This window comes from Pituophis catenifer, unplaced genomic scaffold (genome assembly GCF_029215685.1).
Source record: "Pituophis catenifer annectens isolate HBS135680 unplaced genomic scaffold, rPitCat1.0.hap2 SCAF_8, whole genome shotgun sequence".
NCBI classification, from domain to species: Eukaryota; Metazoa; Chordata; class Lepidosauria; order Squamata; family Colubridae; genus Pituophis; species Pituophis catenifer.
Genome location: NW_027256888.1, coordinates 36,541,360 through 36,613,448, shown reverse-complemented (window position 1 = coordinate 36,613,448; position 72,089 = coordinate 36,541,360).

The following is a 72,089-nucleotide window of genomic DNA, read 5'->3' as shown; positions in this document are numbered from 1 at the left end:
ACGATCTGAACGCAGGAAACCATCTTGCCTAGGAGCTTGGATAAAGTGGCCAATGGAACTGATGGGTTTTTGAGAATATGAGTCACCAAATCCCTGATGTCTGACCTCCGTTCCAAGGACAGGTAGACAGTCCCTTGACCTGCATCGATGATGGCACCAAGATGGGTAATCCTGGTGACTGGTACTAACTGACTCTTTTTGTAGTTGACAGGAACCCATGATCGTTCAAGGTTCGCATCGTAAGGTTCAAGTCATGTAAGGCTTGGTCTCGAGAGTGAGCCTGAATCAGAATATCGTCCAGGTAAGCCTGGAGCCTTACCGGTTTTTGTCTCAGGTGAGCTGCCACGACCACTTTGTAAATACCCTTGGTGCAGATGCCAGCCTAAAGGGAAGAGCCCAGTATTGGAAATGCTTGCCTGCATAGCTGAAATGGAGATACTGTCGATACTTTGGCAGGATGGGGGCTTGCCACCCCTCCCCCCCAACCGCTTCGGAACTATGAACAGGATGGAGTAATATCCCTGTTTCCACTGTTCGTGGGGGACCTCCTCTATGGCGTGTATCTGCAGGAAGTGCTGAACAGCCTGGTTCATCAATTGACGTCTGGATTTGCTTTTGGAAGGTGGACATTGAAGGAAGCGGGTTGGAGGTTTGAAGAGGAATTCCAGGGGGAGGCCGAATTTCACTACCGAAAGGACCCAGAGGTCTGGTGTTGACCTTTCCCACCTGTCCGCAAAGAGGGACAGGTGACCCCCTATTGGAGGATTTGGCGGTGAGTCACTTACAACTGCAGGACTGGCAGTAGCCAGAACCACGAAAGGGCCGCTTGGACTGGAATTGCCTGTTCCTATCCCGACAGTATTGACAGTCTGAAGACCTATAAGATTCCTAAAGGTATTCCTGCCTGGAGAGACTTCCCTGGGAGTAGGAACAAAAGGAAGCTCTCCTGTAATATGGAGAGGACTTTCTGTCAGACCATTTGTACGTTGAAGGCAAAATCTTTCGCTTGTCCCGGGACTCTACAAGAAGAGGATCAAGCGATTGACCAAATAATTTATCTGCAGAATATGGAGCTGCAGCTAAGCGCCATTTGGCCTTAAGATCATCAGGCCACTGGCGAAGCCAGAGCATTCTGCAGGCAGAAACTGTAAAGGCTAAGGCTCTGGATGCAAATTTGGCCGAATTCAAGGTTGCATCAGTTGAAAATTGAGTGGCAGCAATGATTTTATTAATATCCTGATGGAGGCGAACCTCACTGGGGGGCACCCTTGCCTGTAGCTGTTGAAGCCAAAGGATGGTAGTTCTGTTAAAAAATGAGGCTGATGAAGCTGATTGAATTGCCCATGCTGCAGCCTGATGGTTCTTTTTAAAAAGAAATTCCATTTTTTTGTCTTCTGGCCGTAGACCTTCAGAGGTATCCCCTGCCACGTATGAAGATGAAGAGGAAAGAGCTGCTACAGGGCTGTCCACTGGGGGAACTTGTAAGAGTTGAGCAAACTTTGGAGCAACCGCATAATATTTCTTATCTGAACCATGTGCAGAAGCCATGGTTGCAGGCCCAGCCCACTGTTTCTTTACCACATCTATGAACAGCTGTGGAATTGGAACATAACACTGCTTGGGGGGGGGCTTAGAAAAAAGTCCCTGTAATCCACCCTGCTGGGCCTCCTGCATCTCTTTAAGAGATTCATCTTCCTTTAAGGCGGCCGTTAAGCGAGCCTTATGCAATAAAGACTTGAATTTATTAGGGGGAAATAAACCTGTAAAGGCAGGTTGATCTTGAATTACCCCTTCATCATCAGATAGATCAGAATGACGCTCTTCCTCAAACACAAAGGCTTCACTAGCTCTGGAGGCTGCAGGAGAATGAGAACCAGTAAGGCTGACTGCAGGGGAATCTCTAATTTGAGCAGAGCGCTCTGAAATAACAGAGCCAGAGTGGTGACCATGAATGGTAGCTGCCACTCGAGAAGCAATGGCTTGATCAGTCAGAATCCTCAATCCTTCTGGCGTATTTTTAAAAGGATCTTCAGGAGTTTGCACAGTCATGGGGGATTCCCTTGTAGAGGCAACTGCTGCCACATGTCCCCCAAATTCAGGAGTTGCAGGAGTTATTAATTGGCTTGCAAAAGGGTTTTGTAAGGTGCTTTGTTCTTGTTGAAGAACAGTTCCCTCTCCCTCTGATGACCAAGCCTGGCTAATGGCCGAAATGGGAAGAGGAGGGGTAGATGGGGGAGGAGAAGCCTCCTTACTGGGCACAGTTGCAGAAACCTCGCTAATTTGCTTCTCTAAGGATTTATGCCTCCTTGCTAAATCCTTTCTTCTGCTTTGGAAAGGTGCTTGCGTTTGGAAGTTGATTTCTTTCCTGTGGACATAGTATTACCCTCCCCTTGGGAAGAACGATCCGCCATCTTTGGTATACTCACTGCGACCAAGATGTCGACTGGAGAAGATTTAGTTTCACTTTCGCCACATGGATTGATAACAAGATGGCGACTCTGGCGTTAAGCGCGATGGCTGCCAGGTCACACGTGAGCAGGATCAACTCTGCTCCAGAGGTGACTGTCTAGGAAATTCTAGAAACAGACCTCTTCAGTACCTCTATAGCCACGATCCCAAAAACCACTGCTGGAAATGCCACAGGGAGAGGGCAAGGAAGAAACTTGCCACTCTCCTTAAATCTTGTTGGTGGTAAGAGGGATAGGAAAATTGCTTCCAAACCTCTGCTGCAGCCTCGTTGGTGGCAAAGCGGCAAAACTGTGTTTAAAAATGCCACGGTGCTTCAAAGAGCCACCCTACAGCTGATCGGCAATGCTGAAAGCTAAGGGTGGCGGCCGTATTTAGCAATCCTGGGTTTAACACCAGGAAATCGCTTTAAATTGTTGGTGGTATAGTGGTCTGAGCCCCTCTTGTAATCATTGGTGGAATAGTGTTGAAAAAACCCCACCAAAACAAAAAGGGAAGAAAAAGAAAAGTTTCCCTTTAAAATGGGGCTTCAAAAATGGCCGCCACCAGGAGCGAAGCAAACCTGGGAGACCAGGTCGCTCCAGTAATGCAAAGACCGGCAGGCTACAAGAAATAAATAGCCTGGTAGACCGGTACCTTAGAAAAATTTAAAGTAAAAAAAACAAATTTAAAGATAGAGTAAAAATAAGTGGTCAAAAAAACTTACAAATACTATGATATCGAACAGACCTGAGCTGTAGAGCCAGATCTGCAGGAGATGTTACTCTCAGGCCAACTGAGTTGAAACTGAGCCTGAAAGGGAGGAGAAGGGGCGTGGTCAAAAATTATGACTCAGCCAGCGTCAGATCTGACTGATACAACCCTCATCTGGACAATGTCACACCCTGATCAAGGAAATTAAGCAGAATTTTATCCAATTTAGAGCAACAAGAATTACAAATAAGTGAAATGTGGTATTAACATTTGATAACAACCCCTTGTCAGCCCCATTTCAAATGTTTCATCATATGACAAGAAAAGCACGGCAGCTCAAATTAGGACAACCTACAACCTGATTAATATTTTCTTACCCTTCCAGCAATCAAACTCCTAACATAAGAATATGCAACATTATCTCGAGTTTTGTTAAGTAGTTGATTCAATTTTCAAAATCTCATTTTGTAATAAGAGATTGTTTTAATATTAAAATGGAAGGATGACAAGACTCTGTATATACCACTTTTATTGTATTTATCTGTGGCAAACTTCAGTTACCATGCTAGTGTAACTAACTAACTATTTATTAATTAATTTATTTATTTCCCACCTTCATTATATTATAAATAACTGAAGGCACTGAACATATCCAACTTATCTTCTTCCTCCTATTTTGCCTACAACCACCACCCTGTGATGTGAGTTGGGCTGAGTGTGAATGACTGGCCCAAAATTACCCAGCTACTTTTCATGGCTAAAGTGGAGTAGAATTCATGTCACCTGGTCCCTGAACTACTAGACCAAAACTGGCTTTATTAAGGATAAAACTATACTGTATTAATTTAATACAGACAGTTTATTTTTTGAAATTAAACCTATTTATTGGACAAGTTGAAGATTTTCTTTTTAAATTCACTTTGAGAGCTGGTCACACAGAAATGATTATTTCATATAACTTGATTTACTGTATTTGTAAATTCATTCCAAGTTGTAATGGACCATCCTGAAATGATCACTTATCATTCATTTTAAAGTTTAAACTTCCTAGATTACATGAATTTTTTGTACAGACACATAGCTAAAGTGTGTATGACAAAGGAATAAATGTATTAAATGATTGGTTTTAATACACCACTCAATTATCCATTTATTTTATTCTGAAAGTCTTACAATTATTTTGTAATATAATAAATCAGGAACACATCATTTTAATGAGGTATAAAACTCTGATTAATGAATCAGAGTATCTCTCAGAGTATGACAGAGGAACTAATATGAGGCATTAGAGACTTAAATCTAAATTGTGGTTTTATTCTGAATCCATCCAAGCAAAGAGAAAAATTTGTACCACATACAGGCAATAGAGAGACAACTCCACTGGATCACTCACTTCACAAATTTTATTAGTGAACGAAAGGCATAATAAGTGTGCCCTTTTAAAGAAAAAGAAGAAAACAATTAGAAAGGACTGGTAGAAATTGCCATGAAATTAACGTTCTGGCAATAAATGATGCTTAATTCATATAATAGGATTTAAGTTCACATTCTTGCATTTTACTAGGAAAAGAAAAAAGTTCATTATAATTAATTTAACAAAGTTGTAAGGGACCTTGGAGGTCTTCTAGTGCAACCCCCTGCTTCGGCAGGAAACCTACACCACTTCAGAAAAATGCTTATCCAATCTTTTCTTAAAAGCTTCCAGTGTTGGAGCATTCACAACTTCTGGAGGCAAGTTGTTCCACTGATTAATTGTTCTAACTGTCAGGAAATTTATCTTTAGTTCTAAGTTGCTACTCTCCTTGATTAGTTTCCACCCATTGCTTCTTGTTCTACCCTCAGCTGCTTTGGAGAATAGTTCGACCTATTTGCAGTTTTTAATATCATTGAACATGATATCCTTCTGGATCTGCTCAGACACTGGCATGGAGGCAGTTTTGTCCTGGTTCACTTTCTTTGTCCAGGACTAGGTGCGGTCAATGGTAGTTTGGGAGGAAAGATTGCACTTTAGGTCCCTACTATTTAGAGTACCACAGGATTTGGTACTCTTCCTTTTCCTATTTAATGTCTTCATGGGTAAGGGTAAGGTTATCTGTCACCATGGGGTGAGGTATCATTAGTATGTTGCTGATACCCAATTATACATCTCTGCTCCTAGCAAACTAAGCAACAATGTGAATGCTTTATCCCAATGCATGGGTATATAATTGTAAAGAGAACATGTGTATAGAGAATAGCAGAGAAAACCAGAAGACAAAAACTTATTTCATTATTTTATTACTATAAAAACTTTTCTATTATGTTATAAACAACATTAAACATTGCTTGTTAATCAAATGTAGCAAGACGGAGGGTACTATAGTTAGCATTCAAAAGTTAGACTTTCAAATTCTGTATAGTAGTGTTCACAGTATTGCCTTTTAGTTTGAAAATCAAACCTAACAAGAAAAAAAGTGTGAAAATGTCTGTACAAGGAAATGTAGAAATACAGAAAAATTGTCCCAAAACTAGGATTTTGAAATGTCTTGGTCAAAATCCTAATTATAATTGAAATGATATTTTAAAAAAAACAAGCTTTATCTAGAAACAATATTTTAAGATATGCAGTATGAAGAAACATAAACATACAAAAATAATTTGATTGAAATTGCAATTATTAGCAACAACAGAAAAACCTGGTGGTCTTGTTAATGAGATCTTCATTAAAAGTAATAATTAAAAGTTATATTATTTTCAAATCAGTTAAATCAATTTGTAATGAGAAATTAAGCTGTTCTGATTACTTGCGATAACAGCAAGTAATCGGCAATAGCAGATAATCTAGCGGTGAAGACCTGGCTTTTCCGGCAGGCCTGGGGCCGTTGATCTCGCTGTTGCAATCTTGCGAGATCCGGCCATGAATGGTGTGCATGGGCTTTTAATGTTTTTAAAATGTTTTTACAATGTTTTTAAATAATTTTTCTATGTTCATTGTTCGCATTATTTTTGCTGTAAGCCTCCCAGAGTCCCTCGGGAGTTGGGCGCATAAAAATGTGATAAATTAAATTAAATTAAATTAAATTAAATTAAATTAAATTAAATCTGCCATATAAAGGATGGAATGTCTTCACCACACAGAATATAAAAGAGATTTAGTAATACAAATATCTGTGTTTCTTTTATCCACTCCTTCAGGAAGGATCGACAGAAGGCAAATTAAAAGTTTTTGGGATGTTATGTGAAAAATCTGAAGTACAGCAGAGCATGATTTAGTCTTTGGCATCATCATAGTTACATGTTATATAAAAGCAATCAGATTCAAAACACCATGATAAATCTACGTGCTGATCTATTTGTCACCTATTAATTTGCATAACAAGAAATATCAATTGGAACAAAGAAAGAGAAAGGAATTTTAAGGAAAACAATTAAAATCACAAAGTTAAATGTCATTAGGGGGAGGGAGAGAGATGATTGGATAATTGTGATCAGAATTTCATCTTCCCGTCCCACATCAACTGAAAACAACATTCATTTTTTTAAAAAAATCTAAAATCTAACTTTTATTATTAAACTGTGAGCATTCAGTACTGAAGAGATAAACAGCTTTTCACATTAGGGCAGGGTTGTTAAACTTGCGGCCCGCAGGCTGAATGCATCATGTGCCCACCCCCAGTTTAGCAAAGGGGGAAAAGTTGTGATACGTCATGTGATAATGTGTCATCGTGAGTTTTGACACCCCTGAATTAGGGGAATACAATACCTAAAAATAAATTAAATAAGGACATTTGTAAAATAATAAGGACATTTCTATAAGATAGAAAGATCCTCTTTCCAAAACTTTAATCAGATTGTCTGGAAAGATGATAAGCTCTTTCTCCAATTCCACACCACCACTGCAATGCATTTTTTAAAGCATATTTTGCTTTCTGAAATATATGCTATTTTTTGTTGTGATTGTTGTATCACATTTTGGTTATACTTGATAGTAGACTACAAAAGAATCCCTATGTTTGTAGGCCATACTGAGAAGGCCAAAATAAGAGCAATAGCACTTAGACTTATATACCGCTTCACAGTGCTTTACATCCTTTCTAAGCAGTTACAGAGTCAGCATATTGCCCCCAACAACAATATGGGTCCTCATTTTACCCATCTCAGAAGGAGGGAAGTCTGACTCAATCTTGACCCGGTGAGATTTGAACTGCCAAACTGCTGGCAGGAGGCAGTCAGCAGAAGTAACTTGCCGTACTGCATTCCAAACACTGACCAGCAGTTCATAATAAAATAAAAAAGCAGTAACAAACTAATGCAATCCACAAATAATCATTTTGTCAATTCTTGTTCAGTCCAATAGGAGTTACTAGAAATATCTATATGGTCAAGTAGTCCAAGTTTATATTTCTTCTTTTTATTCTGCATAGTCAACCTTTCAATAATTTCAGGACTTGATCTTTCATTGCTCTTTATAAGGACTATTCAAATATTTCACTGGCATGCTTTATAAATCCCATAAAGAGTTATTATCCAATATTTCTTGTCACAGATATTCTACATCCAAATCCTTTTCATCTCATAGAAAGGCCTCATCCATAATTTCTTGTCACCATGATTCCAGGTCCAGGTCCTGTTCTTGATTTGACTTTTGTATTCCCATTTTGGTGATATTAATATTGTCTTCCGTGTCTTCAAAGTCCAATCTCTATTTCAGATTTTTTAAAAATTCTCTATATTATCTTCTAAAAGTCTATTTATTGAAATCTGTATCCTTTTTAATCAATAATAACTTAGTCCATGTCAAAAAACTGTGATATTAAAAAAACTTTAGCTGGCTTAACCATTTTAACTCTTTTCTGCCTGGTCCTCTAGTTCCTTCTAATGTATATTTTGCAACCTTCATCAAGCATCAGTTCCTAATATAGATTTAGTTCCATTTCAATCATTTTCCATTATTATATTAACTATGTACTTGTTTTTCAAAATTTATAACAAAAATAACCAATATTTCAAATCTTTTTGGTCTCCCAATCTATTTCAAACTGTCTGAAATCAAAATCTTTTTCTTCTTCTTGCCTATTGTATATTATTTTAAATTCTTCAGTCTCTATTTAAAATTAATTAATATTATTTTTAATGTTTTAACTGTTAATGCTTGATGTTTTAGTGCTTAATTGTTTAATTGTTTTATTCTGTTATTTATTGTATTGTAAGCTGCCCAGGGTAGTTTGGTGGAGAGATGGATGGCATACAAATTAAATAACTAAATAACATAAAATTAATAAATATAATAACATATTATAACACAACACAACATAACATTTCTTAAATACAATGAAGATGATAAAACTCACCAGGTGTCAAATTCCACTTGACATTTTGAAGGTTTCTAATATCCATAAATTGTGATTAGAAAGTCAATTTGGCTTGTTTATTGCACTTATGAAAGATTCTGTTGCTGCTGACAGCAAAGATGCTGCCTCCCTCAGTTCCTGGTGCTTAAACCTCCGAAAGACCATTGTTTTATGGTCTCCTCTTGAGAAGCTGCCATTCAGAGCATGTCTGGCCAATCTCTTTATCTCCTTCTCCAGAGACATCTGAAGTACTGGTCTAATCACTAGTCTTTTATTCTTCACAGGTCATCATTATCAACTGTTTATGGAGACATAATCAGTCAACCCTAACTCACACTAGAAGTCCAAGCTGTTTGATTCATTTTAGTATTTATTAAGTTACATTTTACTATCTTAGTTTGAACTCTTCTTTGTGTTTTATTTCATTTGATTATAATCACAATATTACCACCACAAATTCAGTCCTTAAAAGGAATAAAATACAAAAAATAAAAATTAAATTTGAGGGAAAATAGGATAAGAATTAGAACAGTATTTAAAATGAAAAGGCATAAACTTTGAAGAGAGCAGAACAAATGGTAAACTAGCAACTACAGTATATATGTCAGATAGATACTGCTCTTGTGTCATTGATAAAATGCAGTCATCAGTGTGTGTTGGGAATTTAGTTAGTAAGGGCCAATGACTATTCGTTCTAGTGTCTTTGCAGTAAGAAACAGTACAGAAGAATGACAGACTAATAATTCTACTTTAATTCCATCACTGCTACTGGCAAAACATAAAAACTTGTCAATGAGAATAGTTTAAAAAAATAATAATTCTGGGACACTAGAGTAAGTATAAAAGGGGTTCATATTTTTAAAACATAATAACCAACCAATAATCCAAGTCCTAGGACTCAACAATGACTGCTTCCAAATGTGCTGCATTTTGGGCAATGGTTTTAGCATCATAGATGGAATAGAGATAATAATTGGTGTGCTACCCTTATGGCAAAAGCATTAAGACTATATTTTCATCAGACCAATGCATAAGCCATGTTTAGATGCAGGCCAGATTGTATACTTAGCAATGACAGGCATCCTTTTCTTTTAACCTAAGAAGTGATCAGTAATTTAGATCACTGAGGGTTCAGATGGATCTATCCTCCATAGACATCTGCAGACATTTCAGATTCTGGGGAAGAGGGACAGGTCAATTTGGGATTTGAAATGGAGGTTTGTCATTTTTTTTATAAGTTTACTTCTTTCCAGTCTGCATTCTCAGATTTAATTTCTAACAAAAGTTAGGAGGCCTTGAATCAGCATGTGTTTTACTTTCTCCTCATTTTAAAGAGACATGATTGTTCTCCAATGCTTTGCTCTAATTTCTTGTTGAATCTCCCTTTTCAAGAGAAATTATGTGGCATTGGAAGAGGAGATTCTTAAAACAGTATGATATTTTTGCCAGAAGGGAGGGGGAAACGAGGCAGTTTCCAGCCTCCCTTAGGAAGACGGAAATGAAGATTTTTCCCCGAGGCAGTTTCCAGCCTCCCTTAGGAAGACGGAAATGAAGATTATTGTAAGAAAATATTCTATTATTGATAAGGAAGCTAATAGCCATTCTAAAAGCAATGTCCGTGTGCAGACTTGATCTTATTGTCATCAGGAATCAGCAAATTGAAATGGACAGGAATGGGTGAATTTAATTCAGATGAACATCAGGTTTACTACTGCGGGTAAGAATCCCTCAGAAGAAATGGAGTAGCCATCATAGTCAATAAAAGAATAGGAAAAGCAATACTGGGATACAATCCCCAAAATGACAGAATGATCTCAGTTCGAATCCAAGGCAAACCATTCAACATCACAGTAGTCCAAGTCTATGCCACAACCACTGGTGCTGAAGAGGATGAAGTTGACCGGTTCTATGAAGACTTACAACACCTTCTGGAATTAACACCAAAAAATGATGTCCTTATCATCATGGGGGATTGGAATGCTAAAGTAGAAAGTCAAAAGATAACCGGAATAACAGGCAAGGTTGGTCTTGGAGTACAAAATGAGGCAGGGCACAGGCTGTATACTATCACCCTGCCTATTTAATTTATATGCAGAGCACATCATGAGAAAAGTGGGGCTAGATGAATCACAAGTTGGAATTATGATTGCCGGGAGAAATATCAACAATGTCAGATATGCAGATGGTACCATATGTAGATGTTGTGTAGGTATGGAATTTCAATTTAAAGCAAGTTGGTATTATATTTTGGTCACGACATTGACATAAAAATGTTAAATCACACAGTATTTGAGTTCTTTTTATCTCTAACTTCTCATAAGTTCTGGTAAGTTTATACATCTCCTCCCTGTAGAGGTTTGATATTTGTCTATGTAAGTTTTCACGGGTATATATGTGTGTACAGTTAATATTTCGGGTTTCTTCCCGTGTAATTGTGAACATATCCCTAAAAGGGGATATGTGTGTGTGTGTGTGTGTGTGTGTGTGTGTGTGCGCGTACAGTTAATGTCTCGGGTTTTTTCATATATACCCATGAAAACTTACATAGACATACATACATACATACATACATACATACATACATATTCTTAGTCTATCATTATAATAAAAGTTTCATTTTTTTCTATCAACTACTATTTTTCCCAGTCTTCATACCGATAGACCTTAATTACATTGTGTAAAATGAGAACATGCAGTTTCAATTGGCATTATACTTAGTCCCTTATCTCTAATCAAGGTTGTCAGTTTAGATATCTGCAATTTCCATCATCTTTGTTTTTCTATTCTTTATCTCTTTATCTTAAATATTACTTGTGTTATTTTTTTCTTTCTTGTTCAAAAGTCTAATTAAGTTAGTACTACTACATGTACAGTACTGATGTTTATGTATGTTTATGTTCTTTTACAGCCAGGCCTTCTGCATTTTTGGTCTGGGATAAGTAATAGGTTCTCCCCTCCCCCATTTTTATCAGTCTTTTAAAATGGTTCCTCTTAATAAAAATAAAGAATAAATTGGAGGACTTAATTTCCATGCAATTTTTAACCATAGTGCTTTCTAACAACTGCATATTCTTTATCATTTCAAGTTACTGATCTGGAGTAGACAAAGTAACATATAAGAATTCACTGGAATTCAGTTATGGTGTACTTTCCTTAAGCATTGTTAGAATTTGTGCCATATAGCACCATCTAATTTTGTGGCATCCCTGACAAGAAAAATAGATTTACTATTTTTTAAATATATCTCAAACTGAAAGAAAAGCTTGGCTCAAGATGATATAATGGAAAAAAGCATGCAACAACTCCTAGTTATTATAACAACCATCTCCTAAAGGTACTCTTCAAGTTTTAAAGAAACAATTATCCTATCTGACTAACAGAAATTAAGAACACACAGTAATCAGTGTCTTCCAATGTTCATTAGAATCAATACATTGTTCAACATATCAACTAAGGGAGCATGAACTATACAGTTTATTGTTCAATGCTAGCAGTGTTGGGTTTCAATTTTTTTTACTATCGGTTCTGTGGGTGTGGCTTGGTGGGCGTGGCGTGGCTTGATGGGCATGGCAGGGGAAGGATACTGTAAAATCTCCATTCCCTCCCCAATTCAAGGGAAGGATACTGCAAAATCCCTATTTCCTCCCGATCAGCTGGGACTTGGGAGGCAGAGAATAGATGGGGCGGGGCCAGTCAGAATTTTTACTACTGGTTCTCCGAACTACTCAAAATTTCCACTACCAGTTCTCCAGAACTGGTCAAATCTGCTGAAACCCACCTCTGAATGACAGCCTTTGAAGTATAGACAGCACATAACCAGAAGTCTGCAACTGGATATTTCATTCTCAAATGGTTGAAATCCCTTTTAACTATTTTGTAATGACCTCTGTGCTGCACAGACGTCTCCAATAAAAGCTCTATTGGGACTTTTTGAAAATGAAACCTATTGGCTATTAATCTCCTTCTTACGGTAATCAAGAGTTTAATTTCACTAAGACTAAGGAAAGTGAGATTTTACATTGCTTTACTTCTGTCCAGAAAAAAAAAGCCTTTTTCTGAATTAGCTTCCTTTAATTGCAGAGATCTGGAAATTAAGACTAATTTTTTAGCTAATGCTTTGGAAGGAATTTGTTTATTTATCCTCTGTTCTCTATTGCTAAGACATTCAAGATTTGGGTTGACTCTTAAAATGTTAGAATAATCACTACGGAGCATCACTAAATCTCTGAGTCTTAAAACAGCAGTAAGATAAATAATACTTTTCTGCTATCTTTTTCAAATTCAATGGTAGAAAACATTGTGATTAATGCATTTGTTAACATGTCTTTTTTGAGTGTAAACTTTTTTTTCTTTTGTGATAGTGATACAAGAGTTAATAATGACTTTAATATCTTTTCTCTGCTAATTCTCTTAAGCATGCTCTTGATGGAGATATATTTTTACTTTGTTTTTGGCTTAGATCCCATTTCATGCTCAGACTTGTTATCATGTGTAGCAGTTGAATTTCGAAAGCCAACAACGTGGTCTTTTTATAAAATGAGAGAAAACAAATAGGAAAGAAATATCTTGTGATGGTGTTTTAATTTTAATGACTGCTCATTTTCAAAAGCATGCAGATGGGAGGTTTTGAAAGAACAAGCAAAATTGTAAACTGTCCACAATAATTGTGCTGCTAGTATGTACTACAACACATCAGATGTGATGATAAAAACAAAAAAGTTCTAAGATTGTACCACTCTATTAATGACATCACTGGTTACTTATAAAATTGAAGACATTGTGTACATTAAGAATATTGCTGTCCTTAGAGATTGGAAATTCAAAGATATACTGTATAAGTATATCTTATACAGTATATCTTATACTTATAGAGTATAAGACGCACTTTGAAAATTTGGGTGCGTCTTATATACCAAATGTAGCCCCGCCCATCCACTGGCCCCCACCCTTTGGCCTCTGCCTCCCAGCAATTAACCTCCTTGCAGCAAGCAGCAAGAACAAAAAAAGCGGTTTCAGCTTCAGCACAGCCTAATTAGCACAAGTTGATCATAGGTTGCAGGGATTGCCATTGCCTATTGCTTCCCCGGGCCTCTGCTGCTTGCTGCAAGGAGGTAAATTGCTGGGAGCAGGGTTTTTTTTTTTTTTTTTTTGTGCTAATCAAGCTATGCTGAAAATGAAAATGAAAGTAAAGGAGGCTGTTTGCTGTTTGCTGTTTGCTGCAACAAGGCAAAATTGCTGGGAGGCAGAAGCAGATTTATTTTTCTTCTTTTTGTCACCAAAAAAAGTAGGAGTGTCTTATAGTTTGGAGCGTCTCCAAAAAATACGGTACATACATGCTTCATTCTCAATTTTCCCCCTTTCCTATTTTGTACCTCTGTTGACCAAGAATTTTTTTTCAATTTGTCAGAATTTACTTCTAAAAGTAGGGCACTGGAATTTATGCATGAAAAACTTTATTACCTCTTTATTACCTTACACATTTAATTCTTCAGAAATTACCAACTGCTAATGGTTTTACCACAAATTGACAAAAATAACTTGATGGTTATGTGTATCTTTGTGTATCTTTTTCAGATATCTGCTACATAGAACTGTTTATTCCAATGTAATAGTTCAATATATGTACCGAATTAAGCAAGAATTTGTATTAGCCACTAAAAAATTATAACTAGGTTATATTCTATTTTACTTTGCCCTTGGTGGGAATCTCTATATAAAGTAGCATGAACCTTGTCATCTTCAATTCCAAAATCTTGAGATGGTCTCATCACCACCTTGTATAAACAATGTTCCTTAAACCTGTCTCATGCTTAGCAACAATAGATAAAGCTTTCCAAGGAGAAGTTATGATTATCTTCCTTGGTCTTGTCAAAAGCAAGAGAGATAACGACATCAGAAGAAGATATGAGTAATGGTTCTTCAGAACCTATATAAACTAGTCAGATTTCCCCGCTCCCCCCCCCCATAATGGAACTTTGATGCAGAATTACTTAGCAGAACGCTGCATAGTTGCTAATTTTGAAGGTCACCTCTTTGGGTTTCCCTGACTGATATAAAGGGCATAAATGTATCTTATGTTATTGAACATTTTTTCTTGGATTATGCTATAATATTTGTTATTCCTATGTATTCTTTGATTATTGACTCACATTACTGCATAATTTTCTTATGATGTCTTGCAATACTCATATTGGTGTGGTCATTGCCTCTGAATCCAAAATAAACTCTGACCTGACCCTTCTGATCTGCGGACATATGACCAGTCAGGTAGCTTTGTTTAGCTACACAATCAGTTGTAATCTCCCCATGATTAGTTGTTATTTTTAAAAAAGATAGAAGTTGGAGTTCTGCTGTAAGCTCTACAGTTGATAGTATCTCCTTTCTATTTTGTCATGTTTGAATCAGGAAATGTATGGCATTACTTAGAAGTCGTCAGAAAATGTAGATAAATTCAGTGATCATTTACTAAAGGTCTTGTAGTCACTAGTGCCATGATGGCAAACCTATGGCACATGTGCCACAGGTGGCACAGAGAGCACTCTCTGCAGGCACGCAAGCCGTCGCCCCAGCTCAGCTCCACCACCCATGCACTCATGCCTCCTGCTGGTTTTCGGGTCTCTGCTACGCATGTGTGAGGGGCGGAAATCATGTAGGAGATGCTTGCACATGTATGGGGGGGCGGGGCGCACACGCAGGGTTCACATGCAGATACACAGGGGCAAACGTCGGGGGTTGTGCTTGCATGTGTGGGGTCGCGTGCATATGTGGAGGGTCATATGCACATGCGAGGGGGCAGGGCACACTGGGGGTTGCACATGCATTGCATTATGCATTGCTCGCGTGCATGCTTTCGGCACTCCGTGCCAAAAAGGTTAGCCATCATTGCACTAGTGTGTTAATCTCAAATGCTTTAATACTCTGGCAGAACCTTGCAGTTTCTTACTATTCATTTCCCATAATCTCTGTTAAAAATAATAAAACTGGTTATAGCATCATCTGGAAAACAAGCTACAGAGAACATTAACATTTTCAAGAGTCTAAACCAAAACACAGTATGAAGTACATATAATGTTGTGTTAGTTTCATACCATGGAAAGAGGGAGGGATGAAGGGATGGACAGAGGAAGGGAGAAAGGAAGGAGGGAGGGAGGAAGGGAGGGAAGGAAGGAAGGAAGGAAGGAAAAGAGAAAAGGAGAAAAGGAAGGAAGACATTTTTCTTTATTTTAACCTTTGTTAACATATGAGCTCAGAATATATAATACTGTGCTCAGCTCAGAATAAATAATACTGTGTGTAGCATGTAGTATGTAGAGCACAGAGCAAAAGGCATTATTTTGTAATGGGAAGAAAAGTCATGATACAGAATATTTATGTTCATCTCAAGTATTAAATTTATAAAGCATGAAAACTCCTACAGAATTACAGTCTTCCATAATTTACTACCTTTTAAAATTCAATAAAGTACACAGATGTTAAGTTAAAATATGACAGAATGGGGAGGCTGTAGAAACCCAGAAAATAATGGCTAGAAAATTCCCATTATTTTTATTGATAAGTAGAAGCTGTACTTCTCATCCCCATTTTTTTTTCTATAACTGCTTCCTAAAACTATTCCACAATGCCCTCATAGATAGGCAATACTTTGTGAAAAAAATATAATAAAAATTGATTAGGTATAGACATTATGGAAAATTGTCACAGTTCAATAGAAGAAAGCACTTATTGACCTCCCACATTGCCATTTCCAAAAGAAGAGTGCTCAAAACAGAGTGCACCTTGTATATTGTATTACTGTATCCTAGAAAATAAATCAGATTACAAGAATCCATTATTGAAGAGTAAGATTGCATTTGTCCGACAGTCTGATAAGGTCAGAAATGCAGGGCTCCTGCTACTTATGATTATCAATTATAGCCTTCAGGCGCTTCTTAATGAAACCATTACTGCTAGTAAAATAGTAAAAATTCTGAGCTGTTAAAATGCGCAAGTAGAACAAAAACAACATCTATTCAGTGCTTGGTCTATATGAATATCCACATTCATTTAAAAAAGAAAATTAAATAATTTTTCACATGGCATGGTTTCTTGTAAAATTCATAGGGTAAATGTATCATCCTACAATGCTTATTATTATACTGAAGAGCAAATGTTTCGTCCAGTCTAAATACCTGATAATGTTGCCATATTTCAGAGATATGTATTTTGATTAATTAAAAATTGATCTTCTGTCAAAATATATTATGATATTAACATATTAAAATGTATCAAGTGATAAATAATTTTTGACTATTGTCCTAAATAAGGATATGAAAAAAACCTTTATTAAGAAAACTATGTGGATATTAATATTATATTAGCATATTATACTATATTCAAATCTGTATCATTAAGACAAATTGGGAACTATTTCAAATTTACCATCAAAAAAATTATATTATGTTTTTAAATATTTAAGATTGGGACTAGTAGACTGCCCTCACACATTTTGTCCAGGATGGCCAATATAAATGATTGGGAATTTTGTTGCTATTGTTGTTTAAATCTACTTTTTAACTCAAATCAGAGTTTAAATTAAACATAGTGCAGAGATATAATATGAATGTAATTATAATTATATTTGCCAATGTTGATATTTTAATGTGTATTAAAATGAAAGGAATAATTAAATAGAACCTTATACATTTATTTAAAAAATTAGATGGATGAGTCAAAAAAGAAGATAGTTTAACCATTATTTATTTATTTGATGAGAACTAATTATAAGAATATGACAAAAGAGATGTAATCATATCAAATATCAGCACCACAATGGCAACAAGGGAAATCTTTCCATCCCCACTGATACAGGGCAGAGGCACTTCTTCCAGCATATATCTAATTTTGTTCAATTGTGTTCAAACAGAGTGAGACAAGTTAAAACCAGGTTGTTGTGACCCCGGCCCCGGAGGCTGATTTATCTTCGTATGCTGAGTCGGAGGATGATATGGAGAAGGAGGAAGCTGTCACGAGCTATGTGCCGGAGGGGCCGTCTTCACTGGTGAATCAGCAAGAACTGACAGTTGCTGACGTGCCTCTGGACCCCAGCCAAATTGAGGAGGAAACAGAGGCCGGTAACGACAAGGGGGAACCCCTATTGGATGCAAGAGAGACATGTAGGAGACATCGTAGAGAACAGCTATTGCCATGTCCCAAGAAGTGTGGTCAGGAGACATAGGGCCACACCCTACAAAGTATAAAAGGGGTGTGACTGGGCTGGAAAGGCGTGGTGAACAATTTGTTGGCGTTTTGGATGCAGTGGATTTACAACTGTTAGTTTGGAGGTTTTTTGACAAGAGTCTGCATTCCTGCATTAATCTGCTGGCCGTCTGCCAAGACCTTTGGAACATTACCCGGTAACTATTGTAATGATATACTCTTTGGAAGAGAACTATTTATTAAAGGGCCAGCTTCAGCCTCTCCAGCCTGCGTTTTTACTGCCGGGCTATTTGAGCCTCTCCAAGGCCACTCGTGGAAGGGGACAGAACACAGGTGGTCTGGTAGAGGGATCACTAATAGCAATAGCACTTAGATTTATATACTGCTTCACAGTGCTTTAGAGCCCTCTCTAAGCATTTATAGAGTCAACATATTGTCCCCAACAATCTGGGTCCCCATTTTAGTGACCTTGAAAGGATAAAAAATTGAGCCACTCAGAATTGAACTCGTGGAGTGAGCAGTGTGTTAGTCCTGAAGTACTGCATTCTAATCACTGCGCTACCACAATGCAGTCAAATCACATGAATGTACCTTGAATCATTCGTCTATCTGGGTATTTTGGGGGTTTAGTCATGAAATGGTAAAACAATTTTTAAAAAATCAGTATAGTATACTAGTGGTTTACATGTTGTACTAGGAATGGGAGAACCCAAGTTCTAGTCCACCCTGACTCATGAAAACTCACAGGATAAATAGGGGCCATTCACCTTCCTATAGCCCATAAGTTTATTGATGTGGAGAAAGTAGGTAGTTGAAACATTATATCATCTCCTTAAACCTCTGAATGAAAGATGAGCTGCATATTTAATAAATAAATAATATAAAAATGATGAGAGGTGGCTTAAGGACGCTAAAGGATGCTTAAGGACTGAGGCACCTTCCTCATGGACATGTGATCAAAATTCAGATGCTTGGCAACTGACTCATATTTATGAAGGTTGCAGTATCCTAAGATCATATGGTCACTTTTTGTGATCTTCTGACAAGCAAAATCAATGTGGAAGCCAGATTCACTTAACAACTGTGTCATTAACTGCAGTTATTCACTTAACAACTATGGCAAGAAAAGCCATAAAATGGGGCAAAATTCACTTAACAAATGTCTCACTTAGCAACAGAAATTTTGGGTTCAATTGTGGTCGTGAGTCGAGGATATACTGGGAAATACTACACCTACATAAAAATCCTGTCAGATTTCACAAAGCCAATTCTTCCTATTTTTGGAAGAATCTGAGGAGGGAAAAAGTATGCATAGGTGTTGAAATATCAGCATTCTCCCTGGCCACAGAGATGCTTAACTATTCTGTAAAAATAATGCTTTCTAGCCCTGCTGCCCTAATTCAGTCCGCTCATTCATAGAGGAGGGCAAATCCATTAATTGAGCCAGCATAAAAATCCAATTGAAATTTTTCTTCCAAAAATTTTCTTTGCTTTTCACTGTTTTTTTTTTTTTATTTTCCTCTAATATAAATTAATTTATGGCCTTTCTGGTTTGATAAATGGCAACTTTCTAGGAATATGTATGTCAAATGATAATATAATTTCACCTACCTATCTACCTACCTTTCTGATTTTGTATTAAAAATAAAAATGAAAAATTTCTATCTCTTTCAGTTTTTCACATGGGCTTCTTTAGACCCTTAAACTAGTTAATTTTCTTCATCACATGCATTCTTAAACTATGAATTGAAATTCATTTCTGACTATTTTCAGATTCAGTGCTCTGTGTCTCCAGGGTATATGTAACTCTAAGTAATGTAATTTTAATTGACCATAATTCTTATTCAATAAGCAACAACATTCATAAAACATTGTTAATTGAAATTATCCTTTTGCTATCCCATGGTGAAGCAATAACACACATGGATATACAGTACAAGTAAACAAGAAGTGTGAAAGCATAAAAAGCACAGATGCTTCCTAATGCTGTTTACCTATCATAGATTCCAGTGTCATAGTCAATATGCTTCTGTGGTTGACTAGATGTGAGTGATGGATCCTGGATCAATATACTACCATATATTTTCCAGAGAGATTGCAATTACTAGCCTGGAGAGTACTCTAGTACAATTTCAATATTGGCAATAAGCTAAATGTCTCTATTCTGATTCATATCATCATAGATACGAATGAGAATATTTTTAAGACAGCTTAATAAGTGAATAGATATTTCAACTATAGTATTAATTGCATTAGAAACATCATATAACAAAGGCAGTCATTTTTTTTAAAAAAAGAAACAACTTTGTGACCACAATATTTATATTAGTTAAATAAAAGAATTAAAAACTAGGACTAGTTTAGGAAAGCTAAATCTTAACACAACCTGTAGGCATTTATGGAAGCATTTATATCTTTCTGTGATTATGCATAATGCTATAAGATACAAATATACACAACTTCTGAATTCTTTCAAAGAAATAAGTGTTCCAAGAAATAAAATGCATGAGGTTGCACATTAATGATGTAACTAGTTGCTTTTAATGATTGTTAGGTATTGTTCTAATGAAACAAGCTAACAACTTTGAAGAAAAATCAGGTCATATTTCTTATTTTTATATTCCTTAAATTAATTTGAATAGAATATAATGCTTTTATTGTAATGCTTTTATTGATATTGTTAAAAATATATAGATCATATTTAAGTAAAATAGACCTTCATTAAATTATGACATTTTGTATAGAATTTGTCATATAGCTCGACTTAAGACTACGATTGAACACAACATTTCTGTTGCTAAGCAAGAGATTTGTTAAGTGAGTTTTGCCCCATTTTACGACCTTTCTTGCCACAATTGTTAAGTAAATCATTGCACTTGTTAAATTCGTCACATGGTTGTTAAGTAAATCTGGCTTCCCCATTGATTTTGCTGGGGAAAAGGGATCACATGACCCCGGAACACTGCAACCATCATAAATTTGAAACAATTGCCAAGTTTCCAAATTTTGGTCATCTGATCACCCAGATGATGCAACTGTTGTAAGTGAAAAACTGTCATAAGTCACTTTTTTCAGTACTATTGTAACTTCAAATGATCACTAAATGAATAGTTGTAAGTTGAGACTACCTGTAATAAGCATTTCACATGTTTAAATATCACTGATGCAGAGAAAAATGCATTTTAAGCTTCAAGTATTTGAAATAGGTAATCAGGGAAATTAAGAGAAAACGATTTTTATATGGTTTGGACATCAGAGAAAATGTGAATTATCAGCTCAAAAATGGAATTATTTATCAAGGAATATTGAGGAACTCTTCTAATTTTCCTGAAAAGTTTTTGATAAAAAATAATATCTAAATGGACCAGGCTAAAAGGTAAAATGTACAAGAACACAACTCTTGAGATTATACATTTAAGAGCATGACAATAATACTGGATTTTCCGATAGATTTTGAAAACGGGAACACCTTTAAAAGCTTCACCTATAAATCTGAGACTCTGAAAAAGTTTATAATGGGAGAATTGCTCCCTTAGATAACCAAGTCACTATACCAATAGTCAGTGGTGGGCTCCTGCCGGTTTGCACCAGTTCTCCCAAACCATATGTTAATTTTCTGAGAAGTTCAGAGAACCGGTTGTTGGAAGAAATCTTTTCCCACTTTACAGAGCTAATTTTGCAGGAAACGCAGGAAGAAAAGATTCTAGTGTCCCTGTATTTCTACTCTAATCCTTATTTTAATTGCCTCCCCTGCTGCTTTAAGTGTTTTCAGAAACTGCCTCTGGTTAAGCTTTGTTACATTGTAACAGCCTTAATGGTTCTTGGCAGTATGCCCAGACTTTCTGTCTGTAGCTGAGCTACTCCAGAGTCTCCCACCCTCCCCCCGCGAGTTTTTTGTAGTACTTTTATTCCTGGGGCTTGAACAGCTATTTACAGAAGGGTTGGCATAGCCATAGAAGAAATGGCTAAGAGGCAGGATGCAAGCTTGGCATTCTGTCTTATTTTTTTACTGCCTTTCTGAGGGCATGTGATTTTTCGTTAAATCTGGATGATTACCTTAGGATATCTTGTGAGGTGAGACCAGCTGGTATCTTTAAGTGGTACAAATGGATCTAATGATTGCTTCTCCTAGGTGCTTTGTCAGTTCACTGAACACAGGAGTCTCTTATCTATGGAGATTTTTCAGTCATCCAAGTCATGGTTGTCCCAAAGGTGCTTTTTTTTTCAAGAGGCAGTTGGTTTCCAGAAAGTCCAGTTGCCTCTTGAAAAAGCACCTTTGGGACAGGAGTCTCTTGCATTGCTTCAGAGTGGCCAAGCTACATGATTGCTCACTGATAATAAGTGGATCTTCCTTCCAATTTGTTATAGTTTGCTCTCATAATAATATGGCACAATAACATGACACTAATTGTAGAAAGTTAGCACTTTTAGAATGAAATCCTAGAATGAAATATTTTGAGAAATATTAAAAAGAAAGAATAATTTCCCTTTCTTCCCTCTTAGAGGGAGAAAGCCACCTTCCTTAATAGCCCATAGCAGATGTCAGCACTTAAGAGATAAAGAGATAGATAGCTATATTCATAGGCAAAAATTCCTTGCAGCAAAGTCTGAACAAAGACAGAATGGGATTAGATGTTAATTTGTCTCTTTAGCTCAGCATTTTGTAGCCCAAATATGCCCACCTGCTTTCTGGAGAGCTTAAATGACCTCTCTGCTAAAGGGTTTCACTTTATAGCAAGAGGTAGCTGTATTTTAACTATTTTAATTCCTCAATGTGCTCTGGCACCCTGCCTGATTTGTAACTCTGGGTTTCAGGTATTGCTGAGGAAAAGGAAGGTATTCAAACAGAATGGTTTAGCTTTCCATGACAGCTGTGACTCATTGATCTTCAGTGTGTATTCCAGTGGTGGGTTGCCCTGGTTCGGACTGGTTCACAAGAACTGGTAGTAAAACTGGTGGGAGGCCCCGCCTACCACCCCGGATGTTGTCATCAGTGATCTGCGCATGCGATCCCATTAAAAACTGGTGGTAAAGGTAAGTAGAACCCACCCCTGGTGTATACTCCAATTTCTAATCTAATGATTGGTATTTAGGGCAGCTTTTTGCAAGCAAAGAAGCTTTTTGTATTTTGGTCCCTGATTTACAACAGTTCATTTAGCGACCATTCAAAGTTACAATGGCACTGAAAAAAGTGACTTATGACTGTTTTCACACTTACGACCATTGCAGCATCCCCATGATCACAAGAGGCCGGGCGAGGCTAAGCGCCCCCTTGACATCAAGTTGGCCACAACAACTCAGTCACATGACCACCCAGCCACACCTACCCAGCCAGTCATTAGGGCAGAGAACCAGTTGTTAAATTAATTGAAGCCCACCACTTCCATTAGTAGCATTAAAAGTTAATATCAACAATTTAAATTATGCCTGTAAAACAACTGACATTCAATACAGATTTTCCAACCAAGCATTGAATGATTAGGTATTGTATATTGGTTAGCAGACTAACTGCCACATTTTGCACTGAGAGAAGCGTCCTCTTTTTAAGGGTAGTTCTGCTAAGGCACATTGCATTGTCAAATCAAAATATAATCAGATATGGATAACAGTTCCTAACAGCTCCTAATCAACTCAAGAATGGTTGTAGCAGGAATACTTAATGAAATCACATATATCTGCTTTTCATCAGAGCTGCCAATCTGAAATTCACTAAAAGCTGAGGATAAGGATTACACACAGAGTGCAAATCTGTTCTTTCAGGAAAACATAATTCTTTCCAGCTCATATTGATACATATCCTCAAGTTCATCCAAATCATTATTGATCAACCTATTGCTTCCTTGTTATTGGATGTTAAGAAGCATGGGGTCCTATTCAGATCATACCCCAGTGCTATGTTCTCAGTGCAGTCTGAAAGAAGGAATCATACTTCATTGCGCTCACTAGAAAATTCTTCCACAGGCATATGCCCATAGCAACACCATAGTTAATGGTACTAAACTTCAGTCCTATAGTCTGATCAAAAACTAATGAATTTGGCCAGATAATCTGTATTCTGTACAAAAATGAATTATATATAAATCAGTATTGTCCCAATAATGTTAAATAGAAATTTATATTCAATTTAAGAATTGGCATTGATCATCTCCCTTAGTCACAGGGCCTGTTCCAGCCTAAGTAATTTAATTAATCAGAAAGGACAGAGGTCAAGTAAATTGGAGTAACTCTTATTTCTCCACATACTTCTCAAGAAGTGATTACATATGTCAATAAATATAATTCCGATTTATGTAACAAAATGAGTTTCTGCTTTGTGAAGAGGAGGCACTCCTGATTTATAATTTCATTTAATTAATGGTTTAATAAAATTATGTGAATATGTAGCTATATTGTAAAAATTATGTCATTCTGATAAAAATCAGTATGACAAGTTTTAACTTATTTGAAAGGGACAGGATTTTTCAACATCTTCATAAGTGATTTACATGAGGGCATAGAAGAGGAAGTCATCAAATTTGCAGATGACACCAAGCTAGGAGGAATAGCCAAAACATTAGAAGATAGGCTCAAGATCCAAAAGGATCTAGACAGACTTGAATACTGGGCCCTATCAAGCAAAATGCAATTCAATGGTGAGAAAAACAAGATTTTACACTTAGGAAAGAAAAACCAAATGCACCTGGCACCTGGCTCGACAACATTAACTTTCAGAGGAATTTAGGAATCCTAGTGGATAACTCCTTAAGTATGAGCCAGCGGTGTGATCCTGCTGGCAAAAAATGCAGTTTTAGGTATCAACAAAGAATAGTATCAAGATCACACAAAGTATCAGTGCTACTGTTTTAGTAAGAGTAAACACTGCATCCATTTTGGTCACCAAAATATAAAAAAATATAGAAAGAGGGCAGAGAAGAGTCCAGAGAAGGACAACAAAGATGATAAGGGGTATAGAGGCTAAAACATAAGGTGAGTGATTGCAAGAACTGGATTTGTCTATCAAAGAGAAAGACAAAGGGTGACATGATATCAGTCTTCCAATATTTGAGGGGGTCAACCTAGTCTCAAAGCATCTGAGGGCAAGATAAGAAGTAATGGATGAAAACTTATCAAGGAGACTTCAGGAGAAATTTCCTGATACAGAGAATAATTAATCAGTGGAACAGGTTGCTTTCAGAAGTTGTGGTTGCACTGGAGGTGTTTAAGAAGAGATTGAATAGCAATTTATTCAGAATGATGTTTGAGCAGGGAGTTGGACTATAAGACCTCCATGGTTCCTTCCAACTCTGTTATTCTTAAATGTCATTATCAAATATGTGGCATGACTATCATATAATTGTATCCACAAGAAAAACTCTGTTACAATCCACGAAAGAATAGGTTATGTTAATGGAGTTTGTTTAATCAGATCAGTTAAAGACCAAATGCTGCATCTGAACAACACAAAGATTTTTCTTATATTTATGTGGCTTATCACATTGCTTATATCTACTTTGTCTATGGTTGTCTAAATCCAGAATATATGCTAATTTAATAACCAATATACTATGTGAATATGGCCATGGAATCTCAACAATATAACTTTTTTTGTATAATGTAAATATAATGTAACTCCTTTTCAATTTATAAATTGAAATTAATCTAACTTGAAACTATATCATTTTACAAGTATGAAAAAAATTGAAATAGCTTTTAAAAGTTAAATCATACAACTATTAGCTTTTCTAAAAGTGAACTATCAGACTGGACTGAAATTATCTGGATATTGAAAATACGAGAGATTTTCATTTGGAATTTTGCAGTTTGGATCTTTCAACTTCATCTAAAACCCTTCACTTACTAGATTCCAAAACCCTACTCTTCTCTTCCAGAACTGGTAAGCATTTATGACCAGGGGTGAAATCCAGCAGGTTCTGACAGGTTCTGGAGAACCGGTAGCAGAAATTTTGAGCAGTTCGGAGAACCGGCAAATACCACCTCTGGCTGGCCCCAGAGTGGGGTGGGAATGGAGATTTTGCAATATCCTTCCCTCAGGAGTGGGGAGGGAATGGGGATTTTGCAGTATCCTTCCCTTCCCATGCCCACCAAGCTACAGCAAGCCCACCAAGCCATGCCAACAGAATGGGTAGTAAAAAAAATTGGATTTCACCACTGCTTTTGACTGATAAACACAGGATAAGAGCAGTGAAGAAATGTAAAATTTGTTACTACCAGTTCTGTGGGCGTGGCTTGGTGGCGGTGGAGAGGTAATGTGACTGGGTGGGCATGGCCAACTTTTTTTTTTTTTTACTTTTAAAAGCATTTTTTCTACAACCTTAAGAGGTTGCAGAAAAAAATGCTTTTAAAAGCCTCTGACAATCAGGAAACTCAGCTGGGATTGTCAGAGGCTTTTAAAGGCATTTTTTTCCTACAACTTCTTCGGCCAAAGAGGTTGCAGAAAAAAATGCCTTTAAAAGCCTCCGATGATCCCAGCTGAGCTGCGCCATCTTCAGAGACTTTTTTGTTTACTTTTAAAAGAATTTTTTGGCCGAAGACATTGTAGAAAAAATGCTTTTAAAAGTAAAAAAAAAAAAGTTTCTGATGATCGCATGGCTCAGCGGGGCATGGAGGGGGGCACGGATTTTTGATTTTTGACCGACCAGTCCGCTCCCACAGAGAGGGACTCCTCAGGGTGCCGTCGGCCAAATTATGTCGGCTGGTAAAATTGCAGCGATCAAAATGAACATCCTACCAAAAATTCTGTTCCTATTCCAAAATATTCCGCTATCACTAGACAAAAAATTCTTTTTGGACCTGAACAAATACATCAGGAACTTTTTGTGGGAGGGTAAGAAATCGAGGATTTCTTTTAAGATACTCCAAGGGAAAAGGAATTTGGGAGGCTTTGGGCTCCCTGACTGGGAACTATATCAAAAGGCCGCAAAATTAATTTGGATCAAGGAGTGGATCAAGTTACAGGATAGGAGAACCCTGATCTTGGAAGGACATGACCTCCTAGAAGGATGGCACTCCCATCTCTGGGATATAAAGAATAAGAAAAAATCCTATTTCCATAAGCACAAAATCAGGGAGACCCTCATTCGTACGTGGGACGAAATTAGACAGAAGATCTATACTAAGGCACCCATTTGGCTTTCTATTATGGAATCGTTGGCGGCTCCAAACAGGAGAGATGATTATAAATGGGGTACATATAAGGACATCCTCGATGAAGAAGGGAAACTTAAATTGCTGGAGCTATTGAGGGATCAGGGCTTTAGTTTGGATTGGTGGAACTATATTCGGATCAACTCAAGATTCCAAAAAGATAGAGATAAATTCAGAATAGCAGCGAAATATGGAAACTTTGACAAAATTATTTGGGGACCAGAAAAAAAAATGTTAACCAAAATTTATCACTTTTTATTAGATGAAGATAAGGCAGAGTCCATAGCAAAAAGACAATTGAACATCTGGGAAAAAAATCTAGGACATAGACTAAATTTCAATGACTGGGAGATAGCTTGGAATAGAAACTACAAAATAACCAAATTGACAATGTTTAGGGAAAATCACTATAAATTGCTACATAGGTGGTATCTAGCCCCAGCGAGGCTAGCTAAGATGTTCCCAAATCTCTCTCCCATATGTTGGAAATGTGGAAAATCGGTCGGCACTTTTTATCACCTATGGTGGACCTGCCCTGAGACTAAAAAGTACTGGTCCAAAATCCAACACTGGCTCTGTGAAATAACAGGACAGGAGGTAGCCCTAGTTCCGGAACTTTTCCTCCTAGGCATAACTGAAGAGGGCTTAAACAACAACAAAACCCAACTGATAATCCAGATTATAACTGCGGCTAGATTAGCCTTCGTAAAATGGTGGAAAAACAAACTTATACCCTCAGAAGAAACTCTAATAAATAAGATCTTAGAGTGCGCAGAAATGGCGAAACTGACAGGCGAGTTAAAAAACGAGGACAACTCAAGATATTATGATGTATGGGGTATTTGGTACCACTGGCTTAAAAATAAGACGAAAACATGACTTTAGAATTTTGACTTGGCACATTTACTATAGTCATATTGTATAGTATCATGTATAGTTAAGATTGAAGCCTTATTTTTCCCAATTTTTGTTTTATTATATTGTAAATACACTGTACCTCCGAAAGCAGAGATGGATTGTACATTCTCTTTTTTGTTTTGGAAAAATCAATAAAAATTTTAAAAAAAAAATTATGTCGGCTGGCGACACCCAGGGGGAGAGCCTTCTCTGTGGGAGCCCCTGCCCTTTGGAATTAACTGCCCCCGGACATACGCAAGATCTCTGACCTCCGAGTTTTCCGCTGTGCTCTTAAGACCCTGCTCTTCCAACAGGCAGGGCTAGCTTCATAATTGAGTTTTAAATTCGGAGTTCTTAAATGTTTGGGTTTTTTAGTTAATTGGCCTTAAATGTAATACTTTTAATAATTTTTTAAATTTAAATTGTGATATTTGTATTGTGTTTTTACCTGGCTGTACACCGCTCCGAGTCCTTCGGGAGAGGGGCAGTATAGAAACAAAATTATCCTTATCCTTATCCTTTCTTGGTATTTATTTTATTACCATTATACTGAGAGACAGTATGTGTGTGTGAGACAGTGGGGAGAAGGGAGGGAAAGAGAGGGAGGGAGATATGGTGTAGTGGTTAAGGCATTAGGCTAAAAACTGATAGACTCTGAGTTACAGTTCCAAATCCGGCACAAAACTAGCAGGGTAACTTTGAGCCAATCATTCTTTCCTATCTCTGAGGAACCTCAAAGAGTTATATCAACAAAAAGTCCCTATGAAGCTTCAGTTTAAGTGGATCTCAAATTGTTCTTAAGTTTAAAATTTTGCTTGGTTAAAGCATTGAAACATGTTATAAAGTACTTGAAATAGTTATAAAACACCTGACAAAGCACAGCTGACTGCTAGTATGATAATTGGGGAGCTTGAAGACATGTTCCTATGGAGAATAAGAATAGATCAACTTCAAAGTGCTGATTCACTAAAGATTTCGATTGGCTATTGTAAAAGAATCAAGATGAATTGCCCTGCACCCAGGATCTGTTACCTAGAAATAATTTATATTTTCTGAACATTTCATATAACACTGAGCAAGATTAGTCTTTCATGCTATATGTGGAAATGAAATAGCATGAGATTCTTTTTCACTATACAGTAGCTACAGATAGGAACAGCATATTATTTCTATTTCAAAATTCATTTGCCAGAAGGCCAGACTGCTTCTGGTTCAATATCAGAGAAGCTTATGATATTTTATTCTACCCAGAAATGGTATCATTGGAATGGAAAGACAATGATTTTCATGATCTTTCATATTGTTACCAATTCAAAAATTTTAATGGAGCACATACACTAATATCTGCCACATATTTTTAATCTAGGTGTAGTGGTAGTAAAATTGATTAAGTTTTCTAAAATTGTTGTAGCATAAAAACATTTATGTCAGAAGGAATATTTTTTCTCTCTTTCTGTCAAAAAGGAAAAAAAAAACGACAGTAATAAATCATATTTATGTTTATAATCCCAGAAGACACATATTAACCACTGTGGTCCTACTAGAAATGTGGAGAAAGGGGTGTTGGTCCTACCTGAGATGCACCTTCTTGTTGGGTGGAGACAGCAGCCAGGATGGGTTGTGCTCGTCTGTTCAGGTTGATAGACTGAGCCTGTCAAAGTTGTTAAGTCCCGCCCTTGTTACTGGGTAGACCCAGCTTTTGGCGAAGACAAGATGTCAGGCTCGGCATGTGGAAGACCAAATAAGAGAGGAAAGAGAAAGGTAGAGACATAGAGGCCAGACTGGCAAAGGGAGGGTCTGGTTGCTGTCTCTACCCAACGAGAAGGTGCATCTCAGGTAGGACCAATGCCCCTTCTCCATTGTGGGTGGAGACAGCAGCCAGAATGGGACATACCAAAGATCACTGTCCCTATAATTGGGGAGTACCAGGCTCGTCCGAAGCACTCTCCCCCAAAAGAACCCGCTGCAGCACCCTACGACCAAAAGTGGCATCAGCTAAAGCAAATTTGTCCAGTTTATAGTGCTGGATGAAGGGAGAAGGTAAAGTCCACGTCGCTGCCCTGCATATTTCGAGCAGTGAGGCCTGCGTGGCCCAAGCCGCCGATGTTGCAGCGCTATGGGTAGAATGTGCAGTCAGTCAAGGAGGTCTCAGTAGGGAATGTAGTTCGTAGGCCTTGGCTATCGTCTGCTGGATCCAACATCCGATGGTCATTGACAACACCCTGCAACCTAAAGAAACCGGCAGGAAGGAGACAAATAGAGATTCCGTTCTGCGGAAATCCGCAGTCCGCTTAATGTAAATCAGTAGTGCCCACCGGACATCCAGAGATTGCCACCACCATTCGAGCCGGTGAGCTGGGCAAGGGCAAAGGTTGGGCAGGACAAGTTCCTGCATGTGGTGGAAGGTCGTATTGACCTTTGGCACAAATGTAGGGTCCAGACAGAGTACATGGAACACACAGAGGTCATTACGGATGGAGAGGGCGGCCATCTCCAAGATGCGGCGAGCCGAGGTAATTGCTACAAAAAAGCCAACCTTCCATGTTAAGAGCCACAGGCTAGTTGTCCGCAAAGGCTTGTATGGAGCAGCTGTGAGAGAATTAAGAACTATGGAAAGGTCCCAGGTGTAGAACAGGAGGGCATAGATTGGTAGCACCTTGCAGAAACCGGCAAACCAAAGGGTGCTAGGCCAAGGAAGACAACGATCTGAAGGTAAGTATTGATGAGATCGCCGCCACCTGTCTCCGCAATGTGTTAGGAGAAAGTCCTTTGGAAAGGCCCTCTTGAAGAAACACCAGTATATTGACAATCGAGGCCTGGAAGGGTTGAACCCCATTCCGATCACACTATGTACAAAAGGCCCACCAGGTGGCCGAGTAAATTCGGTCCGTAGAAGGCCATTGTGAAGCCTGAATGGTGCATATCACATCTGCCTGGATGTTGGCATCTCCTAGGGCCCGCCATTCAACCGCCAAGTGGTCAGACGGAGCCACTGCAGGTCCGGGTGTCTCACAGCCCCGAGTCAGGGCGTCCTCCGGTTGAGGTAGCTGCCAAGGAGGGGCTACTGACAACACTAGGTCCGCAAACCAAGGTCTGCGCGGCCAATGCGGGGCCAGAAGGATGATCTCCGTTCGCTCCAGCAACAACTTGCGAATCACTTGGGAGAGCAGGGAGACCAGAGGAAACGCATACAGCAGTCCTGGCAGCCACGGGAAGCGAAGGGCGTCTGTGGCCTCCGCAAGCAGCGATGGGTACCGCGAGATAAAACGCAGAAGCTGAGCATTGTCTGATGTTGCAAAGAGGTCGATCACTGGGGTCCTGAAGCATGCAGCGACCTGGCAGAAGATGTGCGGGTGAAGACGCCACTCTGCGTGATCCAGTCGCTGACAGCTGAGCCAGTCCACTTGTACATTGGCGATGCCGGAAATGTGTTCCGCCCACAACGAAGCAAGGTGAGTCTCCGACCAGATGCCCAATCTCAACGCCTCTGACATCAGGGATTGGGACCGTGTGCCCCCAGGCGATTAATATGGGTCTTCGCCGTAATATTGTCCATCGAGGACCAGAACGTGAGAGCTGGAGATGAGATGTCGAAAGGCTCGAAGCGCCAGGTAGACCACCCGCAGTTCCAGCCAGTTGATGGGTCGACAGGCGTCGGTGCTGTTCCATGTGCCCTGCGCAACTTGACCCAGACAATGAGCCCCCCAGCCCTGAAGGCTGGCATCCGTTGTCACCACCACTCTCTGCGGGTCGAAGAATAGACAACCTCGGGATATTGCCGGAGACTGCCACCACCTAGGGACTGATCACCCTTCTCGGAACAGGGATGTTTGTAGTCGAAGTGCCTCTGCCCACCTTCTGCAATGGCAAAAAGAAACCATTGAAGTTCCCTTGAGTGCAGATGGGCCCAGGGAACTATTGAGATGGCGGAGATCATTTTGCCGAGAAGTTGTGACAGGACAAGGGGAGACACAGATCTAGCCCGTTCAACCTTAGAAACCAGGAACCAGGATCAAACTATCCTGTCGCTCACGTGAGAGGTAGACCCTGCCCGCCACCAAATCTATCAGAGCCCCCAGATGGAGCAAACGAGTGGTAGGGATTAGATGGCTCTTCTCCAAGTTAATGGAGAAGCCATGGGCAGCCAGGGTCCGGAGAGTAAGCTGCAGATCAGAGGAAGTCTGTTGCGGGTAAGAAGACAAACTTAAGATGTCATCTAAATAGCACTGTAGACAAATGGACTTGGCCCTAAGGGATGCTGCTAAAGCAGCCAATACCTTGGTGAAGGTACGAGGGGCAGACGAAAGACCAAAGAGCAAGGCTGATACTGGTAATGGCGCCCCCCGTAGCAGAACCGAAGGAACCTCCTGTTGGAGGGGAGGATGAGGATATGGAGATAGGCCTCGGTAAGGTCTATGGAAGAGAGGAAATTGCCCCTCCTAACACCATCGAGAATAGATCTTAAGGATTGTATCTTGAACTTGTGGTATACCACATACCGGTTCAGACGTTTAAGGTCCAGAATAGGTCTCCACCTCCCCCCCCATGACTTTGGTACAAGAAAAACACTGGGATAAAATCCTGTCCTCTGCTCAAATTCAGGCGCAGGTTGAATAGCCCTGGTAGAGAGGAGATGCTGAACCGCCGAGTACATAAGGGACTGTTTTTCGATGTTATTAGAAAACGGACAGCTCACAAAGAACATCAGAGGAAGAGAGAGAAATTCAATGGCCAACCCAGTTCGTAAGGTGGCCAGGAACCATTTATCCAAAGTGGTACCTTCTCAAACAGGGGCAAAGAGGGCCAATCTGCCCCCTATGGGAGGGTCCAGGATGCAGTCAACAATGGCGCCTGGAGAAACGACCTCCTCCACCTCGAAAGGGCCATTTGAAAACAAATCTCCTACCTCTGGATGCCCTGTCCTGAGTGCCCCGTTGCCTAGATTGAAAATTCCCCTGTGGTCTGGCAGAAGGAGAGGTAAAGTTAGCTCCGTCATATGAACGAGATTGGAGACGGGACTGGTATGGATGAAACCTCGACTCCCCCCTACGGAACACAACCGGAAGGACTTTCCTTTTGTCTTTTGTTTCAGTGAGGAAGGCATCAAGGGGATCCCCAAACAGCTTGGAACCGGCAAAGGGAACTGAAGCCAGACACCACTTATGCCTGGCGTCGGCCTGCCAGTGGCAGAGCCAGACCAAGCGACGGGCAGTAACGGAAGAGGAGAGGGGACTTAGCCGCGAAGCGAGCAGCAGTGAGGTTGGCGTCCACTAAGAATTGTGTGGCGGCGATAATCTTGTTCAGTTCCTGCCGTACACAGACATCCTCCGTAGCTAAAGTCTCCTGCAGATGATGGAGCCATAGGATAGTGTGATTAAAGAAAGATGCTGTAGACGCTGCCCGAATGGCCCAAGCGGCGCCCTGGTGTGCCCGTTGCAACACTTGCTCCACTTGGTGCTCCTCCGGATGGAGTCCTTCATCTGGATCGCCGGGAACCGCAGTGTGTGGTAAGAGGGCGGCCACAGGAGCATCGACAGTCGGGACCTGGAGAAGGGTAGCAAGATCCGGAGCCATACTGAGATTCCGTCGATCAGATGCCGTAGGGGCTGGAGCCAAACCAGGTGAGGACCACTGTTTCCGGATAACATCGAGGAACAAAGGAGGGGTAGGAATGATGTCTATGGTTCAGCGAAGAGGGGGTTCAGAGCCCCCTTGGCCGTACTCGGGGTAGCTGGCAGCAGAGATGGAGAGCTCAGCTGGGCCGTATTAATGGCTTTGTGCAGCAGAGATTTGAATAAGACCTGGGGAAACAAGCCCGTAAACGCAGGCTGGTCCAGAGGGAGATCCTCGTCCTCGGACAGCTCCAAATCCTGAGATCTCTCATCGACCAGGGAAGAAGTCCGGCTCGCAATGGAGGAGACCGGAGAATCCAGGGCTTCGATAGAAAGGGCATCCTCCTGCTCGACATCCACTCGAGAAGTAGAAGCACCAGACTGAACAGAGACCGCGCTGCTGGCGGGCCAAAATTGAGACGCCAACAACTGCTGCACTGCAGTCGCAATGAGCTGTTGGATTTGATCTGGAGACAAAAAATTGCTTTGTTGTGCCGCACCAGATCCTGTTTCCACAGGGAGAGGTGCAGAGGCCGGGTCAGACAAACTCAACAACAAAGGTGGAGCCGGAAAGGACTCCGCCGGAAGCTGAGGAGGCGGAGCCGCATGAGAACCCCATAGATCAGCTGTCTGAATAACCGCAGGGCAATCCTGAAGGGAAAGTTGGCCCACCTGTGCCCCAGAGTCAGAAGAGGTAACCGCACTTGGAGAAACCGCAGTCGGCTACTTGACAGATGGATGGTGGCCGCTGGCTTTAGTACAAATCTTTTGGAGTACTTTATCCCGGTGAGGTTCCACCCGGGAAGGCAGCGAATGGGATGATGACTTGTGGCGGGGCCGGGAAGAGTCCGAACCCGTCAGCCTAGAACCAGTGGAGCCAGAGTTGACATCCCGTCTAGTAGGGGAAGCCCCCTGATGATGAGGGCTTTCAGAACGCCCCGCCTTGCGACCATGCTTCGATTTGTGCGAAGCTTTAGCCATGATTGATCATCAGGATGAATAGCCCAGATGATGACAATGGGCAGATGGCGCCAGGTGTCAGAAGTGTGCAAGTGGTAAACTGTCCTTAGGAGGCACAGGCCAAAGCCTGGAGGCCTCTACACAGTGCTACCTTATAAGGGTAGAGCGGCTCAACTGGCGAAGGCAAGCAATTAGGAGCGCAAAAGCTCCACTCTTTAAATCCAATGACGCGCCCTGAGTTGTAATAGACAAGGTTGGCAGCACAAAGGTTGGAGGTGAGCAAACAAGGGAGTGCAAATAAGCTCCACTCAGTAAAATAATGCACCCTGTGTTGCAATGACTAGAAACCGTGGCACTCCAATGACTGCAAACGCAAAAGCACAAGCTAAAAGAGAAGGGGGCACGAAGCTCCACCAATAATAAACTCCTCTCCGGAGGAGCGACTGTGCTGCCAAACGGGCGCGAAGCCCCACCAAATGATGAATAGCTCGATCCAGTCAATGTCACAGTCAGACAGCCCGGCAAAGTCAGTGTCAGGGAAAGCGCTAGAGCTGCTAATATTGCTGACCCATTTTCCCGCCGAAAATATCCTGAGGCGCTCGGAGCAAACAGGGTCAGGGTGCTCCACAAGTGACCATCGGGAGTGCAAGGCTCCACCAGGCAGCTTAGCAAGCGATCAGTCAAGCTGCTAGCCGAGACGAAAAACAAGGAGGCAGATAACGAGTACACGTGCCATTGGGAAAACAAAATGGCTGCCGGGAGAAGCTGACAGGGGAGCGCGAACTCCACAAACGGCAATTTAGTCTGCGAGGCACTGAAGTGGCCCGCAACCTCTTCCATGGGAGCGCGAAGCTCCACAAGTCTCCAAAACCTTACAACCAAGTGAAAAGGAATGTGGGTCCCAGGAGAGAGAGAAGAAGTTCCCCCCAGACCACCAGCTAAACCAGTTACTGGGCTTTTCAGTTCTTATTGTGAGGAATAAATGAAATCGCAGTCCAAGAAATCCATGTCACAATCTGGGTCAAAACCAATAACACCAATCAAATATTTGCTGTCAGAATAGATGAAAAAGCCAAGAAATAGAGAGAAATAGCAAGGGGAACAGTCCCACACGCCTGTCCAGGCTGACAGAGTAAGCCAAAAGCTGGGTCTGCCCAGTAACAAGGGCGGGACTTAACAACTTTGACAGGCTCAGTCTATCAACCTGAACAGATGAGCACAATCCATCCTGGCTGCTGTCTCCACCCACAATGGAGAACTTCCAATATATTGCAGTATAATTTTTTGATCATATTCTTATTACATGTTTCTTCCCTTCAATTCAATTTTCACTTACCTTCGCTACTGGTTCAGAACTGTGAGCGCACACATGCGCGCACTTGCTTTGCTCGCGCGCAGCGCTTATGTGCATGTGCAGAACCTTCTGAGCATGCGCAGAGCATCCGTGATAACGCCCAGGTGGGTGGGTGGAGCCTCCCACCACTACCGGTTGACCTGAACCACGGCGAACTAGTAGAAACCCAGCAGTAGAACTGCTTCAATTCAAAAATACCCTGGTGGTATTTTGAAGACCTGGCTTTTTACTCAGCCCTTTGATGATTGAATCCCCTTCTGGTTAACATCGGTTTGTTTTAATTGTTGTCCAATTTGTGCCATCTTTTATTCTGTGTTTTTATTACTGTTGTATTTCATTGTTTTATGTGTCTTTATCTGTGAACCTTACAGAGGTGTTGGTGTTGGGGGCATAAACATTCAAAAAATAAATCTTAATAATAAAAAAAAATTCAGTAAAAAGTTCATAAGGAGTTTCCAGTCACTAATAAATATACCTGTTGAGCTTTCTCATAGTAAACAATTTTTTTTTTCCATCTCTGCTACTTCTTTCATCTTCACTCATCATTTCTCTGTTGTGGGCATTTCAGAGTCTTTTCATTTTGTGTTTAGCAGTCTTGCAGTAATGAGTAACCTTGCAGTTGAGGATTAAATTTTTTAACTTGTTAATCTTGAGCAGCGTTCTTAATCCAGAAAGGGGCAACTGATGCACAAAGTGAAATTTTCAAAGTTCCTGGTCATACTGTATCTGCTACCTCTTTCTCAAACAGGAACTGTAAGTCCAGGAAAACTCCCAACATATTCACTGAGTCTGTGCAGGACAGTTAAGGTTAGAAATTCTCAATTTTTCAGATTGGAGGAGTTTAAAACCCATAGTCATTCAGTCTTATCACGGTTGAGTCAAGCCTGTTATTTCTTTCCAGTACTTCACAGTCTCTAGGCACTTGGACAGAACATTGACAACTTGCCACACAGATGATACTGTATACTTGTATTGATCTGTCCCCAGATCACAAGGATTCTGTCACAGTTTCTTTTGGATACAGAAGCAACAACTACACTAGTAATAGTGCTTAAGGCATTATTGCAATAACATGAGATGGCAATAAAAGAACATTCAAGAATATTGCATAATGTAACATAACTCAAAACAGCAATCAAAGAATAAAAAGAATTATATCCCTACTTCCAATCAGGGAAACCCAAAGAGATAACAGTGAATGAACATTGGAGCTTACCTGAATGTTCGATCTATGTGCGCTGCAGGAGAGTCCAAGCAATGGGGTTCAAGTTTAGCCTGGTTGGCCAGAGACTGAGTTGAATTTGCCTAGCCACGCCTCTTTCTCCCATGAGCCTTCAGTGTTTCAACGAAGAGGTCTGTAGAAGACGTAGCAAGATGATAGAAGAATGTCCACTATAAGTAAGTGTTGGATGCTGGACCGCTACAGTAGGGCGGGGTTGGACTCTCCTGCAGCGCACATAGATTGAACATTCAGGTAAACTCCAATGTTCAATCTCCTGTGCACTGCTTGGAGAGTCCAAGCAATGGGATATACCCAAGCTAAGTATCCCTAGGGCGGGAGTCCGAGCAGTCCAGGTGTCGTTCTCCTGGTAGAACCTGCTGCAGGACTCTTCTGCCAAATGAAACCTCAGCTGAGGCAAAAACGTCCAACTTGTAATTTCTGATAAAGGTAGTGGGAGAAGCCCAAGTTGCAGCCCTGCAGATCTCCAATATGGAAGCCTGAGTAGCCCAGGCTGTCATGGTGGCAGCGCTACGAGTTGAATGCGCAGTGATGTTTCTAGGCACTGGAGTAGATTGGTCTTCGTAAGCCATTGCGATGCAAGCTTTGATCCATCTCGCAATTGTAGATGGGGTAACTTTCTTCCCCATGGCAGTAGGCTGGAATGATACAAATAATGATTCAGACTGCCTGAATGATGCGGTCCTGTCAATATATTTGTGGAGTGCCCTACGAATGTCGAGCGTGTGCCAACGTCGTTCTCTAGGATGTGCTGGGTCAGGGCAAAAGTTAGGTAAAACCACCTCCTGTGCCCTGTGAAACCAAGAGTTGACTTTTGGTACGAAAGTCGGGTCCAACCTGAGGACCATCCTGTCGGAGTAAAAGATGCATAGATCTCCACCTACCGAAAGTGCCGCCAGTTCGGAGATCCTTTTCGCAGATGTGATTGCTATCAAGAAGGAGACCTTGAAGGTAAGTATTCTGAGGCTGGCGGATCCTAAGGGCTCGAACGGAGCAGACGTAAGTGCTTGCAGAACAAGAGGCAAGTCCCAGGAAGGATACCTATGGACTGGAGGAGGCCGTAAGTTAGCAACTCCCTGAAGAAAACTCCTCACCTTGGGGTGTTGAGAGAGAGAGATAGGACCCTTTCCCTGTAGAATAGTCGCTAAGGCGGCCACCTGTCTGCGGAGCGTGTTGGCAGTAAGTCCCCATTTGAATCCTGAGTGTAAGAAATTCAAGACGTCCGGAAGAGAAGCTGCCCTGGGATGAATGTGCGATTTTCGGCACCAGCTAGAGAAGGTTGACCAAGTGGCGTCGTAAATTCTGGTGGTAGACAGACGATGAGATGCCTGGATGACGAAAACGACCTCGCTTGAGAATCTAGAGTCCCTCAGGATTTCCCGCTCAATCGCCAGATGGCCAATTGGAGCCACTGGGGCTCGGGATGTTGAACTGCTCCCTGGCTTAGGACAATCCTGTCTGGCGGAATCCTCCATGGGCGGGACACTGACAGTGACACCAGGTCCGCAAACCAAACCCTTCTGGGCCAGTGTGGAGCCACCAACAGAATTTCTGCCTGCTCGTCCAGAAGCTTCCGGATGACCCTTGGTAGTAGAGGTGTCGGAGGAAATGCATATAGAAGGCCTCGAGGCCAGGACGCCCGAAGGGCGTCTGTCGCTTCTGCCCCCGGCATTGGAAATCTGGAAAAGAACCGTGGTAGGTTCTTTGGTGTTGCAAACAGATCCACGCATGGTTGGCCGAACCTGGTCGTCAGTTGGTGAAACAGGTCTGGATGGAGACGCCATTTGGAGTGGTTGACGGTTGTTCGACTCAACCAGTCCGTCTGTTCATTGTGTGCGCCTGAAATATGTTCCGCTTGGAGGGAAAGCAGGTGTGATTCCGCCCAGAGGCCAAGGCTCTCTGCTTCGGACATCAGGTCCTTGGACCGGGTGCCTCCCTGCCTGTTCACGTGTGCCTTGGCGGTCACATTGTCGGTTAACAGCAACACGTGATGGTTGGTTAGCGAGAGGTGGAAATGACGGAGAGCTAGGTGGGCAGCTCTGAGTTCCAACCAATTTATGTCGTGTAACAGATCCTGTGGAGACCATCTGCCCTGTGCCATCTGGGAACCCAGGTGAGCCCCCCAGCCGAATAGACTGGCATCTGAAGTTAGTGTTAGACGTGGCAGTTCCTTGAAGAGACAGCCTTTCTCTAGGGAAGGTGACATCCACCAGTTCAGGGAGTGGAGAACTTTTGGAGGCATTCTGACTCTTGTTGTGGAGTGACTGATGCCTGCTCGCTGGCTCGGTAAGAGGAACCATTGTAAGGTTTGGGAATGTAACCTCGCCCAAGGAACGATGGCCAGACATGAAATCATTTTCCCTAGTAACTGGGACAATACTGCGAGGGAGACAGACCTGACTGACCTGACCCGATGTATCAAGGCCCGTATGCTGACTAGACGTTCTGGTGATAGAAAAACCTGGCAACTGACTGTCTATCCGGGCACTTAAATGATGGATAGAATGGGATGGAATTAACTGGCTCTTTTCTAGATTTATTGAAAACCCGTGAAGTTGCAGAGCCTGAATAGTCTCTGACAAATCCTGTCTCGCCTGCCTGATGGATGAAGATTGAATCAAAATGTCGTCTAGGTAACATTGAAGCCTGATTGGGCGAGCCCGCAGATGGGCTGCCACCACGTCCAGGAGCTTTGTGAACGTCCTGGGGGCAGAGGACAGGCCGAATGGAAGGGCCCTGTATTGGAAGTGTTGCCCTGCGTAACAGAATCTGAGATATTTCCTGTGTGAAATCCGAATTGGTATGTGCAGGTAGGCTTCCTTTAGATCTATGGATGTAAGCAGATCCCCCTGTCTGATGTAATTTAGAATAGAGGTTAAGGATTGCATCTTGAATCTCTTGTATTTGATGTGTTTGTTGAGTCTTTTTAGATCTAGTATTCCCCTGCAACCCCCTGATTTCTTGGGGACCAGAAAGAGGATTGAGTAGAAACCGAGACCATTCTGCGAGACAGGCACCGGTTCTATTGCCTGGATGGAGAGTAGATGAAGGATCTCGGCTTTCATCAGAGACCTCCTGGTGGCATCCCTGGGAAGGGTGCAAGAGATGAATCTCCTTGGAGGAAGGGATGAAAACTCCAATGTGAGACCAAGCCGGACGGTTTGCAGAGCCCAGGCGTTGGTTGTGATGAGTTCCCATTGGGCTGAGAACCTCAAGAGGCGGCCTCCAATGGGAACATGTGACTGGGAGTCATTTGGACCTGCGGTAAGGTCTACCACCGGCCCCTCGAAAGGGTCTCCTAGACTGGGATTGCCTAGACCTGTCCCTGAACTGAGCCCTATCCTGGGATCGGTCTGAAGTTGGAGGGTAAGTCCTCTGATAAGTTGGGGCAGAGTAACCGCCCTCTGCCCCACAAAAGGACTGCCTGCGATAATATGGAGAGTATCTCCTGTCTGTCCTCCTGTGAGACAGGGGAAGTACCTTCCTTTTATCCTTGGTCTCTATCAAAATGGGATCTAAAACATCACCAAAAAGATTATTGCCCTGAAAAGGAGCAGACGCCAATTTCCATTTGGATTTCATATCGGCTTGCCAATGGCGAAGCCATAATAATCGTCTGGAAGTCACATTAGAGGCTAGGGCCCTGGAAGTGAACTTAGCCGCATTAAGGGTTGCATCAGCAGAGTATTCTGCTGCAGCAATTAACTTGTTGATGTCCTGGTGTAACCTGACATCTCCCTGGGGAGCTCTTGCCTGCATTTGGTGCAGCCACAGGAGAGAGGTTCTATTAAAGAAGGAAGCTGCCGTGGCTGATCTGATCGCCCAGGCAGCTGCTTGATGTGTCTTACAAACTGACATCTCAGCTTTCCTATCCTCGGTCTTCAGCCCTTCTGCAGAGTCTGAGGGGAGAATGGAAGATGCTAGATTGGCAAAGGGAGTATCTATTGTAGGCAACTTAAGCAAATCCTCTACCTCCTGTTCTACAGTGTACATCTTTTTGTCTAATCCGCTGGGATTAGACAAGGACCCAGGTTGAAGCCATTGCTTCTTAATAATGTCTATGAATAATCTGGGAGAAGGAACAGCATCCTGGGTAGTGACCGGTTCTGTAAATAATCGAGCATGGGGATCCTGCTCAGCCGAGCGGTCAGATGCTCCAGCCACAACCCCTAGATTGGCCGTGGTTTTGGCCTTGTATAACAAGGTCTTGAACATGCTAGGGTTGAAAAGGCCAGTGAAGGCTGGTTTGTCTGGAGATCTGCCTTCATCTTCAGAAAGATCATGATCTGCGAATTCTTCCTCCTCCCCAGCATAAGACAATTCACTGCCCTGAGAATCATGAGGCGAGTGAGGGGCCCGGGAATAAACCCTATTCTGGTGGGCCTAGTGTACATTGGGAGTGGTACCAGCTGAGTCGGGAGCAGGAAAGCCCCTTCTAAGCAGGGCAGAGTCAATGCCCTGGGCAATGGTCTGAGCTAACATCTGGCAGAGTTCCTGGGAAAGAACAGAGGCCTGGCTTACCTCAGGGCGGAGCCCCACCGCTGTAGGGGTGAAAGTAGCTGAGGGAGCTGACCTCCTAGGTACTGGAATGATTCCCTGATGAGTCCTGTTCTGATATGGAAATAACCTCCACAGTACTCTCAATTAATTCAGTTGGAGGATCTGTGGTAATATCTGGAGACCAATTCAATCTATCTTCGTTTGAAGCAGAAGGAGGTGTATCCTGAATTGGAGGGATACTAGGCTCTGGGTGAACAATGACAAGGCCTAGGCCTGAGGAGGCTTCTGCCTGCTTTTTTGCCTTTGCAAATTGTTTCTCTAAGGCTTTTTGCCTTCTTTCTGCATCCTTATCAACAGCTGTGGAAGAAGGGGCCTTGGATCCGGTGGAAGGCCCAGGCTGAGCCCCAATTGCCTTACTGTGATCTGAAGACTTAGCTCTCTTAGAAGCAGAGGAATGGGATGCAGTACTTTTGGAGTGAGAGGAGCTGCGATCCGCCATCTTGGAATGACAAGCAAAAAAGGCAATTCAATCAGAGGATCTTACTAGGACAATGATTATAATAATGATATTATTCCTCACTCTAGTAGTTGTAAATATGATGCCAATTTTCCACTGCTGTTAGGTATTAAGCGTGAGACTGATCAATGACCAGCTATAATAACGCTATGAGAGAAAGGCTGTTAGGTATTAAGCATGAGACTGATCAATGACCAGCTGCAATAACGCTATGAGAGAAAGGCAGCAGTAATCAATGGTGTGGGAGAGACACAACAATCCCCAAACCATAAAGGCAATAGCAGTAAATCAGCCAGCAATGCTAGGCCCGATCGCCAAAACTTACGTGACTCCTTGGTGTTTCCGATAAGCCAGGACTGCTAATTAAGATCCCTTGAAGGTTTCTGAAAAGTTTGAGGCTTTTGCTCCGTTTCTGAGCTGGTAGAAGTCAAATTTGCCTTTAAAAGCTGCTAGGAGTCAATTTTGCCTTTAAGAGGATTGCCTCCGCTGTGCTGTTAATGGAGGCAATTAGGAGAGGCCCCTGAGGCAAGAGATTAGCTCCACGGAGCTCCCAGCTGCAGCTGGAAAACACCTCAGGCTGTTGGTGATAATTTTAAAGAGAAAAGGGAGAAAGAGGCTTCTTTCTGTGGCTGGCAGTATTTTAAATAATTTTTCTAAGACAGAGAAATTTAAAGCAAGTCTCTTTAGGCCGACTGAGTTGAAACACTGAAGACTCATGGGAGAAAGAGGCGTGGCTAGGCAAATTCAACTCTAATTAGGCTAAACTTGAACCCCATTGCTTGGACTCTCCAAGCAGCGCACAGGAGATTGGTTCTCTTCAAACAAATATGCACACTTCCCTAGCATTTAAAGAATGTTAAATTCATATTCTATAATCTCAAGATTCAATTAATTCAACAAAAAGTTGTTTATAGTGTTTACTGGCACTAATAAACACTATATTATATAAAGAACATATAACAAGAACGTCCAATCCATTCTCTGTATGTGTTGAAGTGTAACATTTTGAAAGGAACACTGGCTCATATTTTTTAAGTCAACACTATTTTAGTTTAATATTCATAAATTATTAACTAACTTATTTGTGCTTGAAGCTATGGAGATTCTAGTACATTTGATTGCAAAATCTTGATAGAATGCAAATGCTTGTTTTCTACATAAGGTCTGGCAATATTTTGAAGTTTTCATAAATGTTATCAATATTCTAACTGAGATAAAGGTTTAAAACCTGAGTTTATATTTATTTCTAGTTACTTTTCTTTTTTATTATCTTTTCAGAGAAGAGTATTTCAGTTTCTGGTTTTTAAAAAAATATTATTTTGCTGTTGTAGATTCACATTGATTTTAAAAAATTAAAAATAAAACAAATAAAATTAATGTCATTCTGTTTGTTGCCACATTAGAGCAGGGGGTTGGACTAGAAAACTTCCAAGGTCCCTTCCGACTCTATTCTGATTGATTGATTGATTTAGCTCATAAACCCAAAGATAATTATTATGAAGTTAAATGCAGCTAAAGAATCAAGTTGACATGTACAAAATTAATACTATTAATTAAACATTAAATATTAAAAATAATACTATCATTCTAGAATAAGGTGACCAGATTTTAAGATTGGTAAAGAGGGACACCATTGTGGGCATGGCTTATTTTGTGGCCGTGGCTACCTGGTCATGTGACTGGGTGGCCGTGGCTACCTGGTCATGTGACCGGGGTGGGCATGGCTATGTGTATAGGGACTACTCAGAGGGCTGAAAAAAGTCATTTCTGACAGGTCCTCGCACTTTTGACTGGTCCTCACACTTATGACCATCCTCACATTTATGCCCATGCAGCATCCTTAACAACCATGTCACTCATTTCACAACTGCTTCTCTTCACCATGGTGATAAGATAGGGCAAAAAACGTAAAATGTGAAGACAGTCGTAAGTTCGAGGACTGGACAAAAGTGCGAGGACCAGTCAAAAATAACTTTTTCAGCCCTCTGAGTAGTCCATATGCATAAAAGGATACAGCAATAGAGAGGGATGAAGGAAGGGAAGGGAAATTAGAGTAGGAGTGAGGGTAAGAGGGGGAGGAAGAGAGGAGGAGAAGGAGAAAGGAAGAGGAAGTAGGGAGGAGAAGAAGGGGGGAAGAGAAAGTAAGAAGGAAAGAAAAGAGAGAGGTGGTAGGTTTGAGGAGAAAGATTGCTGTACAATAAAAAAGATGAAAGGGAAGAAAGCCAACCCCAAACAAATATAAAGATATTAAGATAAAGAATGAATGGTTAAACTTTAAAGAATAAAAGAGAACAAATATGAATAAATAGCAGTAATTAGAAACACACATACAAACATACAATTTATTTTCTTTGAACAGAGTATTTGGCCGGTTCACAAATTTAAACAGTGTTTAGTCACTTCAATTAAATTTACAATTTCTATATTTCCTTTTTGCCATATTTATTCATCTATTTTTTAAAAAAAACCAATATTACCGTTCATCCTCACCTCTAATCTTAATCAAATTCAATTTTTCCCTTCTATTCTATATTATACCCCTTCCCATTGTCATCTATTTTTATATCCATCCTCACATTGTTTAATTATGTAATTATGTAATACAGTTGTTTAATACAAATTCAACATTTTAATATAAATCAATTAGTTATATAACTATCTTTTTTGTATATTAATCAATATGAACATGAATATTCCAATTATTTCCATGCAATCCAATTTCTTACAAATCAATTAATTATATTTACCAATAATAATAAACCAAATAATTTCCCCCATATATTCCTCTGAACCACAACTTAACCATTTCTGCTTTCAACACAATATACAATTAATAGTATCTCAATTATTACAATTCCCTAGTTAAATACAGCTTTTTTTTTCTTTTGTGTTTTAAAATCTTGAACTCTCCTCCTAAATTTCCCATTTTTGCAGTTTTTCACCTACCTTTTTTGGGGAGGAAAAATAAAAATAAAAATAAATCTCTCTCTGCCTCATTTTGTCATGTTGCACCAAAGATCCTGGTTTCGGTTTCGTTTCTGCAGCTTAGCTAGGGGGAAAAAAAACTGCTTCAGGAACTCTTTACACTGATTGCCTGTAGGGTGGCCCTTTGAAGCCCCGGGCAAGAGTTTAAACAGTTTTTTTTTCTTCTAGCCATCAGCTGGGGCTCAAGAGGCAGCGGGACTCAGGAGGCAGAATGAAAAATTGGGACTTTTTTGAAACGCCGCGGGACGCGGGACAAATTGCTAAAAATCAGGACTGTCCCGCCAAAAGCGGGACGTCTGGTCACCTTATTCTAGAACAAAAGATGATACAGATAGTTATTTATTTACAACAGTTCATTTAGGGACCACTCAGAGATACAACAGAACTAAAAAAGGTGTACAGGAAAGAACCAAGAAAAGCCAACAGGAATTATCATAGAAGCCAAGCACTATAATTTAAAATAGCAAATTAATGTTGCTAGAGAAATTATAACTAATAAGTGATGAAAACAGCAGCATGAAGCATGCGTATCCCTGGGCATAATTTCATAAAGTCTGTGGGATATTTTCAAAAGTTCCTGTAAAGTTTGGTATTTTTCTAATTTCAGGAAAGTTTCCTGAAGGGAGATGAAGACAGAAAAAAAAAAAAAAGAACGATGGATATATGGATGGATGGATAGATAATCATTTTCCCTTTTGCATCTGGCTCTGCTTATACTTAGTTCAGTTTGCCTATCTTAGGCAATATGATGTACAGCAAATTAATATAGAAGCAATTCAACTTTTTAAAGATTGTATTGTCAGCAAGACAGAGTTTTGGTAATAGCTGAAGTTATATAAAAGAAAGAAACAGAAAAGACGGAAAGGAATTGTTATTACAAGCAAGATAATTAAAGTAAATGGACATTCTTGTAACAACCTTATCCATTTCAGAAATATTCACAGAATACATGTATGTTTTAGTAGAAATACTCCTATAGAGGTTAAGATTCAAATATTAAGAATAAATATTTGCTTTTCTATTTTTTAATTTAAAAAATCCTAACTTGTTCTGATTCAGAAACTGAAACTTGCATTATACAGATCAAATAGTATCAATGTGGGCCTAAACTCACTAGTTTAATATTTCAAAACTGCAACTTTAGTCAGGGTTATATAACTAATCCTCTCAGCAGTATTTCAAACTATGAATGATTTTTTGAATATGAATAAATTAATGTTTCTCCCAGTTTAGCCTTACAGTAAAAAGTTTTTTCCTTTACTGTAAAAAGTTAAAAGTAAACATACCTGGCAACCATTTATTTCCTAACACTATTAATACAGATAACTTAAAAAATCCCACAGGAAAGTTGGTAAGAACTATTAAATTTCTTGGTTGATAAGTTCCCCTGGGTAAATAAGGAAACTTGCTAATATAAATTTTACATGGTACATCATTATCTTCTCATTTCCCTTAAGAATTGTCTAGCATTGGTTCAATCAAAATGTTCTGTTAAGAATTAAAAGGCAAGCCTATAAGTTTTTCATGTAACATGAAGAAGTTTTTAAAATCAAACATTTACAATAAATCAATGAAAGTCTGCAAACTACTTAACAAGTTGAAATTCAACTGCAATGAAACTCTATTTCTGCAGTTTTAGAAGTAAATGTTTCTAAGAAAGAACCAAACAAGGGGACACTTTTCTTCTTCAAAATGGGAGACATTTTCTTGCTAATTTTGTTTGTGTCATGTTATTTGAAACCTAATGGAACCTGAGGAGAATTACCTCTTTCTAAAACTTGGAAATATCTGGTGGTTTCATTAAAGAAACTAGTTTAAAGCAAAAGACACAAATGTGATTACAATTGGGCAAAGAAAGAAAAAAAGATTTATCAAAACATCTGTTGGGAATTAGTGATAACATCAGCAGGGAACCAGTAGTTCTCCAAACAATAGTCTAAGCAACTCAGTGATTGCCAAAAATACAAGCAAAGTCATAAAAAGCAGCAGGAAAAAAGAAACCAGCAGCAGGAAACAATGGAAGTTGCCAGGGGGTCCATTGAAAAGCTAATTGAAGCAGCAAGCTGAGACCTGCAACCAGGAAGCATCCTTATTGAACAAAAGCAAATAGTAGCTGGGACTACTACAGAAGAACTGAAGATTGATGAAGGGGGTTGGGAGGGGGGGAGACTAAAAAGCAGACAAACAATTCATTGCACAAGAAAGGTAGAGAGAGTGACAGGAAGAAAACTGCCCAACAGTAAATAAATAAATAAATAAAATCAGAAGCTGTTGCTGAAGCTATAAAAGTATACAAGAGAAAAAGAACATAACATACTGACCACCATATCTGACCATTGCCAAGTGTTTTGTCAATTGTTTTTTTATTGCAAAAGTTTTACAATTACATTTTCACCCCTTTTTTCACCCCCCCACCACCCTCCCCAAACTTCCCATCCTCCCTAACCCTCCCTAACCCTCCCCCCCCAGACTTCCCTATTACATACTCATAACTAATAACACTAATAAATAAACCTGAACCCATCCCTCCCCCTATATAATTTTTCCTCTTTGTCTCTTTACATTAAAATATTTCTAATACATTATTTTCAAATAAAAGCTATTTGATACTTTCTAGTTTGGTATTTGTTCTGAACATATTCTATCCACCTTTTCCATTCGCATTCATAAGTCTCTTGTGAACAATCTTTTAAATACGCTGAAATCTTCGCCATCTCTGCAAAACTGGCCATCTTCAAAGTCCATTCCTCGATAGTAGGCAAAGCTTCATTCTTCCAGTATTTACCTATCAACAATCTTGCTGCTGTTATCATATACAATATTAGTTTTATTTCACCCCGTGTAAAACCCTTAACTATACCCAATAAAAACAATTGTGGAGAAAATTGAATTTTTTTCTTCAAAACATTCTGCATGATCCACCAAATTTTTATCCAAAAAGCCTTAACTTTCCTACAGGTCCACCATACATGATAATACGTAGCATCCAAACATTCGCATCTCCAACATTTTGGCTGAACATTAGGGTACATACATGACAACTTTTTAGGATCTAAATGCCATCTATAAAACATTTTATAAAAATTTTCTCTCAGGTTTTGCGACTGTGTAAATTTAACATTCTGAACCCAAATTTTTTCCCAAGTTTCCAGCATCACTGGTTCTTCAAAATTCTGTGCCCACTTAATCATACAATCTTTAACTAATTCCGTTTCTGAATCTCTTTCTAACAAAACATTATAAAGCCTTTTAATATGCATTGGACCTTTCTCTCTTATATGTCTAACCAATTCTTCCTCATGCAACATAATACCAGTTTTTTGGTCCTCTTTCCATCTCATTTGTAATTGATTATATTGTAACCAGGTTAAATTAATCCCTTCGTCCAACAGTGTCTGCAATGTCTTCAGCTGCCATCTGCCCGCATCTGTAAAAAGAACCTCTTTATATAAAAACCCCCCGAGTGACATTATATTTGTATTCCACAAGGTATGACCAAGATCCAGCCATAGCGGTATTTTATAATCCCATTTGAGTCGGTGCTTCTTCCAAACTTTCATCAGGGAGTCTCTAAGTATATGACTTTTAAATACTTTATCCACTTTATTTTCATAGAATAAGTAAGCATGCCATCCAAATTCAAGATCAAAACTTTCTGCATTCAATATTCCAGCCTTTTTATTTCCAAACCAGTCACTTGTTAAAGTTAAAGCTGCTGCATCATAATATAACTGTAGGTTTGGGAGTTTAAGGCCTCCTCTTTCTGGAACATCTTGCATAATTTTCAATTTCACTCTCGGCTTTTTCTCGTTCCAGACAAACTTATTCACACCAGACTGCCAGACTTTCAGTTGTTTATCACTTTTAAGCACCGGAATCATTTGGAACAAAAACAGAAATCTTGGCAAAATATTCATCTTAACTGCTGCTATTCTTCCAAGTAAAGACAGTTGCAGCTTTTTCCAAGTCTCCATGTCTTTCTGAACCTCTCGCCACAACACCTCATAATTATTTTGAAACAATTTCATATTTGATTCTGCAACCTGAATTCCAAGATATTTTACCTTAGGTACAATTTCAAAACCTGCCCTCCTTTCAAGCTCGTGTTTACGATCTTGTGTCATATTCTTAACTATCATTTTAGTCTTTTTTGAGTTCAGTTTAAAACCTGAAACTCTACCATAGTCTTGTATAATGTCGTTCATCAGGATTATTGATTCCATTGGTTGTGATAGGGTAACAACCAGATCATCTGCAAATGCCTTTATTCTATAATCCTCTTGCCTTATCACTATACCTTTCAAAATTTTTGAGTCCCGTATTGTATTTAGCAAGACTTCCAATGTTAATATAAATAAAAGTGGGGACAACGGACATCCCTGTCTTGTTCCTTTTTCAATTTTAAACTCTGTCGTCAAACTTCCATTAATAATAATCTGTGCTTTTTGCTCTTGATAAATTGCTGAAATCGACTGTATAAATTGGTCCCCAAAGCCCATCTTTTTTAAAGTCTTTAGTAGAAAGTTCCAATCCACTCTATCAAAGGCTTTCTCCGCATCCAAAAAAACCAGCACTGCAGAAATCTGTTTATTCTTATCAAGATATTCCAATAAGTCTATTACTTGCCTTACATTATCCTTCATATATCTGCCCTCAATAAATCCCGCTTGGTCCTCATGAATTACTTTTTGGATTACTGGCATCAACCTGTTGGCTAATACCTTCGCATAAATTTTATAGTCTGTGTTCAAAAGAGATATTGGTCTGTAGTTCTCTGGTTTTTTAGGACCAACTTGTTCCTTTGGTATCAGAGATATATAAGCAGTTGTCCAAGATGGGGGTATTTTACCCCCTTGTTGAATATTGCAAAATAAATCTCTAAGTTGTTCCACCATTTCAGCTTGTAAAGTTTTGTAATACACTGCAGTCAAACCATCCGTGCCAGGAGCTTTGGCTGTTTTTAGCTGCTTAATTGCTGCTATTATCTCCTCCTCTGTTATAGGATAATTCATTCTTTCCTTTTGTTGATCAGTAATTTTTGTAACTCTCTTATCCTTTAAATATTTTTCTATAAGTCCATTCTGCACCTCTTCTTTGGCATATAATTTAGTATAATAATCCACAAAAGCTTCTTTAATTAATTTTTGTTGAAAAATTTCTTTCCCTCCAATGTTAATACTATCAATAGTCCGTATACTTTGTTTTTTCCTCAGTGTGTAAGCCAACCATCTGCCCGGTTTATTGGCATTGCAAAATGTATTATGCTTCGCGTATTGTAAACTTGTTGCAACTTGTTCCGCCATAAGCATTTGAAATTGGTCTTTCAAAAGTTTTATAGCACTTCGTATTCTTTCATCTGTTGGGTTTTTAATAAGTAATTGTTCCTTATTCTTTATTTCCATTTCCAACTCAGATCTTTTCTTTTGTCGGAACAGTCTATGTTTAGAATTCATGTAGATAAGTACCCCTCTCATATAAGCTTTACTAGCGTCCCAAACAATTTCAATTGGGGTACCTTTATTCAAATTTATCTCAAAAAATTCTTTCAAATGCTTTTTAAGTTCTATTGTATTTTTTTCATATCTAAACAAATTCTCATTTAATCTCCAAGAACGTCTCTCAACCTTATCCATCTCAATTTCTATCCATACAGGGCTATGGTCAGTCAAAGTTCTTGGAAAAATCTTTGTTCTTTTTGTCTTAATAAGTAGATCATTTGACAACAGGATAAAATCAATCCTAGAAAAGGATCTATGTCTATCGGAAAAGAAAGTGTAATCCAATTCATTTGGATTATGTATTCTCCAAACATCTTTTAGTTCCATATCTTCTTTCAAATCAAAAAAAGTCTGCGGTAGTCTAATTCTAGACTTTGCCAAACTCTTTTTGTCTAATTTAGAATCAATTACTCCATTCCAATCTCCCATAAATAAAATAGATCTATAGTCCCATTGCACTATTTTAGTATGTAACATCTTGTAAAAACAATCCTGTTGTTGGTTGGGAGCATAAATTCCAATCAAAAGAATTTGACCATTTGCTGTAAGCAATTCAATTGCAACAAACCTACCATCTTGATCTACTTCTATAACTTTTGCTGTTAATTTTTTATTTACATAAATAACCACACCATTCTTTTTCTGCGAAGTTGAAGATATATAATGTACTCCTAATTTTGAATTTATCAGATATTTCTGATCTTGAGTTGTAATATGCGTTTCTTGTAAACATATTATATCATTATTAAATTGTTTCAAATATGTAAATAGTTTCTTCCTTTTCTGTGCTGAATTCAACCCATTAACATTCCAAGATAAACACTTAAGGGTCATCGGCCTGTTTCTGGAGCGCAGAGCAAAATATTTGAAGTTCATCCAAGAGCTTCGATCTTGCTCCTCCCATAGCTCCACTCTCTTGTGGGGTACTCTTTGCTGCCTTCTTGTCTTGTCTTTCCTGTTGTTGTTGTTGCTTTTGTTTAAGTAATTTGGATTGAGCTCTAGTTATACGTTGATCTTTAACTTCAGTCAACTGAATCAAATCCAAAATTGGAGAAGAATCCAGCAAGGGCTCACTCAGAAAACCTCCTTCTGCACCTTGCACATTTTCTAATTCCTGCTTAGGCTGTTCTTCCAATTGCCTCTCTTCACTCTCCTTAATCTCCAAAACTGTAGATGTACGTGGAGATGGTGTTCTTTCCTTAAGAATAGTACTATAAAAATGTTGTGCCTTCTCCACAGTATTCAATCGATATCCTTCTCCCTTATATCTAAAAATTATCCCAGCTGGCGCATCCCACCGGAAGGGTATCTGTAAGTCTTTCAATTCCTTAACAAGAAAACCAAATTCTTTTCTAGCTTTCAGCATTTTAGGAGGTAATTCTTTAAAAATTACAAGTCGTGAGCCCCCCACTTGTACAGAGGTGTGAAAAGATTTTTGGAGGATTTCATTTCTAATTTCTCTCTCAGTAAAATATATGACCACATCTCTAGGCAGTTGTCTTTGTCTGGCCACCCAAGAGTTCACTCTGTAAATTTTATCTATTTTGTGAAATACCAGATCAGGGTTAACTTGTAAGATCTTAGCCAGGGCTTCAGAGCAAACTTGTCTCAAGTCCTGTCTCTCCTCCTCTCGAATTCCCCGAAGCCGTATGGCAAATTCCATCGCCCGGAATTGTATCATGACAATCTCATCTTCAATTCTCTGCATTTTATTATCAGCTTCTTCAATTTTATAGTCATTATCTTTCATCCTAACATTAACTTCTAATTTGAGTTCTTCAACTTTAAAATCAACTTTCCCAATAAAATTTGCCAGGCCAGACGCCACTTCTGATATTTTTTTGGTCACCATATTTTGATTCTGCTTCACCATATCTTTAACTTCATTAATTTCCTGCAGAAATTCCTCATGTGATTTTTGAAGTTTATGATCTATTTCCTGTTGAGATTCTTGAAATTTTTCATCCAAAGTTTTAGAAATAAAGTCTTTTAAATCTCCCACATCAAGTTCTTTTTTCTGAGTTTGTAACTGTTGAGCAGGGGGAAGTTGCGTTTGATGTTTATGTGTGGGGGATCCCCCCCCTGATGCCTTCCCTTCCTGCTTCTTTGAAGCCATTGTGCCACGTAAGCTAATTTTTCTAAAGAGGGAAGTTCTTTTTCCTTTCCCTCTTCCACAAAAGCTTCTAAAAAAGTCCCCCAGATTTAATCAAGTGAAACTGAAGTAAAACAAAGTCAAATTTTAGAAAAAGAAATTTTTTCTTTAGATAGAGCAACTTTGTAGCAGCTTTATAACTTTGTAACAAAGCAGGAAGGCTTCACAAATCCACTTTCATTAGCTCGTTAACTCAAATGCTGGGCGCCATTTTTTTTTCAAATCACTTTCACTCACTCACTTTCTCTTTTAAATTAGAAAGTCAACAAAGCACTGATACTTGCAGTTTTCAAGTTTCTGGATTCAAGTTGATATTTCCGTTGTTTGTTAAAATTAGTTCCTTTCGCTTTAAGAGTTTGCTGCTGCCGGCTTGTTCTGCTAATTAGCAGAAACGTCCCACGCCGCCCGGAGTTTCAGCAGGTTGGAAGGGAGCCACGCCTGTTTCCTCCCCAGAAACAGTTCCCTGGGGGGTTACAGGGGCTCAACCTGTACCCTGCTATCTCTTCTCCTTCAATCTTCAAGATTTTGGAGTTTTCGAGCCGCTCCTCGATCGCGGGGCGGCTCTACAGGCGGCGGGGCTGGCGGTCTTTAAAGAAACACCGCCGTCGCCGAGGCTCGCAAACCGGAAGTCCCCCAAGTGTTTTGTCAATTGTTAATCCAAACAAAAACAATCAAATAGGATTTGAAAATTCTATAAAATATAAAGTGTGGCTTCAATTGTAGTGTAAAGTTTTCTTCAGTGTTCCTTAAGCTTCACTCCTTCTTTTTAAATGTTTATATAACAATAATATCAAAGATTCAAGATCTTTGATTATATTTTCTGATGCCATAAAAAGTTAATTTTATCTCATTATATGTCAGAGTGGATCTTTAAAAAAAAGAATAGTATTTTACAGAAACACTAATGACAAATGGCAATTTTAGGGTTCATTATAACGTAACAGAATAAATAATGGCTGTTTTCTATTAACCAAAAAAGTGAAATAATATGGAATACTTTTTGTGTAATCACATTTACAAGTAATGAAAATACATCCAAGATATCATAATCTAGTATATAACAGTACAATATATCTTGACTTTCTGAAGGGTATACAATTCCTGCCTCTGTATCTGTTAACCACTTTCAGAACAATATAAAATACAAAGCAATAACAAAGCAACAGCCATTATTTAGTCTAGGGGAAAAATATTCTTACTTGCAAAACTCTTCCTACATGAATTCCAGTATCACATTTCTATATGAACCTGACCTCTACTTAGGCAAGATATCTGCTAATATGAAAAGTCAAAAATGTATCCAGACTTCCTTGCCCAACAGACTATTATAGGCATCATGATCTGAATAAAATTATATACGAAATTGGTTTATTAGATAGTTAGAGCCAAAGACTGAAGACATAATTCCACAAACTAACACAAAAAAAAGTATTTTACAAAAGTATAGTATCTTAATTATAGAATAGGCACACCCATCTACAAAATAATTATGGAGACCAGTAGAACTCCATAACCTTTCCCCAAAACCAACCCCAAACTGGAAAGCACTATGTAAACAACTATTTCTTCACAAACTTCATTAAAACTAGCAAGGAGTCAAAAGTATCAAAGATAATGTGATAACAACTATTTTACTTTTCAAAGGACTATCTGCAAATGAAGAAAAGCAATTATACATGGACGTTTACAAAGGTTAATGTCACTGATTCATAATGATTACATTCTATTTCAGCTGATTATTATTGTCTTTTCAAAACTGAAAACTGATCGGTTATAATTTAATGCTTAACTTGTACTAAATGTAAAAGTAAATTTAGTATATAATTTTAAAGCATTTTGAGAATGTTTTCTAAGTATTCTTCACTATAAAAAATAGGTGGACCAGAAACTGCTAATTCTTTTTTTTTATAAAAAAAGATTTTTTATTTTTTTAAAACCAAAAACAAAACATAAAAACATTATCATTCCAAACAGTTACAGACGGCGTGTCGGTCGGTGACATTTTTTGTGCTTCTCCTCTCTTCCATTTATCACTAAATATGCTAGTTGATTTCCAAAAATTTCAACATTCATTTATTTCATAATTATCTCCAATTCTTATTCTCTATCCATTGATCAAATAAATCACATATCAAATAATATTGTCTATCTTCCTGCTCTCTTATTTCAAATGTCAGCTTACTCATTTCAGCACATTCCATCATTTTCTTGATAATTTCTTCATCATTAGGTAACTTTTCTCACTTCTAAAATTCTATAGTTATATTAAATATTTATCTAACTATAATTAAACATGCATAGCAATTCCACTCCCAATCAATATTTTATCATTTCAATTACTAAATCCTGGTATCTCAAAAACTCAAATCATGTTTTAAAGGAAGTTGCATGGTATATAAAGGAATGGTTTGTTTCAACTAATAGTTAGCATGGTTCTAAAACTTACCTTGGGTATTGCTTACTTCCTTAGACAAAGGGAAAAGCAAGATACCAAAGTACAAGAGGTGACAAAAGTGTGTGAGAGACACAGTGTTTGTCTCTGTGTGAATGATATACACATTGGCTGATTAATATAAAAATATAAAGAAAAAGAATGAATTTAAAATGTTATAAAAAGTACTGCCAGTGCATATTTCTGAAGGCCATTTTTTTTCAAATATTGAAGATAATTATAGACAGAAATAGCTTTTCTAGAAGTTATGATCTGCCTAATGTGATCTTTCTCTGTCCTTAAACAGCAGGATTGCTCCTATACTGTACAGGCCTTCATAATTACTTTACTTGAATGTAATACTTTAATGAAGATGAGTTTAATTAAATTAAATTTCTCCCTAGTGGTTACTCAATCAAAATGCAGTCTACCCTCATTATATTACCAGTAGGAGTCCAACATTATAAACACTACAAGAAAGGTTATTTTAATGAGAATGGTCATTATGTGCTATACTTGGGGGTAAGTAACAGACTTTAAATGTCACAACAGATGACTACATATTAAGATGAAAGGCTTTTTTTTTTTTTTACTTTCTCATTGGTATTTTATTCTAAGCATTGCCTTAAATAAAATATTGAAATATCTACTGGTGCACAAGCTCTCAGTGCACATACAAGCAACAAGTGATAAATCATGATCTTAATCATCATAAAACACATTCATCATAAATCATAAGATACAACACTCAGTCATAGGATACTAAATAAGCAATCAAGATAAAGCATACTAGGATACTAAATAAAACAATTAACATAAATCGTAAGAAAAAAGCAACAAAGTTAAAATAAGAAAGGAATAGGAAAAATGAGAAGGATAATAGTAATACAAGCCTACTAGGTAGTGTGACAGCATTGTAGAAATTAGTTGTTTAATTTGTTGGCATGGAGGAAAAATTGTCCTTGTGTGTAGTTGTTTTGGCATGCAATGTCCTATAGCATCATCTTGAGGGAAGGAGTTGAAACAGTTATGTCCACGATGTGAGGTGTCTGTAGATATTTTCTCAGCCCTCTTTCTGGCTAGTGCAGTATACACATCCTCAATGGAAGGCAGGCTGGTAGCAATTATTTTTTCTGCAGTTCTAACCATCTGTTGAAGTCTGTCTCTGTCTTGTTTGGTTGCAGTGCTGACAGTTATAGTGGTGCAAATGACAGACTCAATCATTCCTTTGTAGAAAAATATCAGCAGCTTTTTGGGCAGCCTGAACTTTCTGAGTTGGTGCAGGAAGAACATTCTTTGTTGTGCATTTTTGATGACATTTTTGATATTTGGTGTCCATTTTAAGTCTTGAGATATTATAGAACCTGAAAACTTGAAAGTCTCTACTACTGATACTGTGCTATCTAGTATTGTAGGATATGGTAGAATAGGAGAGCTAAAATCTACTATTGTTTCTACAGTTTTGAGTGTGTTCAGTTCAAGATTCTTCTAGCTGCACCACAAGGCTAGTAGTTCAACTTCCCATCTGTATGCAGATTAGTCATTGTCTCAAAGGAGACCAATGCTGTATCATCTGCAAACTTCAGTACTTTAATAGAGGATCCTTGGTATATAGAGACAAAAGAAGTGGAGAGAACATACAGTTGTGTGTGTGTGTGTGTGTACGTGTGTGCGTGCTAATTGTATAGGTATCTGATGTGATTTTTGCTTAGCTCACCTGCCTGTCTGTTAAAAAGCTTATGATCCACTTACAAGTGTGGTCAGGAACGGCTAACTGAATATCTGGAATAATGGTATTGAATGCTGCGCTGCAGACTTCAAAAAGGACCCTTATAATTTGATAAATTGGCAGTTTTAAGTAAAACAAATATGTAATTGCAAGATAGCTCTTTATGTTGAAATATAAAGAATCTAATAGAAATGGGGTAGTTCTGAACCTTTATGCTTAGAAATAATGAATTAGGTTTGGACAAGTCAAAACTAATTACAATAAATTAACAATCCTTACCCTTCATGATTTGGTGGACTTAATTAATAATCCCTACCAGCATGGTATTTATATGTAAAGAATACAAGAAATAGAGAGTTTCACATAGTAAATATATTCAATAGTCTAGTGAATACTGATTTATATTGTTTTAAGTATTGTCCTGTAATATTTTAAAGCTATGATTCTTATAAATCATACATAGATGTTCCTGCATAAACACTGAATAAATAAAACTGATTTAACTTGTAAGCACGGATCCAACTTTTTAATGATACTAAAAAATTATCATATGCAACAAGCTATTTATACTATTTTTACTTAATTTTAGTATTTCATTTTTTAATAATTTCTTTCAAGTAAAACTTTTTAATGTAATTTTACAAAATATATACTATAAATCATACTCATCAGTAACTAAATCTACTAAATATATTCATTTAAATTATTTCTATCCCAGGTTTCATGGTATTTTGCAAGGTAATTTCAAGATAGATTCTTTAAATAGTATAGCAAATCATAAATTATAAAGATCTCTTACAAATCAAACTTCAGAAGACTGTAAGTTGGAACCAAACCCATCAGAATGATCATAAAACAACCATGGAAAGAAACTGTCTTTAAAAACTATTCAAAACTGAGAATGATAGGCAGACTTTTATACTAGATGCATAATCCATAAATTGTCTGCAACAAATTCTGATCCCAACATAATATGAAGGCACTAACTTTCTATAAGCAGCAATGCTTCAAAGGGTTAGGTACAGTAATTTATAGATGTGTGTGCAATTAAATATGCAAAGGGGAAAATCCAAGACTGACCAAATATGTTTCTCTTTTCTTGAACAATTAGGACTGGTGTCCCTAACCTCTGGGAGTTATTTGCAATGTGTGTGCATCCTCACTTGTGCAAGCAGCAGGTGAGCACCTTCATAGGCACTCCCTTTGCATGAATAGCAAGTGTGCATACATGACACTCACACAAATGGAGCTGTGTGTGCATATGTGCTTGCTGGCCACACATGAAACCATCTCCTCTCCCCCCTCCTGCCGGTCCACAAAGATAGAACATATCATATGATATAAATGTCCAAGAAAAAAATAACTGGTTCTAATTACCTACTAATATATAAAATACTTATAAAATATAACATTTGCCAGTCTTAATCGTACCCCAAAGAGTCTAGAACAGGGGTGTCAAACTCACATCATCACGGCAGGGTCACCTGATGTATCTGGACTTTTCCCCCCTTCGCTAAACCAGGCATGGGCATGGCCAGCGTGTGACGCATCCAGCCCACGGGCTGGATGTTTGACAGCCCTGGTCTAGAAGTATTTTCACATTTTACAAATGATTTTCAGTACAACTTTTCAAGTAATTTTTGATTTTTCATTTGAAGTAGATCCTTTTACCTCTGAACCATTCATAGCCAAGGTCAACTTCCAATTTCTCTATGGCATCTAAGTCAGAATTTTTAGAAAGCTTGAGAGCCTTGAAGCCATTCCGTTTACCCAAAGTTTTTCTTTCAGTTCCAAGATATATTAAGAACACTGCTCTACATTTAGAGAAAAGCTTGGTCTCCATAAATGCTAGAGCTTGATATTATCATTTTAACATTTGCTAAACTTAAGTTTCTTCCCAAGAGCCTCCTTGATTCTTAGAAACCACTTTAAGTCAATCTCTTTAACAAAAGGTTAGTGACAAGCTTCACCCTCTAAGACTCTTGTTGGAGAGCCTGTTCCCATTAGGCTTCTAAAGTATTTTCAAGCAGTGTTCCCTTGATACTGATCTTTAAATTAAACTGCCTTGTTTCCATCTCACAGCACACAGGATCATTTGAAATAGAAATGTGCCCATTTCATACCTTTTCTCTATCAGATCCCAAAATTTCACCAAGTCTTTCTTCAGTCTGACCAGGATGGATGCATTGCCTTCTGGCATTCCATTGAGTAACTGAGAAACATAGGCCATGCATATAATGTCCTCATGAGGACTGTTCGGAGACTCCTTGAGCCTTGGCATCATTCTGGCTTGTCACACAGTCAGCCAGATGTTTAAACTGAATTTGGCATTGTTCCCTACCTATTGAATTTTTCCCAAGGACCCTCAATAAATAGATCTTGTTGTTTGATGCTGTTAAAGATATTGTCACAGAATGTAAGCTATTCCAAGTAAAACTGCCTTTTTCAATTGACTGATTTTGATAATGGCAGAGGTGTTCACATTTTTGAGATTTCACCTAAGGTACCTATTACAATTGGGTTAGCATTAGGGTATCTTTGCTTTCTTTTGCTATAGTCATTCTATTTCTATTTGCAGGTCTTTGTCTTTGTGATTTTTCCCCCAGTTCTTTCTCTTTTAGTCTGCTGTCTCCAGGTACTATTTATTTATTTATTTATTTATTTATTTATTTATTATTTATTTATTTATTTATTTATTTATTTATTTATTTATTATTTATTATTTATTATTTATTTATTTATTTATTTATTTATTTTTTTATTTATTTATTTATTTATTATTTTTCATATTTGTATACCGCCCTACTCCCGAAGGACTCAGGGCGGTGAACAGCCATAATAAATACAAATACATATAGAAGTTAAAAAACTATTAAGAAACAGATTAAGTAATTTACTATGACGTCCACTATCGAGACATTTTTTAAAATTTCTTATTGACAATTCTTAAGTCTGGAACATTATGTGGAAGGTGCTTTCTGTTTGAATTCAAAAGCCCCAGAGCACTTTAGATTCTTCATTTTCTATTATATTCATCTATTTTGTGATCCCATTAGTTCTTGCCTGAAGGCAGGTGGTATTTCTTGCAGATATTATAAAACATATGTGCTATTTTGTCATGCTATTGCTTAGTCAGTCTATGTGATCTTCTTGCATCAACTAACTATATTAATCCAGTTTCATCTGATGTTTTCAGAGGCTACATTTGCTATTATTGCTGTCTTCTCAGTTCTAGCTTAATACTTAATACTTGGTGTTGTACAGCCAGTGTCTCTATTCAAGTTTCCTGCTTTTAGCTATTGTTATGTCTTGTTCCTATCTGCTTTGTCTATTCTTTTTAATGAACTTTGGCATTGCATGTCTCTTTTCCATTCTTCATTTTATCTTTCTTGTAGGTCAGTTTGGCCTCTCCAGTACTCATATTACAAGCCCCTCTGATATACTAGCTTCAATGCATTTCCTTCACTGTCCTTCAGATATTCTTCAAATGCTCTTTTTTCTTCTTCAACTGTCTGGTATACTTAAAATATTCCCATCCATCTATTTTCCTTGATAATTAATGTCCGTCAACATATAAATTAAAGCAAAAAAACAAAAACAAAACATCACTGTGTGGATAAAGGGCATGATTCACTGAAATTATTTTTCTGGTCTTCCTATCCTTTTAATTTTGCTCGAATCTGTGTAACTAATGACTGAATTGTCCAGGTATTAATTATCTTGATGATATTTCTTTCACTGAGTTTGGATTTTAAGATAGCTATCACTCTCATGATATCTTTATTTCTAACCTTCTTCTTGATTCAGTGTGCTTGATGTTGTCAGCTTGAAGGATTCCCAGGTATTTGTAGTGATTGTTTTCATCTAGATTCTTGATGTTATTTCATGAGGGATTTTGATTCCTTCAGTTTTCACTATTTTTCCCATGTTGATGGTGAAGATGGCATATCTGTCCAGTCCAAACTTCATTCAGTATCTTGGCTGCATATATGCACACTGTTGAGCAGCAATTTTATTTTAGAAGATGTTCTTCCATATAGCTTCAGATCATTCATTGAAATGAGATGGGATAGTTTTTGATGTTTATTAGCTATGACCTGACTCAGTATTGATGACAGAGGAATCAGTACAATGACAAACGGTGAACCTGTTCCAGTCTATAGCCATTGATCAGCAACTATATCTTGATCTTTGCACAAAGCTTCTAATTTATAAGCTGCCATACAAGTTAGGGTTTAAAGTTGCTGCTAAGAAGAAATGCTCTACAGTTGCCTGGGACTGTGCCATTTGTTGGATCTTTCATTATCAGATAGGTTTTGCCAGATGTTTAACAAATCTTCAATTTCATTTCCATGAAGTAAATTGTTACACTGCTTGGCAATGACTGAGCAGTCAGATGTTTCAAAACAAAGCCATAACCTCATTTTCACTGTTGCTAACCAATTCTGGATCTTCATGGACCCTTTCATGAGATAAGGTTATTGTATTTCTTTGGGCTGTTCCATGGCTGTGCTCAGAACTTCACTGTTTCTTTTTGGTGAGATGTTGAATGGTTCACTGCACTGAACTTTGCATTGATGGATTGGTAGAAACATTTCTGATTGACTGAAATTGGAAATTTTGCCAATAGTGGATTATTTGAATTTTATATCTGCTGATCTTCCTAGCTATAGCTATTTTTCTGATGCTTTTATTATTTCCAGTTCTTCATTAATATTTCTTCCTCCTATGGTTTTCTTGTTATTCAGCTTCTTTTTGTTCATCTTTTTAGCTTGCTTGTATCTGATCTTAGCATACTAATCTTCCATTTCGCTGGTGCACTGTTTGGCTATTTTTCTTGGTTGTTGATTTTGCTTCCCAGGTATTCAATTACAACTACATCTGTACTGTACTGTACTGTACTGTACATTACTTGATTTATTTTTTTACCCTAAGCTGGTAATTGTAGTTGATATTACAGTATTAGCATCCTTTAATATATATGATAATTGGTTCTTTGGCTTTAATGTAAGCAACCTTGTTCTGTTGTTTTTGTCTTATTATTATATTATAGCCCATCAAATAGTTAGTCAGATGTTATTATTTCTATATTGCATAGAATTGCATTACAATATAAAGTAAATATAACTATTGTAAGAATTTATATTTGAATTGTACATTTGTATAAAATCCAAGAAAAACATACATACCTATGCAATTAAATTCTGTTATAGTAATGCAGGTAACATTTATGAATTATCTAAATGAAGACTCCTCTTTTTTGAGAGTGAGCATTCTTCATGTTTTTCATTCTTCATGTTTGTGCTGTTTTATCAATAACCAGCATTAGCATTACAAATTATCTATTTGTCTAACATCTGTATTTTCAAAAGTGTTTTTCAAAATTATTTCCTTAATTTTGTTTGTAAATAAAGATTTTTAAAAGCATTTTTAGCTCATATAGCTAAATTTTTAGCTCATTTACCTTTGGGTAAAAACAGCACAACTTTCCATGTGGGTAGTTTTATAGCATTAGAACCAAAATGCAGACATGAGCCCCATAAAATCTGCCATACATCCTTCTGCAGTTTCTTCCATTCTTAAAATCACTGGCCTGGCAACAGCAATCATTTTTGTTTGCACATTCATAGCTTTAAGGCACAATTTGAAAAGCATAAGATACATGTCATTCTTTAAGAGAAAATACTACCACCATGTTTTTACCTCGTTTATCTTTCTTTTTCTTTCTCTTTCTCTTTCTCTTTCTCTCTCTCTCTCTTTCTCCCTCTTTCTCTTTTCTTTCTTTCTGTCTTTTTGTATTTATGATTTTAATTGTAAGCCAAACAGAGTCCTTTGTAGAGTGAGATGGGTGGCATATAAATTTAATAAATATATAAAAACCCTAAAAAAATAGGGGAGGGGAGTGTATCTCCTTCCTTAAGGTAATGGACTGCCTCACTATACATTAAGGCAAAAATTGAAACTAAATACAAGGATGACCTGTCAATTATCAGCATAATGTACTAATAATATACTTTTTCAGACCTTTGTCTTAAGTTCACTTTTTATTTTGAATCAAAATAAACAAAATAAACAAAATTTCTTCAACACATAGCCAAGTACTTGTAATTTATTTTGATTATAAAGAGAGCTTCTTTACAATAAAATATAGGTATTTTTGCTTATTTCTATGTAGATATAAAAAAATTGGTCTATGATTGTTACTAAATATGTTTTACAATAGCAGCCCTATAGAACAGTACATAGAATACAACATTCAGACTTCGGTGTTGAAGTATTAATCTTACATTGTCTATATGATATAATATTCAGATAATTCTGAAGTACTTTTCAGAATCAAAAGAGTCACAAAAATCATGTGATGATCTCTTTGTAGACTAGCATATTAACAAGAAATTTCCTGATAATGTAATTGAAATCAGTTGATTGACAATAAGTACATTTAAATATTTTCATCTGGAAGCTCTCATTTATATATTATTTATAGAGATCAAACTCCTATAATGAAGTCTATATTTTTAAAATTGATCAATTTCCATACTAGCTGCATAGCAAAACATTATGATTTATTAAAGGGCTCTCACTACCAGATATTGAAAGCAGACACATATTAAAGTTCACCAGTTTATCTGGGGAAATTAAAGTTCCTTCTATCAGAGGAAAGGAACACTTTATAAATAGCCAGAATAATTCTTTTTTGGTCAGATGTTAAGCTCAAGTAAGTTTGGCATCAAAATAGTTTTATATTCATTGAAAACCATGATGCTTTATATTCATGGAAAACCATGATATAGCATCAAAATTCATGATGCTGTAATTTGTAAGCACTGAGTGAAACAGCATTAAATAGATATACAAAGAATTGCTTCCACCTTGCTTTGAGATGATCAAGTCCATGTCTATCATGACTTAAACTTCCACTTAAAGGCTTAAACTTTAGCATATTCAGCAGAACAGACTAAAACATAACCATTGTTCTTTAAAAAATATTTTTCTTTATGAAGCCCAATTAAAAACCATTTAGATACTATCCAATTATGCAATTAGAATTATTAGTAGATGCTTTTTTTTCTTTCATTGAATCATGTCCAATTCTTAGAAAATGTATGAACAAGTTTCTGCAATTTTCTTGATAAGTTTTTCAGAAGCAGTTTGCCATTGTCTCCTTGTTGGGATTGAGACAAAGTGGGTGCCCAAGGTTATCTAATTGGCTTCATGTCCATGGCAGGACTAGAATTCCCAGTTTCTAATCTGATGCTTCAACCACTACACTAAACTGGCTCTCAGGTAAATGTAGTAAAAGGTAAATATATCCTGGTTATGATTTATACAAACTTGACTCCTGTTATAATTTAATATTTATGCCTGTTGAACAGCAACAATTTTCTTTCATCAAATCCTTACTCCAGATGTGGTATAGGAAAACCCAGTACATTTTTAATGTCACAAAATATTTTGTTTTATTTACAAATATTCATATATTACTTCTTTTTTCCTGATCTTATATTAAATTCCTGGTTATGCATGCCTTGAGGTATGCTAGATCAAAGGCTTACAATGGTAGTAGCCGTTATACAGCCAATAAGAGCTCAAGTGCAAAATAAAAAAGGTTTTTTCCCCTAATGTCCAGTAAATAGTTTGTTCCCATTCCCCTTTTCAGCCCATCAAATCAATCTCTACAGAACAACTTACTTCATTTAACAGGTCAAATACATACAAATTTTACAGGTCTTTATCTTTTATAGATCTTTATCTTTAATTTTTAAATTATTATCTTAAATTTTATTAGTCACCAATTCCTGAACTGGTGCTGTCTGTCTGAAACAATTTAACTGGTCTCTCTCTTTTTAAATAACATAGAATTATTCAATTGGCTACACATTAATTTTGCTGTCAATTGAACAAACAAATCTGGGGTGTGATACTATTTCATTGTTCCCGTATGCATTTTTGAATGATCTGATTTCTTTATCACACAGTTCCAAGAATCAAGTTTTTTTAAAAAAAAATTCTGAAGCTTAGGCAGCATTTATTAGTTTGTGCAAGTTCTGTAAGTTTTTTTAACTTTTTAAAAGAAAAGAAATATATCTCATATATGTACCTATTTATATAAATACATTAGACAAAATTTTATGTAAAAGACAATTATATTTCATTATAATAATTAGTTTACATCTATAACTATTGACAAGTCACAAGTAACTTCAGTATTTTGTGCCATAAACATAGCTGAAATATAAAGGCTATTAAAAAAAAGCATACGGAATCCATTTCCATTGTTCAGCTGCAAATTCCTATGGGATAGGTATGTAATTTATCAGAACGACCCACCATAAAACCAGTCTCAAAGTGAAATTAATATATATAATCCTCTATTTCCAGAACATAATAATTTTGGGGCACAGCAAAACATAATTGAATGGAGCATTGTTCTTACTGTATCTTACTGAGAATTTATTTAATTTGTTGTTCCAGATTTTTATCCTTAAATTTATTTGATATATAAAAAGAAGTATTTTTATGTATTTTATTTATTTTTGATGCATTTCATTTATTTTGATTGAAATCTTACTATGTTTTAAATGTCATACTTATATGTTTTCATTGAAATACCATACTACTACACAAATAAACGGATACACACCTACATATATACACATATATATTCATATACACTCTCATATACACATACTTTAAACATGGTGAATCATTTTGATTTTTCAATATTACTGCATAAATATGTTTTCCATACAAGTCCTAAAACTAGATTGAGGATGCAGTTAAACAAATGAGTAAAAACATATTTGTTCATTTATTTATTGAAGAAAATGTTTTAAGGCTACATATTTTTGTGTGGTAAAACTATGTAAACATCTAGGAGTATCAGTTCATTTAAAAGGGAAATTTGAGTCATGTGTTTCAATCAATGGGATAATAAGCATGCCTTGTCTTATCTGGAGTACAGAATTCTGGCTATTCATTATGAAAATCTGATACCGTGTTTCCTCGAAAATAAGACATGTCCGGGATAATAAGCCCAATCGGGCTTTTTAGTGCATGCTATAATATAAGCTACCCCCACAAAGTAAGCTCTCCCACAAACTACTTATACACATGCGCAGCTGGTCCCGTCATCTCCTCTGGTTGCTTGCCACACAACCAAAATTAGTTGAAGAGGGAAGGCCAGAGGGGGAGAAGGGGGGGACATTCCCTTCCCTCCTTGTTCTTTGAGCTGGCCAAGCAGCCCAACATGTCCCACCCCACCCCAATGGCAACAGCAGCCTGGCTGCTTCCGTTTCCTGACGTGTCTTTATCAAGAGGGATGGCAGGTGAGGCGGGAGAGAAGCAAGATGCGTGGAGCGAGTCATGGCTGCTCTTGCTGTCTCTTCTCTCCCCTCCCCCCTTGGTGGGCATGGCAGGGCTCCTGCCCCTTGCTTAGCCACCTGCTCCCTTTAGGGATGTAATTTGGGGGTGGCAAGTGGGGCGGGCAAGAAGCGGGACACAGGTCTTACCTTTCAAGTTCCATTGCTTTCCTCACCATTGTGTCCAGGGAAACATGCTGTAAAAGAAAGCCTTCTCGTGAGTTCAATCAAATTTCCCAAACTCATAAGGTTTTCTTTTACAGCATGTTTCCCTGGACACAATGGCGAGGAAAGCAATAGAGCTTGAAAGGTAAGATGTGTGTCTCACGGCCCAACATGTCCCACCCACCCCCATGGCAACAGCTACTTCCCTTCCCTGCCGTCCCTTTATCGAGAGGAGTGGCAGATGGGGCAGGGGAGATGCGTGGAGCGAGACCTAGTTCCCCTTGCTGTCTCCTCTTGTCTCCTCGCAGGGCATGACAGGGCTCCTGCCCCTCGCTTAGCCACCTACCCCCTTTAGGGATGCAATTTGGGGGTGGCAGATAGGACGGACGAGAAGCGGGATGCAGCTCTTACCTTTCAAGCTCCGTCACTTTCCTCGCCATTGTGTCCAGGGAAACACGCTGTAAAAGAAAGCCTTCTCACAAGTTCAATCAAACTTCTCGAACTCGCTCCATGTGTCTCGCTTCTCAATGGAACTGCATCTACATGGCGGGAAATGGAGGGTACCCCAAGGCTCTGTTTTAGGCCCAGTAATCTTCAATATCTTCATCAATGATTTGGATGAGGGGATAGATGGGAAACTCATCAAATTTGCAAACGACACCAAGCTCGCAGGAATAGCCAACACTCCAGAAGATAGGTTTAAGATACAGAAGGATACTTGACAGACTTGAACATTGGGTACTATCTAACAAAATGAAATCCAATGGTGAAATGAAATCCAATGGTGAAATGAAATCCAATGGTGAAATTCAAAATGAAATTCAATGGTGAAAAAAATAAGGTTCTACATTTAGGCAAGAAAAACAAAATGCACAGGGACAGTATACTACTATCGCTCAATAGTAGTAACTGTGAGACCCCTAGTGGACAACCATTTAAATATGAGCCAGCAGTGTGCAGCAGCTGCCAAAAAAGTCAACACAGTTCTAGGCTGCATAAACAGAGTGATAGAATCAAGATCACGTGAAGTGTTAATACCACTTTATAATGCCTCGATAAGGCCACACTTGGAATACTGCATTCAGTTTTGTCCACCACGATGTAAAAAAGACATTGAGATTCTAGAAAGAGTGCAGAGAAGAGCAACAAAGATGATTAGGGGACTGGAGGCTAAAACATATGAAGAACAGTTGCAAGAATTGGGTATGTCTAGTTTAATGAAAAGAAGGACCATGATAGCAGTGTTCCAATATCTCAGGGACTGCCACAAAGAAGAGGGAGTCAAGCTATTCTCCAAAGCACCTAAGGCTAGGACAAGAAGCAATGGGTGGAAACTAATGAAGGAGAGAAGCAACATAGAACTAAGGAGAAATTTTCTGACAGTTAGAACAATTAATCAGTGGAACAACTTGCCTCCAGAAGTTGTGAATGCTTCAGCACTGGAAGTTTTTAAAGAAGATATTGGATAACCATTTGCCTGAAGTGGTGTAGGCAGGGGGTTGGACTAGAAGACCCCCAAGGTCTCTTCCAACTGTTGTTCTGTATTCTGTATTCTGTATTCTGTATTCTGTATTCTCTATTCTCTATTCTCTATTCTCTATTCTCTATTCTATTCTATTCTATTCTATTCTATTCTATTCCACACACACACTCTAAGTGGAGGAAGAACGGAAAAATGAGATAAGGTTATGCTGGAAGACCTATATAAAGTGATCAAGGGATGCGAAATGCATTCCCTGAAGTACCAAGAATGAGACATACAGTGAATTCAGCAAGGACCTTAGATACTTGCTGATAGTATCAGGGTTTCTTAAAATCTAACTTTATGGAAGATCCCCTGGTAACTTGGTGTAACTTAGAGAAAAAATGTGTTCCATTACTACTCCTTTTCCATGTCTGTTTATTATTTAAAAATTAAAACAATTATCACACCATCTACTCTACAAAACTAGAAATGAATGAAAAATAAAGTAGTTATACTGTACTCTACATATCCTTACTTTCAAGCAGTGTTCTTTCTCAACTTGATCTTAAGAAAATATCTTAAAAAATCAAGGCAAGTTTTAAAAAAAGTCTTGAAAGTGAACAATCAACTCCAATTTACTATTTCAATTCAACGATGAATTGAAATAGTATTCAACTGACTTTATCTTGACTTTTAGTGGAACATGTGCTTGTTAGTATTGGGGACAAAAATCTTTTCGTTTGCTAATTTTGTAAGAGCTGTTATGCCTGTAGGTAGTTTCAACAGTACTGACGTTGTTGATAACCCTATCCTACTACCACCAATAAAAAAAGTGTGTAATGAAAGAAGCCTTCCAGCATTCTTTCAAGTCTTCCTTTTGAAGCAAAGTAAATTGCTATCCATTCCATGCCACTCTAAAACGTTCTCTGTATAAGGGATTCCAAACCTGGAAAATAGCAAGAACAATTTTCTTTCTTTTACTGAAATTTACCATAAAAAATGAACTGTTGCTTTTTCTATTTTAAGGCTGTAATTTTAAATTTATAAACAATATTTTTAAGAAATATTGATTTTAGATAAATTAATTTACTGGTTTTAACATTTATTCTATCTTGTAGGTTCATTAAATAATAATAAAGGCATTTTAATTATACAGCAATTTTTTCTTCCTGACAGAAAGAAGACTGTCATTGTACTTCTAATCATGTGTGCCTCAAATGGAAAAAGTCAGACTATATCATGTGCTAAATGATATATAACACTACTTCAGATAGTGCTACAAATCACTAAGCATATGATATAGTCTGGCATTTTTCAGTTGAGGTATACAGTACATGTATAGAGAATTAAGGGATTTTCTTCAGTTGTCCATTGAGTTTTTCAGGTCATTCCTTGTTCAAACTGCTTTCACCCTACTTTCAAAATGGCTGATTGAGGTTGGCATGCTCCAAGTGTAACCTATAATCTATAAAATCTATGCTACCATTCATAGTCACATTTTAATGTATTTTCATACTTTAGAAATTCAGTGTTATTAATTATCATAACTTTTTTCAAAACATAAATTCTGTTACCTACTTAGGACAAGTTGCTTTTGAATTATTATTCTACATTTTCAGGGGTTGATCCATTAATTATCCCATTTAAATGAGCATACTCATCAGATGACTAATTATATGTTTTCAGCTTATCACAAGGAAGAGTAAAAGAACATACAATTGTCTCTTCTGACAATATCAAGGACAGATAAAGCAACAGCTACTGATCATTACACATGAAATGTTTAAAGACTGAAATTCTATTACATGGGGAAGGTGGTTATATATATTAGTTATAGTATCTTATGGAAAGAAAACTTCACAATAACAAGAGCAATTCAAGCAATGCTTTAATAGCATTTGTAATTTTTTAAGGATTGTTTTTAATGATAAAATATAATAGAAACATTATTTATAAATCAATCATTATGCTGACAATTCAATAGGTATAAAAGTAAGAGGCACAAATTTTAACCAAACATATAGCTGATTATAATTTAAATAATAATACCATTATTTAATAATTTGATTCAATAAACAGTATGCCCTGGATCAACTAATATCTGCTGCAAAACTGCAAAAAAACAATCATTATAATCTATTTTTATTTTCATATAATTTTTAACTTTTACTTCTCAGGCAAAGGACTTCAATAAATTCTGATTTTATCATACATACATGTATGTGCATATTCACATCCAAAGAATGATTTATCTGAAAAGAGAAGATAACTATGGGATCAAGATCCCGGAAGTGGTATAGATGTTTTGTGTTCACACCTGGCTAAAGTAGTCAATAGAAGCTGGAAAGATCCCAGATCAATTACATTATCAATGATGACATTCTTACAGAAAATACCAAATATCAGGAAGGAAAAAAAAAACTATTTTCAAAACTATTTTAAAATAAAAGACAAATGTAGGCAGTCTCTGCAATGGATTAGTGATAAGATGAAGGCAATATCATGAGAACATGCCTTTTAACAATGGTAAGGCAACTTTGTGCCACAGTTATAAAGATGTGCGGATAATAATCATATGTTCTGTTTGTATCCAAATAGTAATAAAAAGGGCATAATTGGCCAGGGTAAAATTGTTCTTAGAATTTAGTATTGCAATTTAAACATTCATAATTTCATTTAAACATTGTATGACTATTAAATTACACAAAGTAATTTTGTGTACAATACATTTTGTATTTTGTTTAATTTTCAATTCTTGATAGCACTGGCAACTGCAGTATATTTAATGGTTAATCCCCTGAACCTGAATTCCTTCATCTAAAAGCTTAGGATCTCTTATAAATCTGTCTGCTTTAAAGGAGCACTTTTAATTTTTTTTAAATTTTGTTATAATATTCCCCAGGTTGCTTATTCTCTTCCTTCTTTTGACACATTTATTTATACCTCTGCATTACAACTAACAACAATTATTCTTCTAGCTGTAAACGGAAATTCTAAAGTGCCCATGCATACATTTGTACAGCTTGTATCAACACTTTCGGTGGCATTCTGAAACATTATTTTTACCAGTTTGCTTATCATTTCTCTAAGTCCATTGACGATCCCCCCCTCCCAGAAAAACCTAAAACCAAATCAAAAAGTAGTTCTGAGTGATCTGCTCCTTAGGAGCAGAGGAGAGAGAGCCATAGTATACACTGTATATCACTTCTCCATCAATATATTCTATTGATAATGTATGTCTTAGAAAAAAAAGAAAGAAAAAAGAAAGAAGGTGAATTTTTGTGTCTATTGAAAAGCAGCAGAAAAGAAATGAGTGTTCATGATTTCTATATATGAAATATGAAAAATGAAATTTAAACAAAATTATATTTAGGCAATATATCATTCTCATGTGATATAGTACAGTATTACACATATTTCCTATTATAGCAACTGTTCGTTTCTCATTCTTACAATATTAGAGCATGAATATTCAACAACTGCCTCTGCCTATAAAATAACTTCTTATATGTTTTAATTACCTATTTGTTTCATAAATCTTCAGAATAACCTGGATAAAATAAAAAGGATAAAATAAAATTTTAAATTTTAAGTTATAACTTTGCAAAATAACTACCAAAAATAAATAAAGTTCTGTTAAGATTCAAATTATATTTGTTTGGATTGACAAACACAGCCATTTCTTGAGAAAAATGTGAAATAGTTTATTTGGGTTTCAAACTTCCTTTCTGATATTTTAATCACTGTTAAAGCAAGATCTTTCACAGCACTCTTTTACAACTGTCTTCCTAAAAAAATTAAGATGAGGACTTAAATTTGGAATTAAAAATTTAAATATAAACTTCAGTTTATTTCAGTAATAAATACTCAACTCTCTTTCTTTCTTGATATATACCTCCTCTTTTTGGACAATTCTATTTTCTTATCAATAAAACTACTTTTTATATTATTTAGCCAGTATTTACAAATTATAACAGTGAACTTTTTCACTGTCATACAATACAACAGAAACTTATCCCAGTCATGTTGGAAGAGTATAGGAAATATTTTCTTGAGCTCTTTCTGAAGTTTTATTTATATAATTTACACGTATTTGTATTTAAACTAGAAAAACACTCAATCTGCAATTAGTCCTGTTTCTACTGAACATCTACATAAATTGCTTATAAGAAGCTTTCAGGAATTTGATCTGTACAAGCAAAACTGGCTGTAAATTCTCTTCTAAACATATTATGCCATTTTATCATTGATTTTCAGAGGCCTAAGGAAACTATTATGGTTCTAATGTATCATTGCAAGGAAAACCAACTGGCTATCAATTATCAACAATGCAAAGTATTAACAATCTCAAAAGTATAGCTTGGAATATACAGACTGAATTTTCACTAGCTGTA